We start from the raw sequence: 71,470 nt of genomic DNA on the forward strand, positions 1-71,470 counted from the left end.
CCACAGGCTGCAGGTAAAGCAGGTAACACAGAAGCTGGCAGGACCATGGGTCACAAGTTTAGGATTCGTCATTGTAGCCATAACCAATGCTTAGTCAGAGCAGAGATTTGCAGAGGCGAGGGCATGCTAACTGTGAAAAATGCTACATTTGGCCATTGGGGCAAGTGCCCCAGCAAATTCCAACGCTGAAACTTGACCACTATGCCTCCTGGTGAAGCCATGTCTCATCACCAGTGTCCAGTCCTCAGAGCCCAGTTAATACCCCTGCCTCTTTGCCTGCCTCTGACCCCTTCTTTGAGAGTCTTCTCACCTCTGGTAATTAGCTAAAACCCAACTCATTCTTTACCTTCAGTGAGCACTACCAGGAACAACTTGTATATTACGTACGCTGTAGTTCAAAAAGGTTAATGCAATTGGTGTTAACTCTTGACTGGGTTTAAGTCACAGTGGACAGGAAGTGAGGGAGAAGCGGCAGGGATAGAGAGGATCCCAGGGCTCCTGGAGCTCGGGCTGAGCCCTTTACTCACCTTCCTTGGCGCCCTGATCTCTGGTGTGAAAACTGGCACAGTTGAATCTGTATCACGTGTCACAGGGCAGGTTACAAATAGCACGGGGATTAGCAAACCCATCCAGAAACTTCTGGTTCAAGGGCAGGGAAAGTTACCAGTTTAATTCCAGCAGGTCAGTAACGACTGAGAAATGGGAAGAGGGTTCTAGGGCCCAGGAGGGCTGTGAGCACACCCGTGAGTGCGGAAGGGCGAGCCGAGCTGGAGCACGGAGATAGCTAGGGGCCTGCTTCAGTCTCGGAGCTGGGACTTGCTGTCTGACCTGCTCGGCTTGGGTATGGAGGTCCCTGGCCTCACATTCTAATGGCGCGCACGTTTCTGTGACCTGGTGTTTCCATAACTGTCTGCTGGGGAGCTCACAGCGAAGGACCTGCTCCAGTAACCTAAAGTCAAAGTCAAAATCTGCGGGACGGCAGGAGGGCCACTGGGTGGACCCTCCCCAGGCCGCGCGGCGGGAACGCGAGGATTCCATGTGGCGGTCACGCAGGTAGGGGCAAGACCCTTTCTTTTCTCACGCCGCCTCCCCTGAATCCTGGGACCTAGCCCGAAGGAAGCTGGCTCCCTTCCCGCCGCCGGACCTCGGTCGGCGCAGCGTACAATTCAGCTCAGCTGGCCGGCCCGACTCTCCCAGGGGCCAAGCGGCAGCCCTGGTCCGCGAGGCCGCCCCTCGCTCTCCACGCCAGGTTTGGGAGTGCTCCCGCCCAGAAGGACAGCACCCGGCGACTGCCAGCTCCTGCCAGTCTGCCCTGCCCCGCTCGCCATCCCCCTGGCCGCCGCGCCCTCCAGGCACCGCCTCTTCTAAATACAGCTGCGGCACGCCCTCCGCTCCTGGGTCCGCAGGTGGGCGTGTGCGGTGTGGCTCCTCCGCCGGCTCGCTGCCCACGGCCGGCGCGCACCGCGGAGCGCCCGTCCCGAGGCCCGCGCAGGCAGCGCGCACGCAGGACAGACAAAGCTCCAGGTAAGTGGCTCCGGCCCGCACCTCCCCGCGTACCGGGCGTCGGCACTCGCTGCCGCGGCGTTAGCGCCCAGGCTTGGAGGGAGGAGCGGGGCCCGCGCCAAGGACCCCGCGCTAACCTGTGCCCGTGGGAGCCGCGCTCCTGGCCGCCCGGGGGTTGCTGTGCTCGGGTTCCCTAAAACCCACGAAGCTATTTCCCATAAAAGACATTTGCCTCTCTTTGCCTGGGTCGCCAAACGCATCGGAGCTTTGGAAGTAGTCGAGTGCTGCTGATTTGGAAATGTCTTTTGATCAAGTGTTAGGGAGGTGGCTTTGGCTTTGGGGAAGATGGAGTAGGTTGGTATTTGGAAAAGGTTTACTCTTCTATTAGTGTAGATGTCTACACTATTGTGGGTTCATGTATGAGAAAGAGAATGGACTGACTACCCACACAATATTTGCATCAGGGATTCACACATACGCCCGGTGCATAGACCATGGAAAAGAAGTTACAAATCCAGTATGGGGCTTCTATTTTCTTCACTGGTATTTGGGAATTTGCCTTTAGATGGTTGAAGCCTTGTGACTCACTTCAGAGTTGAAGGTGCCAGGAATACAATGAATTCTTGATAAGACTTTGTAGCAGAGAATCACCCTTATCTCTGGAACCAGCAAAAAGGAATACATGATTCAGAAATTTAAGAAAATACATTAGCGCAATACACTAAGTCTTTGTCTCAGCTTGACTGCATCTTCATAAACACAGTTGGTCCAAGTTTAAAAATGAAAACTTATTTCCCTCCTATATTTCCTTCTTTCTTCAACTTCCTTTTGATTCTATCATACTTTTTCCTGGAAAAGTACTTCCTCCTATAAGACAGGCTGTTTGCTTTCTTTACCTAAACTGACCCTGCTTGGTCATGATTTGGGTTTATCAAGATGGCCTTGGCTTTAGCTCCTTCAGGTGACAATGGACACAAGTGGCACAAGATATTTTTTAAGTTTTTTTTTCCCTTGAGATAGTTTTCACATACCGATTCTCTTTTCGAGTGCCCTAACTTGAAGGGTCCTGGTAAAATAAATATCCCATTCATTAAGGTAAACAAGATAACTGGATAAGAAAGTCAGTCTGCATAAACGTACATGGCTCCGGGTATATTTAATATGTGATACCCTTGAAGAACAGGGCTTGGGTGATCTTGTGGAAGGCGCCTTCCCACTTGATTTCACTTACACTCTTCTTTCAAAGTCAAGTTCTATTGCTGTTTAGTGCTTTGTAGCTGGTGATTGTTATCAGCAGCTTATTTTTAACAGCCTAAACCTCTTTGTGGAAGTGGGTAGCACCAGGGAGGAGGCTGCCTGGCCGCCTGGGCGACAGAGCTCCACTCACCTGCCGTGCCACACTCGCCTGGGTCATCCCGGGCCAAAGCAGCCAGCTACCAGATTTTAGACCCAGGAAGCCCCTGAGTGACAGCTCAAGGATCACATTTTGATAGAATTAATTTAATATCCACCACACCGACTGCTACGGCGTTCCTGAGCCGCCTTCCCATTCAGTTCAAACTGCTGAACTTGGCCGTCCTGTGGATGCAGCCTTAGAATAAAGCACAGAATGGAAAGTTGCTGTGGGGCCGAAACAGGAAACGGGAAGCCAGTTGCTGAACAAAAACTTACCAGCATGGAAATGAAATGCTCAGAGCAGCTGGGTTGAAATGCGGAATGTCTGTAAATCAAAAACAATCCCTGTGGTTCTTCCCTCACTCACCATTGTTTTTTGTTTTGTTTGTTTTGTTTTTGCCTACGGGAGTGAGTTTGTAAGACTCAGAACAGGAAAAGCCACACCCAGTTACTTTTAAATATGGTTTAAAAAAATTAAAATGAAAAACTTTTTAAATTACAGTTGACATTCAATATTATATTGGTTTTAGGTGTGCAGCATAGTGGTTAGACATGAATATAACTTAGGAAGTGGCCCCCCCATAGGTCTGGAACCCCTGACACCACACATAAGTATTCCATTATTGACTCTATTCCCTGTGCTGTACTTTGTGTCCCTGTGAGGAGTTTTGTTTTTTAAGAGATACTCTTAGGTGCATGGTAATTGCATTTCCTCTTCTTAAATATCTTCATAAAATTAAATATTCAGGACTTTCTGAATGCCAGTCTTTCTGACTTATAATCCAACTCATTGTTCTACAGTGTATCAGCTGCATAAAGTTCTGTTCCCTGTGATTTCATCCTGGTGTGATTTCTGAAATGGCCAGCAAAAGAGCAGGGTGGGTCAGGAACACCTGGGCCCACTTGATTTGGTGTGTGGTTATATTTTGCAGAGCTGTTGAAACCAGTGGAGGGAAGGAAACACACTCCACCCCTCCCCAGGGAAGGGGCCTCTTCTGGCCATGTCTCCTGCAGCAGCTGAACCAGATGGTGTCCAGCGAGACAGGCATGTCAGCTTGCTCATTTTCTTCCTTTTCGTATTTGGTGCCATCCTGTTGTTTGTGGGCGTCCTGCTCTCCATCTTTGGTTTCCAGGCATGCCAATACAAAGCCTTCCCAGACTGCAGCATGGTGCTGAAGGTCGCCGGGCCAGCGTGTGCCGTCATTGGGCTTGGGGCTGTGATCCTGGCCCGCTCCCGGGCTCTACTTCAGTTCCGGGAGGGGCGCCTTCGAGGCAACCAGGCAGACCCTGACCGAGCCTTCATCTGCGGAGAGAGTCGCCAGTTTGCCCAGTGCCTCATCTTTGGATTTCTGTTCTTGACCAGCGGCATGCTTATCAGCATATTGGGCATTTGGGTCCCTGGCTGCAGCTCAGACTGGGAGCAGGAACCCCTGAATGAGACAGACACTGCCAACGAGGAGCCCCAGATCTGTGGATTCCTATCCCTGCAGATCATGGGACCCCTGATTGTTCTCATGGGATTGTGTTTCTTCGTGGTTGCCCACGTGAAGAAGAGAAGCAACTTGAATGAGGGCCAGAATGCCTCCGAAAGTGAAGAGAGACAGACCCAGAACACAGAGCCTGTCCAGGTCACTGTAGGTGGGTGGCTGTCACTCCTGTGCTTGCTCAGGTCACAGTAGCTGTTGTATCAAGGATTCACTGGGCTGTCCTTGGGTCTGGCCTAAATTTTAACTTCCTTTCTCTCTCTCCCTCTCTCTCTCTCTCTCTCTCTCTCACACACACACACACACACACACTGCTGCTGCTGCTGCTATGGTAAGCCCCACAGGAAGGAGTCCTTGTATGCATCATTTTGTCCCAGCAATTCCTTATTATTTAGCAAAAGCTTTGGGACATTAAGTGGTGACCTTGATTGAGGTTACAGAGCAAATTAAGAGGAAAGTGGCCCTGGCCAGTTGGCTCAGTGGTAGAGCGTCGGCCTGGTGTGTGGATATCCTGGGTTTGATTCCCAGTCAGAGCACACGAGTGAAGCACCCATCTGCTTCTCCACCCCCCCCCCTCTCGCTTCTCTCTCTCTCTCTCTCTCTCTCTCTTTCTCTTTCCCTCCTGCAGCCATAGCCCAGGAACTCAGGATGGCTCCATGGCCTCTGCCTCAGGTGCTAAGAAGAGTTCGGTTGCTGAGCAACAGAGCAATGCCCCAGATGGGCAGAGCATCATCCCCTAGTGGGTTTGCTGGGTGGATCCTTATTTGGGCACATGTGGGAATCTGTGTCTGCCTCCTCTCCTCTCACTGAATTAAAAAAAAATTAAGAGGAAAGTGAGAAGAACCTTAAGGACAGTCTGTGAGTCCTCTGCCACCTTGGCGACCTGCCAAGTAATCCTCTTTTCCCTGTCACTTTCACACTGAAACCTATGGCACTTTGTATTGCTGGACACGTGAGTTCTCATTCCTGTCACTAGTTGACTGTCCTTGGTAAGTCCTTAACTTCTCATGGCCTTGGTTTGTATATCTATAAAATGAACATTGCGTTTCTAAGATTCCTTCCAGCACTAATATTCCAGGACTCTGAGTGTGCCTCAAGTCTACCAGCCTTTTGTGTTTTGCGGGGCCTTCTATTCTCTGCATTGTTCTATATTTTCTGTAACTTCAGGATTAGGGCAGAGCTTGGAAGCAGTGGCATAAATGAAGATGAGTGTAACAACACCTGCCACTTCTTTCCCCCATGGAATGCCTAGAATTCCTTTTGGGTCCCTTGGGTTCTGCTGAGTAGATAGATGGATGACTATTTCCTAGAGTCAACCTCCCAGAGAACATCAGTAGCTTTGGCCTCAGCTTCACACAATGAAGGAAGAACCCCATCACTATTCCTTCTTTCAAATTGCTGTTATATTTTTTCAGTCTCCTACTTTTGTAAAGCTGTGAAGCCACAACCTGGACATCTAAAATGCTAGGCAAAGAGAAGTACAGAGCAGAAACTGTGGAGGGACCAGAGAAGGGGAGTGGCAAGTGAGATGCTTTTCATGTTTGGGGCTGTCCGCCAGAGCCAGCAGTGGTCACTGAGCACAGAAGGGGGGTGGTGGCCGGCCCTGCAGGGCACCAGCCTGAGTGGGAAGGGCAGGTGGACTTGCAGACAGTCCTTGTGTTGGTCCAGGGTGATGCTCCTGCTTACTTCTTTGGGCATTTATATACTTATGGTGACAACACAAATATTAGTTAGGTATTAATAACAGCTAACACATATAAAGTTTATTCTTATGCCAAATACTCATCTAAGTGTTTTAGAATGTGCTCTTCAAGGTCCTGTTGTGTGTAATTACATCATATCTGCAACAACTCCCAGAGGCAGATATTCTTAGAATCTCCATGTTAGAGATGAAGAAGCAGAGGCCCAGGAATATCAAATAACTTGCCCAAGGTCACAAAATAGCAAGTGGCGGAGCCAGGATCCAAATGCGGGTGGGTGGGCATGCCTGTACTATGGTCCTTACATAGCACCTTCCCCAGGACACTGGGTTATAATTCTGTTTCTGCTGGTTTCATCTTCACTGAGTGTTCTGGGTAGTTGTCACGTGACAAAAGGGCTCACACAGTAAAGACTGTTTAATTCCTTTGGGGAGCACAGTGGGGTCCAGGTGAACATGCTCACGGGATGCTCAGAAGTCTTCCACTGAGATGACAGCGTTCTGAGGTGTGCCCTTTGGATTTGCTGTCGGGAGAGCTTCAGGGTGGCCTCTGGCCGCCCTCCTAGCAGGGAACAGGGCCACTGGTGCTGGGTGGGGTGACTCCTGGGCGGTTCTATCCTGCTCTTGGCACCGCATAGTTTAAAATCTTTTCCACTTAACCCTTTAGGTCCCATCAAACCTGTGAAAAGCTGGCACCTCTCTCCGTGTTTTCCTCTCCTTTTATATTGATATTATAGGATAGGGTTAACATTTTGAGAAATCAGGACTGAGCACAACTGATAAGACTCTAGACATTGCCCCTCCATGGTCAGTTCTGCCCTATAAGGGAAATTGGGGTGATAAGAGCCTGTTCTTGGCTAAGTCCCAGAATTCAGCTGTTCCCAGAATGGAAGTCTCTCCCATTGCCCAACAGAAAAACCAATGATATCCTCACCATGGACACACTCAGTGTTGGACCCTGGATACACAAGCAGGTATAGGAGACAGCCCTCCCTTGAGGGGTATTCACTGTCAAGTCACAGGGGACATCAAGTCCTGTAGGACATAGTGAAAGGGAGTCCCCAAGGGGATATGCGGCTTCTTTCCTAGTGAAAGCATATTGCAAAATGGGGCGGGGGGGGCGGGGGGCTGATTGGGCAGGATTGACAAGCCCCAGAGATAACTATTGACTTTGAACATTTCTTTGTTTGCATTTGATAGGTGATTGGACTGCTTTAGAGTCTTATTCCCAGGTTCTGTGTTCTACAATGTGTAATTAAAGTAAACACTTAACCTTACTTCCTCTGACCTACCAAGACCTTCTGAAAAAAATGAAAAAACAGCCATTGTGCCTGACCAGCTGGTGGCACAGTGGATAGAGCATCAATATGGGATGCTGAGGACCCAAGGTCGTCGGCTTGAATGCGGGCTTGAGCACAGGGTACTGGCTTGAGCGTGGGATCATAGACATGACCTCATGGTAACTGGCTTGAGCCCAAAGGTCGCTGGCTTGAAGCCCAAGGTCACTGGCTTGTCTGGAGCCCTCCTCCCCACTCCTGGTCAAGACACATATGAGAAAGCAGTCAATGAACAACTAAGGTGCCGCAACTATGAGTTGATACTTTTCATCTCTGTCCCTTCCTGTCTGTCTGTCCCTCTCCCTTTCTCCCTCTCTAAAGTAAATTAAATAAAAAACAGCCATTGTGCTTTAACAAGTTTAGGTTAGCAAAGTAAGCTTTATCAACTAGGAGGGATGGAGTGAAGGCCTTTTCTGAAAGGCTAAGTTATCTTTCGGGAACTGCTTGAGGCAACAAGGTGGAGAGTGGAACTGCTGGCCAAGACTGCCAGTTGGGACTGTTTCTTCAGACATGCAAATAAGTGTCACTTGCTGGCTGAGAAAGCGGCTCTGAGGGTGCTCGCTCTGTGACCAGCACTGCTTTAATAGCCGCACACTAATCCAGTCCTTCTACCTGTTCCTGAGGCGGGGAGAGTATGGTCTGCATTTGGCAGACTAGCAGCTGAGGCCCAGAGGGGTTAAGTAACTTAGTCAGGGTCATGCTGGGTTGGTAACTGGCAAGTGGAACCCTGGGAGCTTTACAGAATCCTGTCCCTACCGAGGCAAGCCTCGGATCTGCCGCCAGTGCAAACCGGCTCCTTCCTGCGGAGACGTTCCTGAGCTGGCATTTGGTGCTGCCAGCTATCAAAGGCCCCGTCAGACCTCTGTGTAGCGGTGCTTGCCTCGTGGCTAGAATGCTCTGGGCAACTCATGTGGTTCATTTTGTACGGGAGTCAGAACACAAATTAAAACTTGTGTCTGGTCCCTGGTCTCTCCTCTCCCAAACACGGGTGTGTGTGCTAGAAATGCTAAACACCAGCTTTTCTTTGAGCTTGACTTTGTTCTGTGAAGCTTGGGTGAAATGTTGGTAGATAAAATTCTCTAAACCACAGATACGCCAGTAACCATCACGGCTGTCAGGCAGCTTATTGTCAGTTGTTCAGAGGTGAAACTGCATTTGAGGAGCAAGGCACTTCATCCAACAGCTTAGCTTTTGATGAATTAAAATTATAAGTTAAAAACAAGAAAAACTTTGAAAGCTGTAGACATCTGAAGGGAGGTACATTGTTAGGAAATGCCTCACTGAAGAGCTTCAGCTCAGACTTGCCACAAAATATAGGTCCACTGTTACCTTGTAGCCATGAATATATTATATATATTACAAAAAAAATCTACCATTTTGCTTATTTTAAGGGTACATAGCATTAAGTACATTCACAATGCAGGGCAACTGTCACCACTGTCAGTTTCCAAAAGGCTTTCATCATCCCAAACAGAAGCCTGGCCCCCGCTAAACACTAGCGCCAGTTCCTCTTGCCCGCAGCCCCTGGAAACCTCTGCCTTCGATCTTGGAACATTTGATCAGCCCTCTTTGTAATTCTGGGGTTGGCACAGGTGTTTTGACCATGTCTATAGATGGGCCAGTTACAGAATTCATTTTGTGCTTGCTAATTTGTTTGCATTTACTATGCATCTATCTTCAACAAAATAATTGTGTTTCCTTAGGTGATGCTGTGATAATATTCCCGCCCCCTCCACCACCTTACTTTCCCGAGTCTTCAACTTCTGCGGTAACTCGAAGTCCTGGGGCTAACAGTTTGCTGCCAGATGAAAACCCACCTTCATATTACAGTGTTGTTAACTATGGGTAAGACTTTCCATTTGGACTTGAAAAGTAGCATTTTAACCTTTTCAGGTCTCTATCTCAATTCAGGCCAAATAAGCTTTAAGGTTATAGTACAGGAGTAAACAGCAAAGTGTGAGTGTCTTTTTTTTGCTGACATTATGTCACAATTATTGCCTTAATATTAACAGCATTTTTCAGGGAACTTTGGGCAACACAGAAGTTAAAACTTTTACAAGTGGTTGTGAAGCCTTCTCCAGGTTAATGTGAAGCCTTCTCCAGGCATTTTTCTGTACTTCTAGCAAGGGGTGACCCTCAAAGTGTTTAACAACCCATCGGTCCAACTGAGCACTGGGCAGGGCTCAGGAGGCCCCTGCTTGCTGCTTTAAATTGTGGAGAGGTGTGGGGGTCTCAGGGGACCTCCAACAGGTACAAAGGGTGTTAGTATCTATGGAGATACTTGAGTGACTGGCTAAGGTCACCTGAACCCTGACCTGACCAAGCTGCATTTTCCCCTCAATAACAGGTTGTTCTCTGGGCCTCAGAGCCTCCTCAGATTAATTGAAGAGAAACACAAGATCCACACCCCCATTCCCAAGCTCCCCATGGACCACAAATTAGGAGGCCTTCTTGGGGTCAGATTAAACAGCAGAAATCTAAGTGCTTTTCCTGTAGGAATGTAGTTGAAAGTTTTGGAGTCCAAGCGATGGGCTCCAAGCAGTGGTTGGTTAGACAGTTCACAGTGGGAAAAGGCTGGAGGTGGCCAGGCGAGTGAGGAGGCCGAGCCTCAGGGACAGCCCTGGGGTCACAGGAGCCTAGAACTGTGGTAGGTCGAAAGGGGGTGAGTGTGGGAGGGTCCTGAATGGAGAGGACAGGGAGGAAGAGCAGAGATCATCATGTCAAGGGTGAGGGGCAGGGACGGTGATGCTCTTGACTGAGGAGGAGGTAGGACCGAGCTGGGTGGCAGCGGGGAGAAGACAATGAGCTTGGTGGCAGCGGGGAGAAGACAATGAGCTTGGTGGCAGCGGGGAGAAGACAATGAGTGGGCTGTGGCGGGGGTGAGATGGGGCAGCACTCAGTGAGTGTGCTGGGGATGGTGCTGCCTTGCTGGTCACCCTCCTTTAAAGGCACATGTTCTGATGCCTCTAACCAAGTGCTGAGCTCGAGAGCTGACATAGGAAGCGCCCTGCGTGGATGAAGGGTTAGGCTAGAATTCTGTTATTTTTTCTACTCTTTTCTCCAATGATGAACTCTTCCACGCCCTAAAATAAATGTTTGTTAACTTTTAAAAACAACAAAAAACGACTCCTGCTGCTACAATGATTTCTGTGTGCCAGAGTCTGGCTTTTCTTGCATTTCTCCCGTAATTCTCATAGTTCCAGGAGGTATGCCCTGTTATCCCCCTTTAACACATGAGGATCGAGGCTTAAAGATCACACAGCAGGTGAAATTGAGACGCAGGGCTGCCTATTGCTCCAGCCCACTCCATTAAAGAATACACCTTTCTGCTTCCTTCCAGTGTTTGGCCTAATGATTTTGTTTCCCATTTCCCTAAGTTTGTCTACATGGTGTTAACTGCCTCAGAAGACAAAGTAGCAGAGAACAGTCACTGCGTGTGTGTCTTCTTTTTGGATGGCACCAATACCTTGTAGCCCATGTCTTTTCAAAGGCAAAGGAAATGACAGTAGGAGTGAGACTGTCCTCATGTTACAATCAGCTCTAAGGAAAGCAAGGGGCAGGGAATTGAAACAGATACATGAATAATGGAATGTGGAAAATATCGCCCCTTAGATCCTTGCAAACTTGAAAAGAGCCTTCTCCTTGAGCTGTGTTACTCTTTCCCCCACCTCCCTTTCATGGTCTGTCTCTCTCTTTTCAGCAGGACCCCACCGGCGGAGGGCCCAGGTGCAGCTTCTGGGAGTGAGCGTGTGTCCGTATATACTATTTCTGGGATGCCTTCGTCCTCTGAGGTCTCACCCGCTCCACACCTCTCACCTGAGTTGCCTCCCAGATACGAAGAAAAAGAAACTGCAGCCGCACCCCTGTCTCCCTCTTCTCAGCCCTTCTCACTGTGAACAATGGACTCCAGTTCATATTATATAGAATCCAGCACTATTTTATTTAATTTGTTTTTTTAATAAAAAATACAATAGTATTGGCTGTGCTCTGATTTCCCTGGGGCAGTATCAACACCTGTGACAAACCTTTATGTATATTAGAGGGTCAGGGACAGACACTTCAAGTGAGGTACATACGGCATTCTGAGCTACGGATGGGGGAAGGCACTTTGGAGGCTTCAGAGGGTCAGTGCAGGACCAGAAGAAGAGCATATAGTTTGCCATGCCCTATAGGTAGACAAAAAAGGTTACCTACGATGATTTCTTTATCATGGGCAAGGTCCCTCATTCAGCTTTTTACAGATAGTTAAAGGGAGAGAGGGGCCAATGTTTCTCTTGTAAGGTCTCGATTGTCTTTAGCTCAAAATATCTGCATACCACAGAGGCCCACATCGAGGCAACTCATACTCAACCGCCTCACAAGGAAACTGTCAGGGCTGCAGACCCCGGGAGAGGCAGAGTGCTTCCAGCTGGGAACTTAAGCAGATTCTCTCACACCTGCTCTTCCAGGTGGTCGGTGGGACCATTCCTGTTGGATGAAGAATAAAAAGGCTCAGAGAAGCTAATACACTTATTCAAGGTCTCATGCTTCTAAATGGAGAGGTCGAGTTTTGAACCCATCTAGGCGGTTTCTGAGAGCCAGGCGCACATGTCAGTACAGTGCCCTGTGCTGTCCAGGGCCAAGCAGAAGGTTGTTAATGATTAGCTTGGTCCATTCTGCTTCCAATGTTAAGTACTTATGGGGCCGAGATACCAGATTGCTCTCCTAATTTCTGTATTATTTCTTCTTCCTCTTCTTTTCCTCTCCTACCTCTTCCTTTTTCTATTCCTTTTTTCTTTCCTTCCTTTTGAAAGAATGTAATTAGGGTAATTAAATAATTTTCACTGGGGCAGTTACCAGTATACTAATGTCCTGAAACCTCCTTGTAGTGAAAAGTGATACTTTTGGAGAAGAAATCGCTTGGGATTCTTTGGTAACTAGATCGGATGTCCGGGAAGGATGTGCCTTCCCGGATTGCAATAGGCCAGTGCCAGTCCAGAATAAAGGACTGGACCACCACCGACCTTGATCTCATGAGGCTGCTGCTGAGCCTTTGCATAGTTGGGTACAGTAATAAATATTTAATTCTAGAGATAAACCCTCAGAAATCATCACTGAATATTAGCAGTTTTACCTGGGAGAAACTGATTTTTAGAACATGAAGTCTGTCATGGTTTAGCATTTTTGGTAACAAAATTTGATTTTGGAAAAAATGCAAACTTTTTATACTTTTTACACAAGCCATAACCCCATGAAAATCAAGTCTTACCCAGCACGCAAATACCTGAAAGCAGAACTTAAGGGCGCTAATGCTCAACAGTTCAGCAGAAGTGCCGGCCGACCCGTGGGAACTGTCACCACACTAGACTGGCAGCCGTCCACTCCAGCGGTGCCCATCTCTCCCTAAACGGGACATTTATTGGATTGAACTGCTCTTAAACTTCTGCACTTTTTTTCCTGGAAGGTTAATTATTCACATTTTAAAATTAGAACAGAGGGTAGATTATCGCCACTTCCTTCTGCTGTTATTTGTTTTTAATGATTAAGCTAAAACTTCTAGGTAGAATCACTTTTAAACATTTATGAGTTCTCATATATAATCAAGAGCCCTTTTAATGGCTCTGAGTTGGGGTTTGTAATGAAGTATTTTACTGTGATATGCTAATAAATCTAAATAAGCTGTTAGAAGTGCTGAGGAGTAACCTTTTGATTGGGAAAGTCTATTCTATTTCTATGAGTTTCTTTGATTATTCAGCAAAATGGGAACTGAAGCCCCAACACTGACAGGGGTCTCTGAGTGTAAAGATGTTTATTGCAGGACTGAAGACTCAGGCAGCAGAGCTGGTGTGAATGATTAAGTCAAAGGAAGATGCATCCTTTGCCTGTCCAAGGCTCTAGCCGCTGATGACAGCATCTGAAAACTACCTGGCTACTGTTGCGCTTTTTTCCCCCCTTTTTTCTTATATGTGTTAACATGCTTTTTTAAAATCAAGGTGAAATTCATATGCAGGCATACCTTGTTTTATTGCACTCCGCAGATCTTGTGTTTTTATAAATTGGAGTTTTGTGGACCCTTCGCCAAGCAATTCTGTCGGCCCCATTTTTCCAACAGTATAGTAGAAACAGAACTTTTATATGGACTGGGAAACCAAAAATTTTGTGTAAGTCCCTTTATTGCAATATTCCCTTTAGTGCAGGAGTCTGGAGCTGAACCCGCAACACCCACAAGATACGCCTGTGCCATAAAATAAACTGTTAAAGGGAACAGCTCAGTGGCATTTAGCACTTTCGTATGTTGTGCAACCCCCACCTCTATTTCCTAAACACCTTTGTCACTCCAAAATAAAATAGCATTGCCAGTGCGCAGCCACTCCCCATTTTCTTCCTCCCCCGGCTCCCCACCCACTGCAGCCATCACTCTGCTTTCTGTTTCTATAGGTTTACCTTTTTTGGGGGTATTTTATGTAAGTGGGATCATATAATACGTGACTTTTTTTTTGTCTGTCTTCTTTCATTTAGCACAATGTTTTTGAGATTTATCCACATTGTAACATGTATCAGTGCTTCATTCCTTTTTAGAGCTCAGTACTAGTCCATTGTATGTATATGCCACAGTTCTGTTTATTCATTCATTTGTTGATGGACATTTGGGTTGTATTTGCCTTTTGGTTAATGAACATCTGTGTGAACCCCTCTTTTCAATTCCTTTAGGTATATAGCTAGGAATGGAATTGCTGGATATGCTAACTTTAGAGTTTTTGAGGAACTAAAAATTGTTTTCCATAGAGATTGTACCTTTATATATTTCCACCAGCAATGTACAAGAGTTCTAATACTTCCACATCCTTACCAATACTTATAATTTTGATTTTTTTTTAAAAAGTTATGATTATTATAGCCATGCTAGTTAGTATAAAGTGGTAGCTCATGGTTTTGATTTGAATTTCTCTAATGACTAATACTGTTGAGAATCCTCTCATGTGTGTCACTTGTTTTTGAACATTATTAGTAGTAGCATAAGAAATCTTATTCCAGATTTTCCTTCTATGGTATTGGATGGTGTGATGACTCACCTTATGAAAAATAGTGAGGAAGTCTGCAAATTCAAGGGAGACCGCCCACACAACATGGGCGGTGCCACCATGCTGCCTCGAGTCTAGACTATGAACACACCTTCTTGTGAATTCTTTGTCCTCCCCTGGCGTCAGGTAAGGGACTAACCCAATCAACCAACTCAACTGAAACTAAAGCAATTTTTGACAACATTAGGTCCCTTTGGTATTTCTTGAGTTCATGAGCTAAGGAGAAATGGGGCCCAAGGGAAACAGGTTTCAGAGAATGAGAGCTGAGGGGGGAGGTAAGTGTGTGTTCATCCAGTTTCCACCTGAGTGGTTGGGGTGGGGTGGGGAGAGAGACAGGTGACCTCTGTAACATGCTCATGTGATGTGACTATTGGTCTTCTGATATGGTTGCTGTGCAGAGGACTGAGGCCACGTGGGTGATGGGTCTTCCCTAAAGGGATCATCGTTCCAGGGAAGGTTGTAGGAGAAGAAGAGAAGCAGAGATAGAAAGTCAGCCTTGGAAGGTGGCTGCAAGAAGGCAGAAGGGAGATGGTAGGAAGGCTGGCTGGATCTTCAAGGATCCAGACGATAGGAACTAATTGTTAAATTCAAGTCTCATTCTAGATTGGCCAAATGAATCCAGATCTCCAGTGAGGTAATATTTTGTTTTTGTTTTTGTTTAAGTGAGAAGAGGGAAGACAGTGAGACAGACTCCCGCATGTGGTCTCACTGGGATCCACCCAGCAACCTGGGTTGGATACCCCCCCCCCCCCCCGCATACCGCCTCCCTGCATCTAAAGCTGATTCTCAAATCAACTGAGCTATTTTTAGTGCCTGAGGCCAACACTCAAACCAATTGAGCCACTGGCTGTGAGAGGAAAAGAGGGAGAGAAGAGAGAGAGAGGGAGGAGAAGAGGAGCAGATGGTCACTTCTCATGTGTGCCCCGACCGGGGATTGAACCAAGAACATCTGCACACCAGGCCAACACTCGGTCCTCTGAGCCAACTGGCCAGGGCCTGTTTTTTATTTTGTTTTGTTTTGGGTTTTTTTGTTGTTGTTGTTGTTTTAGAGAGAAAGGAAGGAAGAGAGAGTGAGAGAGTCAGAAACATTGATTACTGACTAGGGATTGAGTTGCCAACCTCTGCATATCGAGACAATGCTATAAACACTGAGCTATCCAGCCAGGACAGGAGTAATCTTTATCATGCAGGAACCCTGGGAAATACTGCCTGGGAGGAGAATGGAGAGAAATGCAGAGGTGACAATGCGTGTGGGCTGGATTATCTGGGTATGAGCTCCTTGTAATTTCTAGGCCTCTGGAGAGTCCTGTTTACACACCCCAGCTTGTGCTAAGGGTCCTTGAGGGGAAAGATCTGTATTCTGGTGGCTTTACACAGCCTTCCCGTCCCAGACTCCTATGCAGCTCTGTTGGTGATTCACATGAGAGCCCTCAGTGGGTGGAGAAACAGTCAGAGTTGTGTCCCCTGCCCTTTCCTCTCTCACATGGGGAATTCTTCTGTGTTTCCAGACTGGAGGACCTGGAACTCATTTATTAAGGAAGGCATGGTTTTAGCTTTGCATCTTTGTGTTGGAAGATGGCAAGACTACTGCGCGTCTACAACTGGGATCATCAATGACATTTGTCAAGACGATGCAGAGTGGAGGAAAACGTAATTAGGCTAAAATGGAAAATGCTTGCCATTGTCCAGGTGGGGAGTAGTGGGAGAATTGCCCCTGCCTTCCTCTCAGGCACTCCCAGCTCCCGGTGAACCCCGTTGAGAGACTTCCTCCATCAGTGTGGTGAGCTGGGCTGTGCCAGCTGCCATTCAGGACACAGAAAACCCTGATCCTTGCGCCTCTGGTGTAGGATCCAAAGGAAGGAGAAGTTGGGAAGTGCACTGTGGAGGTGATAGGTGGGCTGGAGGGGAGAAGCGGCCTCTGACTGTTGGTGGGGAACCACGCATGGCCAGCCAGCTTCATGCCACGAGCTTCCTGGGATCTTGCATACCTGGGATTCCTGGAGTATCATGCATGCTGCCACCAGCCCGAGCACCCCAATGGGAACAAAGTGGGGGACTTGGATACAGCTTTTCCTAATAAGGAATGCTTTTGGGGACCATGTGGGGGAGATTCCTGCTGGGTGAATGAAACATGTGACTGCTGGAAAATATTGTCTGCACTTTACCTCATTCAGGAGGCGCCCCAGCCAGTCTGCCGAGGTGGGGCCATGCTGGGAGTGCAGAGTGACTTCATCTGCTCCCTCGTTGAGGGGGCAGGGTGTCAGACAGCAATCCAACCAGGCTGCTCGGGCCTGAAGGCACTAAAACTTGGGCAGGGTATTTTTTTTGGGGGGGGGGGGTGGATGAGTCATCACTCCTTTCATGTGTAAACACACTCATAGGACACCTCCTTAAAGGCCTTTGAACTAGCTAGTGAATGCAGGAGCGAATGCAGCCTACCGGTACTGGGTGGCCAAATGGTTTATTTATTAGGGGTTTTCTTGAAGGAGGAACACTATGCCTTTCTATGAGATTGAGGGGCCAGGACACAACATGATGGAAAGTTTCTGGGCCGGCCCCTGTAGGGGCTTGGTTCTTCCTCAAACTCGGGGTCATCCTTGTATCCCAAACCCCATAGGGAAGTAGCCATTTCTCTGTCAAGTTGCTGGGCCTGGCCACACACTTCCTGTGGCGCTTCAGCCTTTCTTCAGGCCCTTAGGCATGCTACAGCCTCCCAGATTCTCTTCCTGAGGCTTTGAAACTCTGCTCCTCCCTCCTGATACAGCAAAGTTGCTAGAAGCCTTGCCTGCTGCTTCCTGTCTCTTCTGCCGGGCTGGAGTCTCCCCTAGGAGCCGCAGGGCAGCAGGAAGCACAGCCCTGACAGGTGCCGGCTGGGTTCTTTCTCTGCTGTGTCCTGTCGACCCCTTCCTGCCGCTCTGTGAAAAGTCACAAGTTACTACAGGTCCCACAGGGAGAGCCTGGCAGAGCCTGACGCCCTTCATGAGGCCTGTGTCCTTCATGGCTGTGCGCTGGGAAGGGACTTAGTGCCCAGTTTCATGGGGCCACAGGCAGGTCACTAAACTCCCACCCTTGCCCATTATGGATGTCCTTGGGCTCTGGAAAATAACTGGAGTTGCGGTCCCACTCCCGGAAAGGTTTCCTCTTTCCATAGCAGGTGCTGGCTTTGGAATTCTGCCTTTGTTTGAACCGCAATTTAATATTACTGCTATAAAATGACTGAATAAAGTAAAAGATTTTATGAATTTTTAAAAATCCTTAAGCTTGATCAGGTGGTGGCGCAGTGGATAGAGTGTCAGACTGGGATATGGAGAACCCAGGTTCCAAACCCCATGGTCACTGACTTGAGCCCAAGTTTGCTGGCTTGAGCAAGGGGTCACTCACTCTGCTAGAGGCCCCTGGTCAAGGCACATATGAGAAAGCAATCAATAAACAACTAAGGTGCCTCATCGAAGAATTATTGTTTCTCATTTCTCACCATTCTTGTCTGTCTGTCCCTATCTGTCCCTCTCTGTGACTCTCTCTGTCCAAAAAACAAACAAACCTTAAAATGTATCTCACTAAGCACATATGTACAATTAAAGTCCTATGTTGAGTCATTTAGCTGAATCTTTTTCTTTGCTTTTATATTACTAATTTTGTATACAATTAGGGTCATTTAGTCCCATTTATATTTACTATTGAGGTTAATTTTTTTCTTTTAACTTAAATAATTTAATTAATTTATTTTCTTTTCTAAAATAAGTATTTTTCAATTACAGCTGATTACAATATTATATTAGTTTCTGGTATACAACATAATGATTAGACATTTTATAACTTATGGAGCGATCACCCTGAGAAGTCTAGTATCTGGTAACAATAGACTATACAGCCTAAGAAAAAGTCTTATAAGGGTTTATTTGAGCCAAATTGACAATTGCCAGGATGCCAAATCTCAACAGTGTGAGAAAATGCTCTGGAGAAGGGCAGTTTGGCGGCTTATTTTACACACAGACTCTGAGGAGGAGACGTCAGGAGGGTTACAGGAAACCCATTGGTGGTAGATTAGGGAGGCAGGGGAAGCAAAGCAGGGAGATCTCTGAGACCGATAACAGGTGAAACAGAGAGACACATTTCTTTGACAGTGGTGGTGCAGGGCAGTGAGCGTTCACAGCACACAGAGGCGGGGTATGAGCCACAAGATAACAGAGTGGTCGGCGCTCTGGGGCCAGTGGTTGTGCTTGGGAGGGCTCTGGGAGAGAAGCTCACTCGGACATTTCAGTGGTATGTGACCTGAGATGCCCAAAGACAACTGACAATTTCAGAGTTAAAAATTACCTTTGTCAAGGAAGCCACAAGCATGGGACTTTACTATGCACCATGACCTACTTTTAGTTAGGAATTTTTATGTTCAGACCACCCTGTGTGATTACTTTGGTCTCTGGGTTTGTAAGGCCCGCTCTGGGGGCCTCCCCTGAGCTTGTCAGGTTTAGTATGCGGCCCCTTTCTCATCCACATATTCACCTGACACCATACATAGTTATTACAATATTATTGACTATATTCCCCGTGCTGTACTTTATATCCCCATGACTGTTTTTACAACTAGAATTTGCACATTTTAACCCCTTCTCATTTTTTCATCCATCCCTCCAACCATCCTCCCATCTGGTAACCATTAACTTCTTTTCTGTATCTATAAGTTTGTTTTTGTTTTGTGTCTTTATTTTGTTTTTTAGATCTCACACATAAGTGATATTGTATTGTATTTATCTTTTTCTGTCTGACTTATTTCACTTAGCATAATAGGTCCATCCTTGTTATAGCAAGTGGCACAGTTTCACTCTTCTTTTATGGTTGAGTAATAGTCCATTGAATATATGTATCACATCTTCTTTATCCATTCATCTATCGACACTTAGGTTGCTACAATATCTTGGCTATTATTAATAATGCTGCAATATACACAGGGCTGTCTTTTCGACTTAGTGTTTGAATTTCTTCAGATGAATACCTATAAGTGGAATTGCTGAGTCCTTTGTCTCTTGTTATAGCCTTTGTTTTAAAGTCTATTTTGTCTGGTATAAGTATTGCTATCCCAGCTTTTTTATTTGTTTGTGTGTATTTGCACGAAATACCTTTTTTCATCCCTTTACTTTTGGTCTCAGTGTGTCTTTTGATCTAAAGTGGTCTCTTGTACACAGCATATGTAAGAATCTTGTTTTCTTATCCACTCAGCCACCTTTTTTTTTTTTTTATGATATTTTTCCAAAATGAAAAGTGGGGAGGCAGTCAGACAGACTCCCGCATGTGCCCGACTGGAATCCACCTGGCATGCCCACCAGGGGGCGATGCTCTGCCCATCTGGAGTGTTGCTCCATTGCAACTGGAGCCATTCTATCACCTGAAGCAGAGGCCATGGAGCCATCCTCAGCACCCAGGCCAACTTTGCTCCAATGGAGCCATGGCTGCAGGAGGGGAAGAGAGAAATAGCGAGAAAGTAGAGGGGGAAGGGTGGAGAAGCAGATGAATGCTTTTCCTGTGTGCCCTGGCCGGGAATCGAACCTTGGGCTTCCACACACCAGTCTGACGTTCTACTGCTGAGCCAACTGGCCAGGGCCCATTCAGCCACCCCTTTGATTGAAGCATTTAATCCAGCTACATTGAAAGTAATTATTGATAGGTCTGGAAGTGTTGCCATACTGGTTTGGTGGGAAGGAACTCTTTCAGCTTTTTCTGGTCTGGGAAGCTCTTTATCTGTCCTTCAATTCTAAGTGATAGCTTTGTTGGGTAAACATGGTTGTTGGTTTTTGCTTTTCATCACTTTGAATATTTTTGTTTCAATTCCTTTTGGCCTGCAAAGTTTCTGTTAAGAAATCAGCTGACAGTCTTATGGGAGCCACCTTGAAGATAACTAACTTCTTTTCTCTTGCTGCTTTTAAGATTCTCTCTTTGTTTTTAACCTTTGGCATTTTAATTATGATGTGACTTGGTGGGAGTTTCCTTGGGACTCTAAACTTCCTAGACTATGTCTATTTCCTTCACCAGGTGAGAGAAGTTTTTTCGTCATTATTTCTTCAAATAGATTTTCAATCCCTTGTTCTCCCTCTTCTTTTGGTGTCCTTATGATGTGAACATTGGTATGCTTGAGGTTGTGCCAGAGGTCCCTTAAACCAGTGATCTTCAACCTTCTTTGAGCCGCGGAACATTTTTTACATTTACAAAATCCTGGGGCACACCACCTACCAAAATGACACTCTAACACAGTACATATTATACATATAGTTAATAATATAGTTTCTAAATGTATTTATACTCACTTAGTGTGAAACCTGGGCCTGTTTCGATGAACACAAAAGGGATATCCTGGCAGGAATGGTAGAAAGACACACATGAAGCTCTTCCTCAACAGTTCTCAGTCTCTCTCTGTTTTTAGTTTTTATCGCAGTCAAGCTTGAGAAGCTCAGCTCACATAGATATGTGGTTGAAAACGGGAGCAATGTCAAAATAGCTTTGTTGGCCAGAATGGGGAACTCCTTGGCAACAGATAACCAAAAACTGTCCAAAAGAAGATCAGCAAACTTTAGCTTTAAAGTTAGATAACATTGTGATGCATTGTATATCACCCTCTGTGGGGGCCTCTTTTAAAAAGAAAAAGGTCAAATATCTATATACACCATCAGGATAGACATAACCAGCTGAGGCTGAGACTTCATCTAGTGGTGGCAACATTTACCTCTAGTCCTGACCAGGATTAGAAATCGGGACCATGGGGAGGCGTAGCAGCTTCAACTACTCACCACGGCCACACAATGACAAGTGCACAGCAGCCCGAGTGGGGACCTTCCTGGGTGTGGATGAGAGGCGGCCTACTATTGGTTCATCGCTAGTGGTCGGGATGAATCCTAGAAGGTGATTGGTCAGTGAGGTTCCCTGTGCCTCCACTCTTCCTGTCGCTGATAGCTGGAGGGATTGTGAGGGGAATGTTTATGTTCGGATAGAGGCGGCTGGTGGCGGGCCAGATAAATAGCCTCCATGGGCTGTGTCCAGCACGTGGGCTGTAGTTTGGGGACCCATGTTTAATTTCCCCACGGCACACTAGTGTGCCGCAGCACACTGGTTGAAAAACACTGCCTTAAACTATCCTCATTTAAAAAATTTTTTTTTTCTCTTTGCTGTTCTGATTGGGTATTTTCTGCTACTTTATCTTCCCAAGTGCTGTTTGGAACCTCTGATTCATCTTATTTACTGACTCCCTTTAATGTATTCTTAATTTCAGTTATTGTATTTTTCATTTCTGACTGGTTCTTTTAATGTTCTATATTTTATGTTTCCTATCTCTCTGTTAAAGTTTTCACGGAGGTCTGCTCTTCTCATTGAGTACTCTTATAACCAGTGCTTTGAACTCCGCATCTAGTAGATTGCTAGATTCCATTTTTTTTGCTAGGCTCCATTTTTTTTAGTTATCTTTTTTTCCTGGAGATTTGTTCTGTTCTTTCATTTGAGACTTTTTTTCTCTCTTCATTTTGACTGCCTCCTTGTGTTTGTTTCTGTGTATTAGGTAGAGCTGCTTTGTCTCCTGGTCTTGGTAGAGTAGCCTAGTGTAGTAGGTGTCCTGTGTGGCCCAGTGGCACAGTCTCCCTGGTCACCTGAGCTGGGTGCTCCAGATATGTTCCTGTGTGGGTTGTGTGTGCCCTCCTGTTGTAGTTGAGCCTTGATTACTGTTGGCACATCAGTAAGAGGAACTGACTCTAAGGCTTATTGGGAAGAGTGGCAGTGACTTCAGCAGAGGAGTTCCTGAGCAGGGGCTGACCCTATAGATCAGGATTCACTTGAGCAGAGCTCTAGTGCCTAGCAGGGTGCCCCTTTATTTATGTTGTTTGTGGAGCTGGTTAGGGTGTTCTGGTGTGGTCTGAAGCTGGCCACTGGGTGTATTGGTTCTGCAGCTTCTTGGGAGAGGCTCTGGTCCAAGCCAAGATTAGCTGCTGCCTGTGTCCAGCCCACTGTATAAGCTACAAAGTGAACTGCAGATGGATGCTGCTTATACTGGGCTTAGAGGCACCTGGGAGAGGCTACGTTGCAAAAAACAAGGCTGACTACTACTACTGTTAGGTTTGGGGCCTCTTAGCAAGCTATATAAAGCACTCAGAGGCTAGATGCTTCCTTTTTTTTTATTTAATTTTTATTAATTTTATTTTATTGTGTTTATATGGATTCAGGTGTCTCACTCAATATAACACCCTCATCCCTCACCCCCATGTCCCTATTTATACCCATTTGTCCCCATCCCTCTAACTCCCTCCTCCCTTCCCTCTGGAATTTGCTGTCCTGTTATCTGTATCTCTGTGTTATGTATCATATATATAATTTCACTAATCCCTTCTCCTTCTCTGATCCCATCCCCTCATTCTCCTTCCCTCTGGCTGCTGTCCCTCTGGTCCCTGTGACCATGCCTCTGCCTCTATTCCATTCCTCAGTTCACTTTGTTCCTTAGATTCCACATATAAGCAAGATCACATGATATTTTTCTTTCTCTGCCTGGCTTATTTCACCTAGCATAATAGTTTCCAGGTCCATCCACGTTGTTGCAAAAGGAAAGATTTCCTTCTTTTTCACAGACGCATAGTATTCCATTGTGTATATGTACCACCACTTTTTAATCCACTCATTCACTGACAGACACTTGGGCTGTTTCCAGATCTTGACTATTGTAAACAATGCTGCAATAAACATGGGAGTGCATATCTTTTTTTGAATCAGTGATTTGGTGTACTTAGGATATATTCCTAAAAGTGGGATAGCTGGGTCAAAAGGCAGTTCCATTTTTAGTTTTTTGAGGAAACCCCATACAGTTCTCCACAGTGGCTGCACAAGTCTGCATTCTCAACAGCAATACAAGAGGGTTCCCTTTTCTCCACATCCTCTCCAGCACTTATTGTGTGTTGTTTTGTTAATGAGCGTCATTCTGACAGGTGTGAGGTGGTATCTCATTGTGGTTTTAATTTGCATTTCTCTGATAACTAATGGTGTTGAACATTTTTTCAGACACCTATAGGCCATCTATATGTCCTCTTTGGAGAAGTGTCTATTCAGTTCTTTTGCCCATTTTTTAATTGGGTTGTTTACCTACCTGGTGTTGAGTTTTAGAAGTTCTTTATAAATTTTTGTTATTAACCCCTTATCAGACGTATTGGTGAATATATTATTCCATAGTCTGGGTTTTTTTTATTTTGCTCATGGTGTTTTTTGCTTTGAAAAGCTTTTTAGTTTGATATAGTCCCCATTTGTTCATCCAGTCCTTTATTTCACTTGCCTGTGGAGATAAATCGGCAAAATTATTGTTACGAGAGAGATCAGATAGTTTACTGCCTATGTTTTCTTCCAAGATGTTTATGGTTTTACGACTTACATTTAAGTCTTTTATTCACTTTGAGTTTATTTTTGTGAATGGTGTAAGTTGGTGGTCTACTTTTATTTTTTCCATGTACCTGTCCAATTTTCCCAACAGCATTTATTAAAGAGGCTGTCTTTACTTCATTGTATTTCCTTACCTCCTTTGTCAAATATCAATTGACCATAAAGGCGTGGGTTTATTTTTGGGTTCTCAGTTCTGTTCCATTGATCTATATGCCTGTTCTTATGTCAGTACCAAGCTGTTTTGATTATGATGGCCTTGTAGTATAACTTGATATCAGAAAGTCTGATACCTCCCACTTTATTCTTCATTTTCAAAATTGCTGAGGCTATTCATGTTCTTTTCCATATAAATTTTTGGAATATTTGTTTTATATCTTTGAAGTATGCCATTGGTATTTGAATAGGAATTGCATTGAATTTATAGATTGCTTTGGGTAATATAGACATTTTAATGATGTTTATTCTTTCTATCCATGTACATGGCATATGCTTCCACTTGTTTGTATCTTCCTTGATTTCTTTTATCAATGTTTTATAATTTTATGAGTATAAGTCTTTTACCTTCTTGGTTAAATTTACTCTTAGGTACTTCATTTTTTTGGTTGTTTGCAATAGTAAAGGGAATTGTTTTCTTAATTTTTTTTTCAGATAGTTTATTGTTGCTGTATAAAAATGCCACTGATTTCTGAATATTAATTTTATATTCTACCACCTTGCCGAATCCATTTATCAGTTCTAGTAGTCTTTAGACTGAGACTTCAGGGTTTTCTTTGTACAGTATCATGTCATTAGGAAATAACGATAGTTTTATTCCTTATTTTTCAATTTGGATGCCTTTTATTTCTTCTTCTTCTCTGACTGCTGTGGCTAGGACTTCCAGAACTATATTGAATCAGAGTGGTGAAAAGGGGCACCCCTGCCTTGTTCCTGATCTTAAGGGGATTGCTTTTAATTTTTGCTCATTGAGTATGATATTGGCTGTGGGTTTGTCATAGATGGCCTTTATCATGCTGAGGTATGTTCCCTGTATTCCCACTTTGCTGAGAGTTTTGATCATAAATAGGTGTTGGATTTTATCAAATGCTTTTTCTGCATCTATTGATATTATCATGTAATTTTTATTCCTTCCTTTTGTTTATGTGATGAATCACATTTACTGATTTGCAAATATTGTACTAGCCTTGCCTCCCCAGAATAAATCTCACCTGATCATGATGTATGATTTTAGTCATGTGTTGCTGGATCTGGTTTGCTAATATTTTGTTGAGAATTTTAGCATCTAAGTCAGTGGTCCCCACCCTTTTTTGGGCCACAGACCAGTTTAATGTCAGAAAATATTTTCACAGACCGGCCTTTAGGGTGGGATGAATAAATGCACAAAATAAAATTATGTGACCGGCGTAAAAACTGTGGTATTTTTAAATATAATTGTCGAACTTACGAGACAAGCATCAAGAGTGAGTCTTAGACGGATGTAACAGAGGGAATCTGGTCATTTTTTAAAAATAAAACATCGTTCAGACTTAAATATAAATAAAACAGAAATAATGTAAGTTATTTATTCTTTCTCTGTGGACCGGTACCAAATGGCCTACAGACCAGTACTGGTCCGTGGCCCAGGGGACCACTGATCTAAGTTCATTAGGGATATTGGCCTATACTTTTCTTTCTTTGTAGTGTCTTTACCTGGTTTTGGAATGAGGATCATGCTTCCTTCATAAAAGGAGCTTGGAAGTCTTCTCTCTTCTTGAATTTTATGAAAGAGTTTGAGAAGAATAGGTGTTAGTTATTTGAATATTTGGTAAAATTCGCCTGTGAAGCCATCTGGTCCAGGACATTTGTTTGCTGGGAGTTTTTTTGATAATTCTTTCCATTTCATTTGTTGTAATTGGTCTGTTTAGGTTTTCTGATTCTTCCAGATTGAGTTTTGGAAGATTCTATGTTTCTAGGAATTTATCCATGTCACCTAGGTTGTTCAATTACTGGCATACAGATCTTCATAGTATTTTCTTACAATCCTTTGTATTTCTGCTGTCAGTTGTCATTTCTCCTTTTAAATTTCTTATATTATTTATTTGAGTCCTCACTCTTTTTTTCTTGATGAGTCTGGTTAAAGGTTTGTCAATCTTGTTTACCTTTTCAAAGAACAAGGTATTGGTTTCACTGACCTTTTGTATTGTTTTTTGAGCCTCTATGTTAATTATTTCCACTCTGATCTTTATTGTTTCCTTCCTTCTCCTTCCTCTGGGATTTATTTGTTCTTTTTCTAGTTCTTTTAGATGCAGTGTTAAGTTGTTTATTTGAGCTTTTTCTTGCTTCTTCAGGAATGCTTATAATGCTATGCACTTGCCACTCAGGACTGCTTTTGCTGTGTCCCATAAATTTTGAATTGTTGTATGTTCACTTTCATTTGTTTCAAGGAAATTTTTTATTTCTTCCTTGATCTTGTTGTTAGCCCATTTGTTATTTAATAACATACTATTTAGCCTCCAAATGTTTGAATGTTTTTCAGTTTTTGTATTGTAGTTGATTTTGTTTCATGCCATTGTGGTTAGAGAAGATGCTTGATATGATTTCAATTTTCTTAAATTTATTGAGACTCTTTTTTGTGTCCTAACATGTGGTCTATCCTAGAGAATGCACCATAAGCACTTGAAAAGAATGTATATTCTGCTGCTTTGGGGTGAAATGTTCTGAAGATACCAAATAAATTCAGTTGATCTAGTATGTCATTTAAGGTCGCTGTATCTTTGTTAATTTTCTGTCTGGAGGATCTTTTCATTGTTGTTAGTGGTGTATTAAAATCCCCGACTACTATAGTATTGCTGTCGATCTCACTCTTTACATCCACCAAAATCTGCTTTATATATTTAGGTGCTCCTATATTAGGCGCATAAATATTTACAATGGTTATATCCTCCTGTGTTATTTCTCCCTTTATCATTATGTAGTGACCTTCTTTATCCTTTACTATAGACTTTGTTTTAAAGTCTATTTTGTAAGATATAAATATTGTTACCCCAGCTTTTTCTTTTCATTTCTGTTTGCGTGAAATATTTTTTTCCATCTCTTCACTTTCAGTCTATGTGTATTTTTTTTCTAAGGTGGGTCTCTTGTAGACAGCATATGTATGGGTCCTGTTTTCTTATCCAGCAGCTATCCTCTTTTGAGTGGAGCACTTAACCATTTACATTTAAGGTCATTATTGATATGTACTTATTTATTGCCATTTTGTTCTTTAAATTTACATTACTCTTTTTCTTGATTTCTTTTTTATTTTCTTTGCTCTTTTTATAACAGGCCTCTTAACATTTCTTACCATACTGGTTTGGTTGTAATGAATTCTTTAAATTTTTTGTTGTTGTTGTTTTTTGTCTGGGAAGCTTTTTATTTCTCCTCCAATTTTAAATGATAGCCTTGCTGGATAAAGAAGTCTTGTAGTGGGTTCTTGCTTTTCATCATTTTGAATATTTTGTGCCAATTCCTTCTGGCTTCCAGTGTTTCTGTTGAGAAGTTGGATGTCATCTTTGTGGGGGCTCCTCTGTAGGTAATTAACTGCTTTTCTCTTGCAGCTTTTAGTATTCTTTCTTTGTCTCTTAATGTTGGCACTTTCATAATGATGTGTCTTGGTGTAGGCCTCCTTGAGTTCCTCTTTAAAGGGACTCTCTGTGCTTCCTGAACTTGTGTGACATTTTCCTTCATCAGTTTAGGGAAGTTTTCAGCTATGATTTCTTCAAACAGGTTCTCTATTTCTTGTTCATTCTTTTCTTTCAGGAACCTCTATGATGTGGATGTTGTTTCTCTTCATATTCTCATAGAGTTCTCTTAGAGTTTACTCAGTCTTTTTGAGCCTTTTTTTCTTTTGCTGCTCTATTTCTGTGCTTATGTTTATCTTGTCTTCTAAATCGCTGATTCAATCCTCTGCTTCCTCCAGCCTGCTGATTCCCTCTAGTGCAGTCTTCATTTCTGATATTGTAGTTGTCATATCTGACTGATTCCTTTTTATGATTTCAATGTCCTTTTTGATGCTTGCTATCTCTTTATTTAAGTTCTCATTATGTCCATCAATTGTTTCCCTAAGATCCTTTAGCATCCTAAAAATCATTATCTTAAATTCTGCATCTGGTAATTTGGTTACTTCCATTTCATTTAGTTCTCTTTCTGGGGATTTCTCTTGTTGATTCATGTGGGTCATATTTCTTTGTCTGCCCATTTTATCTGTATATTAGGTAGTGCTGTCTGACTTTGAAGTTTTTGTGGTGTCTTTATGAGGAAGATGGGCTCGGTGGTATTGAGCTCCAAACCACCTATTTTTTCATTCAAGAATGCTTCTTGAGGGTACTATCTTCCTTCCTGTTGTCTGTGAGTATTGAATGCAGTTGGTCCTTTCTTAGGTAGGGTTATTCCTTCAGGCTGGCTGGTTCTAAGGGTCAATCTAGATCACGTGTATTACACACTGTGTAATGTTTGTCCTGTTTGGCATATTTATTCTCCACAATGTCTGGTGCCTGCTAGATTCCTTTGATTATGCTGCTTGTGTAGCTAGCTGAGTTTAGGTTGGTGCTGCAACCCACTACCAGTTGTGTTCATTCTAGATCTTCTTGGGTTGGCATCAGCTATTGTTTATAACCTGCTGTGGGTTACCTGTCTGCAGCTATTGCTCTTTTTGCTGTTTTTGTCTGCATTTTCTGTGCCTGGGTAGTGTGGGAAGGGCCATCCTGTGTATAAGGATCTGCTTCCTCCTGCTTAGAGATGACAGCAGCTCCATGAAAGCCCCAAGCTCCGTAAGATTTGCCTGCTCTTTTAAACTGCTCCACTTCTTCTTACAGCTGCCTGGTCTTCCCACAGAATCTTCTGTAGAAAGACTGTAGTGTGGGCCCAGACTAGCCTCACCCAACCAACCCCTCTACAGGCTGCAAACTTGTTGGGTTAGGGAAGCTGAGGTTGGGAACACAACGTTATTCGGACCACCTACTTCAGGGGTCTCTTGGTCATTAGCTCAGTATGGGGAATGTGTCCCCTACTCCAGAGCCAAATCCCTCAGCCACTGCTGGATACTCAAATTTTATTTCTTCCCAACAAGGTGAGCAGCAGGTTCAGATCAAGTGTGGCTGACAGTTCCCTCTGCAGAAGTTCTCATAGCTGGTGAGACCTTGGTCTCAGGGAGGAAGACAAGAGAGCCCTTTCTTGGGGCTGACTGTGCCCCCCCAGAAGGTAGCTAATCTCTGTGACCAGATCCAACAACAGGCTCACAGGAACCCACAATTTAAATGTCCATGCTTCAAGCCTCTCTCCCTTTGCCCTGTGGATTTTAGCCCAGCAGGGCAGGATATCCAGTACCTGGGCTGGCTGACTGTGAAGCTCCACCCTATCCAATGCACATCAGCTGTTGTGCTGGTGCTGATCACAGAGAGCGCAGTTTGCCTCAGCTAGGTCAGGTGTGTGAGGAGACCTTCCTTTGGATACCACTCTTACAAGTAGTGTTAGGTCATGAACCAATACTATCTGCAGCTGGCCACTGGATGTGCCAGCCCTGGGCCTCCCTGGCAGAAACCCAGCACAGACCAGTGGGAGACATTTCCTGTGACTAGCCCTCAGCGACCCTCTTGGATATATAAGCAATCCAGAGTTTGTGGCTGCCTCTGATGGGCCCAGGTGCACATAAAAGTACCAAGCTGCACACCTAGGCTGGATTTTACCCACACTGGTCCTGGGCGGAGGTCCACTTAAAAGGCCAAGGTTTCCTGAGTTCTGCCTCCTGCAGCCTCTGTCTTTTTCCTGGCTGCTTGTTGGGCTCGGCCACTGAAAAAACCTCTCCTAGAGTCTGGAGCCCTGAGGCAATTCAGGGATTAGGAAGGGTGGTAGGTGTCACACACCCCCAGGTGTCAGTCTGTCCAGACTTTTTTCAGAGACCTCAGTAGGGTGTGACCCCAGGAGTCCAGTGGGTGTGGACTTTGAAACCCAGAAGTGTGGTCTGCCTGCACTCTGAACAGTTTCAACTGAGTTTCCCGTAAGGTGGGAGCAGCAGTCTTAGACTCAAGAGCATGGGGGGCGGGGGAGCTACAGCCTCAACACCAGAAAACAGAGTCACTGACACAACCCTGCCTCCTGGCTTCTCAGCATGACCCAGTCACCATGACTGGAGCAGAAGAAACTCCCGAGGGCAGAGCAGTTGCTTTTCCCCAGGCTGATGCCACTCAGAGGGGATTGCTCCACCCAAGAAAGATGGCGACTATAGTATTGGAGAATGATTCAGCACAAGGGCTCTGGTGGCTGTTCCCCGCAGTGTCTCTCCTTGGGCCTCCAACTTTACATTCTCCTCACGCAACTCTAGTCCTCTCAGCTCTCCCTCTACCGGAGTTTCAGGTAAGTGGCTGTGAAGAAGATTGTCTGCTTGGGCCCTTTAAGATGGAGCCTGCTTATCTGAGAGCTCCATCTCTTTCTCACAGAGAGAAACCCGGCTTTCACCTCCAAATGCTGTATGAGCACCTCTTCTAGGCTCTGGGCCTCTAGGCTGGGGCTCTGGGCTTATGGCTAAGGACCCACACCTCAAAGGGTCACCCTTCCTACAGGGAGAGTCCCTCTGGACCCTCGGTCGTTGCTCGCTCCTGGGAGCAGGGAAGCCCTTTCCGTATCTCTGCCCTTCCTACCAGTTTTGGTGTGGCTTCTTTGGTGATCCTTGGTTATAGAGTCCTTTTCCTTTAGTCCAAAGTTGGTTTCTCAAGATGATTGTTCTTAAATTAAGTTGTAATCCAATTTAATCTTGGGAAGTAGCAGTTGGAATTCCGCCTACTCCATCGCCATCTTTGAATCCTTTTAATGAGTTTTGCCAGATGCTTCTTGTTTGGGGTTTGTGAACTGTTGAGTTCCTTGGTTATAGGAAAGTCTGTGACATGAGCCAAGATAGGCAGTTTGTATGATAAAGTCACTGGAAGTGGCTTGGGTAGCCTGGGTCTCAGAGAATAACCAGGGTGGCTAATAGTGTTAGCCAGGTAGATGAAGACCCAGATTGGGTGCTTGCCTCTCCCTGCAGGCTAGGTTGGGGGAAGTCTCAACAAAGAAACAATGGCGTCTGCCAGCACTTTTTTCTGGGAGTAAGCTGCTCCTCCAGCTCTTTTGCTAAAGCCAGACAATTCAGTTCCTCCCCATGTCACTGGCACTTTTTGAGCTGTGGCGCCAGCACTGGAGCTCAGAATGAGTAAATCTTTTTGTGAGTAACTCCATACACAGGCCCTTTCAGAGGAATGCCTGGAACTCTAGCAGCCCTCTGTCTTATGCAGCCACAATCCCACTGGTTTCCAAAGCCAGAAGTTATGGTGACTTCCCTCCCTGAAACTGTAATCCTGGGCTGGGGAGCCCTCAATCCTCAGCAGGGACCTTTGCAGCTGAGATATCTCTCCCATTTTTCACTGCCTCATGAGGGTGTGGGACCTGCCTGTTCTACATCTCCATCCCTCCTGACAGTCTCTTTGTGGCATCTTCTGTATATCTTTAGTTATAAGACCTCTGTTCAGCTAGAATTCAGGTGGTTGATAGAATCAATCTGAGTCCAAAAGACCAGTGTAACAGGCTTTAATGAAAAGAAACCTGCCAGGCTGTCTTGTAAGGGAAAGCAGCCCCCAGTTCTCTAACAGATAGGGTTAAATAGGGGATTTGAGGGTGGGAACTGGTGGTCATTAGGAAAAATGTATCTTTCAGCGAATTATGTAAGATTAACCATAAATAAGCTAGGGTACCTTCCAAAGATGCCCAGGGGGTAGTGTCCTGGAACATCCAGTTTGTCAGTGTCCCTTTGTCCACTTAAGGGAGGGGAGGGTCATGGCCTCCACCTGCAACCCTATCATTCTAGCCTTTTGTTACATGGTTGAGGGGCAATGATCATTTTTCTGTAGGTACTTCCTGCTGGTAAGGGGCAATGAGTCTGAGGAAGGGATGGCTGGCCTTGGGCTGTGGTGGCGAAATAGGGCCTTCTCGTAGGTGGCTTGGAGTAACAGGAGTTTATGGACAATCCAGTTAGTGAAGGCCTTTAGGCGGTCCTGGAGGAAATGAGAGAAAAGGCGCAGGAGACGGACCACATGCTGAGAAGGCAGAAGGCAGGGTAGGGTTATAGGGGCAGTGGTCTCTCTTCTGAAACTTCTTCCTGCTGTTTAGGGGTGTAGTCATAGAAGCTCGAATTTTTCTGCCTGGCGAGTGTAGGTTTCAGGGCTGGTGTGTAGAGCTAGGTAGGTTTCTCCAATTTTCTGGTTGGTGAAGGCCTGCATGTGGTTCTGTAAGAAGCTAGAGAATAGGCGTAGGAGACAGGGCCCAAAAGCTAAAATGACAAATATGAGAGGAGTGGACCAATAAATGGTAATAACCAAGTGTTGGTCAAATAAGTTTGTAAATATAATATATATGTTTGCTCGCTTATAGTTTGCCTTGGGTGTGGGGGACAGGCTGTAGGCAGGCAGGGTCCTTATAGCCCAAGGCTTAGTTTTAAGACTAAACTTTTCTCCCCACCCTTGACTGTTGCATGATAGGGGGTGGTGCACTCTTATGAGGAATCCCATTATACCTCAGATAAGTGACTTTGTATCAGAGACTTCCTTGTTTGTATATTGGATTAAAGGTTTTGATTTCTACACTATAAAATGGGACAGACTGGGAGCTTGCTCTCTCTCAGTTCCTGAGATTAGCATTAGAGAGGAGAGCAGAGAAAGGCCACGTGGAGGAGAGGAGAAGCAGCCAAGATGACGAGGTGCTGAAAGAGAAGCCAGTTTGTGCAGAGTTTGTGCAGGGAGAAGGAGATGGGGAACAGAGGTGAATAAGGCTGGTGAGGTAAAAAACTTTGATTCTAGGACACTCGGATAAGTCAGTGGTTTTGGGAGCCCTGAATGGAAAGGGAAGTGTTTTCCAACTGTGTTTTTCTTGCCCGCGAGGTGCAAGCTAGGATAAAGATGTAAGGCCAGTATCCACGGCCACCATCACAGCTGCCTGGCCCATGCAGGTTCGCATTAGATTCGGACAGATGGTAATGAAACAATGGAGCCAAGAACTGGTGGGCCATTAGCTTTAATCCTAGCTTGCACCCGGCAGGCAAGTTAAAACACACACTGGGCTCCAAAACCCACTCATTCAGTGCTCACAAAGCTTCTGACTTATCCGAGTTTCCTAGAATCAAAGGTTTCTAGCTCATCAGACGTATTCACCTCTGTTCCCCATCTCCTTCCTTCTCTGCACAAACTCTGCACAAACTGGCTTTTCCTTCAGCACTCCACCATCTTGGTTGCTTCTCCTGGCCTCCTCCACATGGCCTTTCTCTGCTCTCTGCTCTCTCCTCTAACGCAGTGGTCCCCAACCCCTGGGCCACGGATCATAACCGGTCCGTGGGCCATTTGGTACTGGTCCACAGAGTAAGAATAAATAACTTACATTATTTCCATTTTATTTATATTTAAGTCTGAACGATGTTTTATTTTTTAAAAATGACCAGATTCCCTCTGTTACATCCATCTAAGACTCACTCTTGATGCTTGTCTCAGTCACGTGATACATTTATCTGTCCCACCCTAAAGGCTGGTCCGTGAAAATATTTTCTGACATTAAACCGGTCCGTGGCCCAAAAAAGGTTGGGGACCACTGCTCTAACGCTAATCTCAGGAACCGAGAGAGCAAGCTCCCAGTCTGCCCCCATTTTATAGTGTAAAAATCAAAACCTTTAATCCAATATACAAAATAGGAAAGTCTCTAATACAAAGTCACTTATCTGAGTCAAGATGAGATTGTACCTCCCCATATCAAAAAGGGTGGGAAAGGCTTAATTCTAAAACCAAGCCCCAGGCTACAAGGATCCTGCCTGCCCACAGCCCGCCCACAACACACATTAATATAATCACGCCAATCCCAAGCAATCACCTGGGCCACGGGCTTCCATGTGGGCAGTGCAATCTTTAACAAAGTAAGCATAATATATTTTATCTGCCCAACAAAGATGATGACCCACTAGTTCTTGGCTTTGTTGTTTCATTACCATCTGTCCAAGTCAAATGCAAACCTGCATGGGCCAGGCAGCTGTGATGGTGGCCGTGGCTACTGGCCGTGGCTACACCAAGACATCCAGTTTGTGCGGAGCCACTGATATCAAGACTCGGATTATGTTGATATTCGGGGTGAGGCAGACTAGGGTACAGGTTCCAGTCGAGTTAGTGGAAGGCACATTTAGGTGTTGGTCCCGCACATATAGAAAGCCCCTGATTGGGTGAGATAGGCTGAGAGGTGAATAGTGAATAGATGGGGAAGGGATCAGTTTCGGCCGTCTGTCTCTCAACTCCAGACGGTCAAGAGGGAGGAAACTGCCACCCCAACTGTTGGTCAAATGAGTTTGTAAATATGATATATGTGTTTGCTCGCTTGTGGTTTGTGTTGGGTGTGGGGGACGGACTGTGGGCAGGCAGGGTCGTTGTAGCCTAGGGTTTAGTTTTAAAACTGGGCTTTTCTCCACACCCTTGACTGATTGTATGATCTGGGTGGTGCACTCTCATGAGGAATCCAATTATGCCTCGGATAAGTGGCTTTGTATCAGAGACTTCCTTGTTTGTATACTGGATTAGGGGTTTTGGGTTTTCTACACTATAAAGTGGGACAGACCAGGAGCTGGCTCACACAGTTCCTGCTATCACAATTGCAGGGGCTTCCCTGATCCCTTGCCCTTCATGGGATAAGCTGGTTTTCTGCTTTTCCCTTGTCTTCTTTTGTGGTTTGCCTGTCTTGGTGAGACACCAATAAATAGGATGGCCCACCATCCTCCGACTCCGCCATTTCTTTATCGTCTGCCCAAATCCAATGGGAACCTGCATGTGAATGGCCACGATGGCGGCTCCTGGCCTTACACCAACTAAGGGGGAGACATGGTCAGAGACCTGCTTTGAACATTGCAACCATGTGGAAGGGGTAGTGTAGAGCCAGAAGCCACAGCTACCAACATAGCAGCCCGGCCCATGCAGGTTCTCATTGGATTCGGACAGTCAGTAAAGAAACAACGGAGCCAAAAACTGATGGGCTGTCATCTTTAATTCTAGCTTGCACCCAGCAGGCAAGAAAACACACACACTGGGCTCCAAAACCCACTCACATTCAGTGCTCACAAAGCTACTGACTTATCCGAGTTCCTAGAATCAAATGTTTCTAGCTCACCAGACTTATTCACCTCTGTTCCCCATCTCCTTCCTTCTCCAGCATCAAACTGCACAAATTGGCCTCTCACTCAATACTCTGCCATCTTGGCTGCTTCTCCTGGCCACATGGCCTCTTTCCACTGCTCTCTGCTCTGCTCCCCCTGCTCTCTCATGCTAATCATCCCAGGAACCAAGAGAGCAAACTCTCGTTCTGTCCCCATTTTATAGTGTAGATTCAAAACCTTTAATCCAATATACAAAATAGGGAAGTCTCTAATACAAAGTCACTTCTCTGAGGCATGATTGGATTGTACCACCCCACATCAAAAAGGGTGGGAAAGGCTTAATCCCAAAACCAAGCCCCAGGCTACAACGATTCTGCCTGCCCCCCAACACACATTAATATCACCTGGGCAATGGCCTCATGTGGGCAACGCCATCTTTAACAAAGTGAGCATAATACATTTTATCTGCCCAACAGGTAGTGAGCCAGGGATAGAGTTGAGTGGTAGGATAGGAGCATTTATGTTGTGAAGCTGTAAGAGTAGGGGTCCTGTGAATCGAACAGGGTTAAAAAATAATCTGTTTGCTTCTGTAGAGACTTGATAGTTAACTCGATGGTTCTGATGGTATTTGGGAAATTGAATAGTTATTGTGGTGTTGCAGAGGTTAGAGGGGAGGTGATCAACTGGGATGTCACCCTGAGCCTTGAAGCATAGGGAAGCATGTGAAATGAGTAGGGTATTTAAAGTGACTGGTCCTTGAGCAGGAGGGATTCAGGGTTATAATTTCTCTAGCTGGGAATAGTAGGTTTAGTATAGCTTGTTTGCTCAGTTTGCAGCTGAGGTGGGTAATCTCCTGTGAGAGTGCTGGTTCTCTCAAAGAAGGTGGCCCCTTTCTGAATCTTGTGCATAAGAGTGGTGTGAAGGAGATGATTATTATTAAGAGGAATAGGGAGAGATAAGTAAACTGTAGATGACATGGATAGACATATCCACCAGTCGGCTGCATAGGAGGAGTTAGTCTTGTTTACGAAATTTTAAATAAGATTAAGAGAGCTTTCTAGATGTGAGGATTCCAAGAGGGAGATTATGGGGACAGAGTATACCTTTAAGGGTAATGAGATAAGGAAGAATAGAGCAAGATAGAATCTACATCCTGTCTGTTGTCAGGGGTGGAGGGTAATTATAGTTACTCATGGCTCAGGCTGTACTTCTTCTGGGATTTTAATCAGTCTAACCTTGGTGTGCCCTAAGGGGGAGCAGGCATATCTGGACGGTGATTCAGGTTGACTAGAAGGGTCATCCGTAGGCGTGTGTGGAGATGGAGCTTCCATTTTCTTTAGGAGACATGAAACTAGGAGGCCTTTCCCTAAAGTTTTGCCACCATGGGGGTGGTGAGGAGAACCTTGGTGTCAGTCAAATAAGTTTGTAAATATGATATATATGTTTGCTCACTTATAGTTTGCATTGGGTGTGGGAGACAGGCTGTAAGCCGGCAAAGTCATTATAGCCTAAGGCTCAGTTTTAAGACTAAGCCTTTCCCACCCTTTTAATACTAAGATCTTTTCAAAACTAAGCTTTCCCCCACACCTTGACTGTTGCATAAGGTGGGGTGGTGCACTCTTATGAGGAATTCCATTTATGCCTTAGATAAGTGACTTTGTATCAGAGACTTTATTATTTGTATATTGGCTTAAAGGTTTTGATTTCTACACTATAAAATGGGGCAGAACTAGGGCTTTCTCTTGCTCTGGGTTCCTGAAATTAGCATTGCATAAGAGCGGCAGACAAGATGGCAGAGCACTGAAGGAAAAGCCAGTTTGTGCAGAGAGAAGATATATGGCCAGTATCCACGGTCACCATCACAGCTGCCTGGCCCATGCAGGTTTTCATTAGATTCAGACAGATGGTAATGAAACAATGGAGCCATGAACTGGTGGGCCATTATCTTTAATCCTAGCTTGCACCCGGTGGGCAAGTAAAAACACACAGTGGGCTCCAAAACCCACTCATTCAGTGCTCACAAAGCTACTGACTTTATCTGAGTTTCCTAGAATCAAAAGTTTCTAGCTCACCAGACTTATTCACCTCTGTTCCCCATCTCCTTCCTTCTCCCTGCACAAACTGCACAAACTGGCTTCTCACTCAGCACTCCACCATCTTGGCTGCTTCTCCTGGCCCCTCCATGTGGTCTTTCTCTGCTCTCCTCTCTAATGCTAATCTCAGGAACTGAGAGCAAGCTCCCAGTCTTCCCCACTTTATAGTGCAGAAATCAAAACCTTTAATCCAATATACAAAATAGGGAAGTCTCTAATACAAAGTCACTTATCTGAGGCATGATAAGATTGCACCACCCTACATCAAAAAGAGTGGGAAAAGCTTAGTCCTAAAACCAAGCCCCAGGCTACAAGGATTCTGCCTGCCCACAGACTGCCCCCAACACACATTAATATCACCTGGGTGATGGCTTCCATGTGGGCAGTGCCATCTTTAACAAAGTGAGCATAATATATTTTATCTTCCCAACAGAAGGAGATGGAGAACAGAGGTGAATAAGGCTGGTGAGATAGAAACCTTTGATTCTAGGAATACTCAGATGAGTCAGTGACTTTTGCCATCTTTAACAAAGTGAGCATAATATATTTTATCTTCCCAACAGAAGGAGATGGGGAACAGAGGTGAATAAGGCTGCTAAGGTAGAAACCTTTGATTCTAGGAATTCTCAGATGAGTCAGTGACTTTGGGAGCCCTGAATGGAAAAGGAAGTGTTTTTCCACTGTGTGTATTTCTCACCCGCCAAGTGTGAACTAAATGTAATGGCTCACCAGTTCTTGGTTTCATTGTTTCATTACTGTCTGTTCAAATCAAATGCAAACCTGCACAGGCCAGGCAGCTGTGATGGTGGCTGCAGCTACTGGCCATACACTTGGAATTCACTATGCTGGGTGGTAGAGGTGAATTTATAATAGAATTGGGAAAATCTGGCTGGCTGAGAGTAGTAACAAGGCTGATTCTGAGGATAGACGGTGAAAGGAGAGAGAGGCTCTGAATTTGGAGAGTAGATCCTGGCCTAAAATAGGTGTAGGGCATCGAGGTAGGAGGAAAAAAGAGTGTGTAAAGGAAACACCATGTATTAGACAAGGCAGTGGATCCATGGCCAACAGGGAGGAAAAAAGACCATCAACACCCACAACAGAGATCTTTAAGGGATGAGCAGGACCTGAATATTTGGGCAAGGCAGAGTAAGTGGCCCCTATGTCTATAAGAAGTGAGATTGGCTACCTGCCACTTGGATGGTTACCCTAGGCTCATCCATAGTGACATGAGATAGGGTCAGTAGCCCTGGGCACCTTCAGTCTTCAGTGGCAAGTCCCAGCAGGCTGGGCAAGGTTAGGTTTGCGAGCTGTCAGTAGGGTGGAAGAGACTGAACCCTCTCTTGGAGGAGCGAGGGGGAAGCCTACCTTCCAGTGTCCCTTTTTCCCGCAGCAAGGGCATGGCCCTGGCAGGGCCGAGGAGCCAGACAGGCTTTTTGCCCAATGACCTTCTTTTCCACACTTGAAGCAGGGCCCTGATAGAGTCTGAGAGGCCCCTTAGGGGCATTGGAGCCTTTAAGGGCAGCCGCCAAGAGCTGGTATTTTGCCTGATCTCTTTGGGCTCTGTCTGCCTTCTCTTGTTCCTTCTAGGTCATTATAGACCTTAAAAGCCATGCTCAGGAGATCTCATTGAGGGGGTTGAGGGCTCTCCTCTGCCTTTTTAATCTTTTTCCATAATTGGGGGCTGACTGGGAGGTGAAATGAGTGTTAAGAACTGATGGCACCCTCGACCGAATTAGGGTCGATTTGAGTATATTTTTGGAGTGCTTCTGGTAGGCAGGACAGGAATTGGGCCAGATTTTCATCCACTCATTGTGAAATTTCTCAGAGTTTTTCATAATTAACTGCCTTGTGAGTGGCCTTTTGGAGTCCACTATTAAGCAGGCAACCATACAGTTACGAAGATCTCTGCCAGGTTTGCTAATTTGATAGTCCCAATTAGGGTCTTGCCTGGCAACAGCTGCCACTTCTATGGGTTTTTGATTGTCCTATGGAGGTTGTCAGCATGCACCTGTGTGGCCAACCAGACTCACTCCTCCTCAGGTAGTAAAGTGGAGGAGAGGATGATATAGAGGTCAAGCCAGGTCAGATCATATGACTGGGTTAGGTATTTAAATTCCTTTATGTAGGTGTCTGGGTCTGTAGAGAAGGAGCCTAGTCTCTTTTCTGTTTGGGACAGGTCTGAGAGGGAGAACGGGACATGGATTTTTACAATCCTCTCAGCACCTGCTACCTCCTGGAGGGGGAGGATGGGGTTTAGGGGATCATCAGTGTCTGACTCTGAGCTTGAATGATCTCTAGATGGCAGGCAGTTGTCAGCATAGAGAGGAGGAAGAGAGGAAGCAGACGGATGGACAATGTGAACAGCTGGATGGAAAGAAGGAGGGTCAGAATCTGCAGGAGGAGGAGGAGGAGGTTGAGGTGCTGGTGGTGGTGCCACGTGGTCAGAGGGGTCAAAAAGATCAGAGCTTAGAGGAGAGTTGGAGGAAGATGAGGGAGAAGGGTTTCTTGCTAAAAGTATTTGGTAGGTCGAGCAAGAGGAACAGAGGGAGGACCAAGATTGGAGGAAGAAGAAAGCCTGTACACAGGGAATTTCTGTCCAGTGGCAAAAATTATTGAGATCTTTGAGTGTATTGTAATAGAAAGTAGTTTATATTGGGGCCATGCAGCAGGTCCCCATGATAGGTAAAGAAGGTAGATGAGAATTGGGGAGGAAGGAGGAGCATTGCCCTGTTTCCTCTTCCAACCATAGAGAAAGGAAGGGGAAGAATTGTCGGGGTCGTCACCCACGAGAATTCAGTCCCAGTCTGAGGAGTAAGGAGGTTTCTTGGCCAGGCGCCTGGGCTTCTGAAAACATAGTCTGAGTAGACAAGAAACCCCGAGGTCTACCTCCCCAGATATTTAGGGTGAAAACTTTGGAAGAGTGCCTACCGGAAGAAGGGAAGGTCAAGAGGGATCCCTAATCCTGGTCCGGCAGTGGTTCGGAACAGGGTCACGGAGCCGGCCAATCTACCCCTGCTCCCAGGACCAAGCAGAATCAGGGAGTAAGCCCAGAACCTGCTGCCGCTGTCCGCTGCTGCCCTGGTAGTAAGCTTGGGTGAGAGCAGGGGTATCGTCCAGCCAACTGGAGCCCCGTCGGGGCTTTGGCACCGAATGATAGAATCACTCGGAGTCTGAAAGACCAGTGTAACAGGCTTTAATGAAAGGAAACCTGCCGGGCTGTCTCCTAAAGGAGAGCAGCCCCCAGTTCTCTAACAGATAGGGTTAAATAGGGGATTTGAGGGTGGGGGCTGGGAGTCATTAAGGAAGAATGTATCTGTCAGCGATTTATGTAAGATTAACTGTAAATAAGCTAGAGGACCTTCCACACCCTGGTTAGTCACCCAGATGCCCAGGGGGTAGTGTCCTGGAACATACTGTTTGTCAGTGTCCCTTTGTCCATGTTGGGCAGATAAGATATATTATGCTCACTTTGTTAAAAATGACGCTGCCCATGTGGAAACCTGTCGCCCAGGTGATGGTATTGGTTGCCCTTCTTGCTTGGGATGGGCGTAATTATATTAATGTGTGTTGGGGGCGGGCTGTGTGCAGGCAGGATCATTGTGGCCTCGGGCTTGGTTTTGGGACTAAGCCTTTCCCACTCTTTTGATGTGGGGTGGTGCACTCTCATGAAGAATCCCATTATGCCTCAGATAAGTGACTTTGTATCAGAGACTTCCTTGTTTGTATATTGGATTAAAGGTTTTGATTTCTACACTATAAAGTGGGGCAGACCAGGAGCTTGCGCTCTTAGTTCCTGAGATTAACATTAGAGTAGAGAGCATAGAAAGGCCATGTGTAGGAGGCCAGGAGAAGCAGCCAACATGGTGGAGTGCTGAGGGAGAAGCCAGTTTGTGCAGAGTTTGTGTAGGGAGAAGGAAGGAGATGGGTGTTGGGCAGATAAAATGTATTATGCTCACTTTGTTAAAGAGGCCGTTGCCCAGGTGGTATTAATGTGTGTTGGGGTGGGCTAAAGGCAGGCAGAATCCTTGTAGCCTGGGGCTTGGTTTTGGGATTAAGCCTTTCCTACCCTTTTTGATGTAGGGCGGTACAATCCTATCATGCCTCAGAGGGTGACTTTGTATTAGAGACTTCCCTGTTTTGTATATTGGATTAAGGGTTTGGATTTCTACACTATAAAATGGGGACGGAATGAGAGCTTGGCCTCTTGGTTCCTGAGATTAGCATGAGAGAGCAGAGAGAGTAGAGCCAGCAGCAGGAGGAGGCCACGTGGAGGAGGCCAGGAAAAGCAGCCAAGATGGCGGAGTGCTGAGTGAGAGGCCAGTCTGTGTAGAGTTTGTATCTGGGATAAGGAAGGAGATGGGGAACTGAGGAGAATAAGGTTGGTGAGCTAGAAACCTTTGATTCTAGGAAACTCGGATAAGTCAGTGGCTTTGTGAGCACTGAGTGTGACTGGGTTTTGGAGCCCAGTGTGTATTTTTTACTTGCCCGCCGGGTGCAAGCTAGGATTAAAGACTATGGCCCATCAGTTTTTGGCTCTGCTGTTTCTTTGCCGACTGTCCAAATCCAATGCGAACCTGCAAGGGCCGGGCTGCTGTGATAGTGGCCCTGGCCCTGATTACTGGCTTTACAATGGGGAACAGAGGTGAATAAATTTGGTGAGCTAGAAACCTTTGATCCTAGGAAACTCAGATAAGTCAGTGGCTTTGGGAGCCCTCAATGGAAAAAGAAGTGTTTTCTGACTGTGTGTATTTCTTGCCCACCGGGTGCAAGCTAGGATTAAAGAAGATGGCCCACCAGTTCTTGGCTCCTTTGTTTCATTACCGTCTGTCTGAATCTAATGCGAACCTGCACGGACCAGGTGGCTGTGATGGTGGCTGTGGCTACTGGCTGTACAGTCCACTTAAGGGAGGAGGGGGTCATGGCCCCCACCTGAAACCCTCTCAGTGGTCCTCAATAATGGTTGTTTTGTAGCTTAGTTGTAATTTTGTTGTGTTGTGGGAAAAGCTGAGCACAGCATTTACTTACTCCACCATCCTGACCAGGTCTAATTTAATTTAATTTTTGAGTACATAAAACAAGCTATATAAAAAGTTGTACATAGACAACTCTTGGTTCTAGCCCTTTCTAATCTACTCTGTCCCACCCTGTAGGCCATCATTATTCGTTTAGTTTCTGGTGTGCCCTTCTAGTGTTTTTTTTATTCTCTCTCTATATGTTTGTAATATGTATAATACATAAATATACCCACTAATACATACAAACATGTAGTATACAGTATATAGTATAATTTATTAGTATAGTATATACTATATAGCATACATTCTATAGTAGTATATTATATATATATATAATAACCTATAGAATATGTACTATACTGGTAGTATAGTGTATAGTATATAATACACACACACTAATATATGCTGTTCTGCACCTTGCTTTTTCATCTAATAGCCTCTTGGCAATCACTCCCTATGTAAAGATCTTTCTCATTTTTCTTGTACAGTTACATAGTACCCCACTGTGTGAATATACCATCTTTTGTTTAACTGTTCCTTTAATTATGGACATCTAGATTGTTTCTAATCTTCTAATATTACAAATGATTACAATAAATTCATTGTGCTTATGTTATTTGAGATGTCTTCAGTGCAAACATCTAGGAGTGACATTGCTACTTTAAAAGGTAAATGCATATGTAATTTTTTACATATTGCTGAGTGTTCCTTCATAAGGTATGTGCCACTTTGTACTCCCACTAGTAACATAGAAAGGTGACTATTTCCTTACAGCTTCATTGTTAGAGTGTGTTATCCAAACCCAAGTTTTGGATTTTTGTCAGACTGATAGGTAAGAGATCATATATCAGGGCAGTTTTAATGTACATTTCTCCTAACTATGAGTAATATTGAGAATCTTTTCAAATATTAAGAACCTTTTGAATCTTCTTTTCTGTGAACTATATGTTTATTTTCTTTGCCCGTTATTTACTGGGTCATATTGTTTTTTTAATTTACCTAAATCTTACTTGATGCAAGCGAAGTCACTTTTCATATAATTCAAAAGTCAAATCAACAAGGAAACATCATAATACTGCACCTTGCTCCCTCACCCCCAAACTCACTCTAAACCAAAAAGTATTGGTGATCCCTTCAATTTTAACTTTTCATCATAAGCCCCATTGAGTTGACTGGATTGTTTTGGCACCAAAGCATTGTTTTGTTATTGTTCAAGATCAGGGCTGGCCAACTGCTTTTGTTAGAACATGGTGTTAATGAATCAAAGGTGCAGCTTTGATACCCATGTGTGCTGTTGGCTCTACATTGAGAAAAGCTGTTCCCAAGACCAACATGGGGCTTCCCAGCTTTCTTCCATTCATACCTGTCTCAAAAGAACACTCTGTGGGTAAGGAAGGAGCAATGGAGTCATCTCCAAACATAGTTTGCCCAACCCCGGATTCTTTGGAGGCCTAGTGTAGGCTTCTGCTTGGGAATTTCACTGTGAGGTCAGCAGCCAAGTGAGAACCCATGTGTCACACAGGACAGTGTGTAGAGCCTGGCATAGTACTGCTCTCTCAGGAGTGGCAGACGGGGCTCACTGGCGCCACCCAGCAGTCATCCTAAAACGATATGCAAAGTCCCTGGATTAGTTGCCCATTGCTGCATAACAAACTACTCCAAAATGAGGAGCTTAAAACAACAATGAACATACATTATCTCACGTGTTTCTGTGGGGCAGGAACTCAGGAGCAGCTCAGTTGTGCGGTTTTGGCTTATGGTCTCTCATGAGTCTGCAGTCAAGGTCTCTGGCTGGACGTGACGGGGCCCATGTCCAAGATGCTCACTCACAGGGCTGGCAAGCTGATGCTGGCTGTTGGCAGGAAGCTTCAGTTCCTTCCCATGGGGACAGCCATAGGGCTGCTGGAGTACTTTACAACACGATGCCTGGCTTCCCTCAGAGCAAGGGATTGAACAGAAAGCGAGGGGGAAGCTGCAGTGCTTTTCAGGATAGAATCTTGCAGTCACACATCATCCTTTCTGCTGTAGTCTATCTGTTGCAAACAAGTCACTAAGTCTGGCCCACACTCAAGGGGAGAAGAATTAACTTCTACCTTTGGAAGGGAAGTGCCTTAAATAATTTGTGGACACATTTAAAGATAACCACAGTTTCTGAGGCCAGGATGCTTTTTCTCTTCATCTGAAGGGCTGAGAAGCATGTTGACCTGTCTGGTAGACTGGTAGACCCAATGGTAAATCAGAGGAATCAGCCTCCTCCCAGGGTATGGCTTCCCCCTTAGGAACTGATGGTCACCACATCTGCTTTCCTTTAACCTTATTGTAACAATGGATCTGGTTAAAATGCAGATTCGTGGAACTCCCCAAAAGATTTTATTTCATTGGGTCTGAAGGTGAACCTGCATTTTCACAACTATACTTCTCACAAAAATTAGAGGATAATTCAAAAATATGAATATGAAGCAATAAAATATCCCCTAATTTTTGTGAGCAGTATATTTCAGATAAAGTGAGCCCTTTGGCACTGGTCCAGAATGACAGAGCAAGGCAGTGGTTTTTCCAGCATTGTGCTTTCCTTTCGCTCCACAGGCAGGTTGGGTCACACCACTGGACCCCTCAGAGCACTCGGCACTGTACATGATGGGTGGCTGGGTGGGCAAATTCACCAATGATTGAAGCACAGTTGCATCGAATGCGAGATGATGCATCCCGACATTGCCTAACACATTATTCTTGCCAAGAAACATTTAATCTGACTCTCATGAAGCCTTTTGATCTAATTAACAATTCATAAAAAATATCAAGAATGAAGAAATACATTACACAATACCTTGAGAAAATAACCAAATGAATCTAGAACTTGGGGACTTTAATAATGTGAGCAGATTGGACTCTTGAAAGAGCTTATGTCATTGTGTCAGTGGGTGGGGAAGGAACAGGCAGAAGTACTGTCCTAGATCAAGGGTCACCATACTATGACCTGCAGGTAAGTTGTCTATTTGTATAAATAAAATGTTATTGGAACATAGTGATGTTTATTAGCTTACCTATTGTCTATGGTGGGCTTTTGTTCTATGATGTCATAGTTGGGAGACTGCAGCGAAAAAAGGGTGGCCTGCAAACCTGAAGTATTTAATATTCTGCCCTTTCAGAAAAAATATTTACTGACACCTGTTCTAAATTAAAAGAGATAGCCCTGGCCGGTTTGCTCAGTGGGTAGAGTGTCCGCCCAGCATGCATAAGTCCCAGGTTCAAATCCTGGTCAGGTCAAACAAGAGAAGCATCTGCTTCTCTAACCCTCCCTCTCCCCCTCTTTCCCTCTTCTCCTCCTGAAGCCAGTGGCTTGACTGGTTCGAGCATTGGCCCCGGGCACTGAGGACAGCTCAGTTGGTCTGACCATTGGCCCCAGATGGGGGTTGCCAGGTGGATCCCAGTCTGGGTGCATGTGGGCATCTGTCTCACTATCACCCTTCCTCTCAAAAAAAAAAAAAAAGAAAGAAAGAAAGAAAGAAAAGAAAAGAAAAAGAAAGTAAATTAAAGATCAGTGACGATGACAGAATGAGTAATACTGGCTAGCCATTCTCCCATACATGATTAGAACACTGGATGAAATAGATTAAATAATTGTTTTCAGACATGAAATAGTTGGCAGCACGGGACTGGACCCTCTGAGGGAAAGGCTATAAACAAGGTGAGCCTTACAATCATCTAGCCTTTTTACCACAGTCATCTGCTGGATCCCAACCCAGGAAAGAGGGTGAAAACGGGATGCGGAGTCCTTACTGAACTGACCAGACAGATATTAGACTGCTGGGAGGCTTAGGCAGCTGGAATTTGCAGGGCAGAATCTTTTAGAGGAAGAAACTACAGAGAGGAGTTCCAGGCCATGGCGTTCCCTCTGAGTCTTTGGGTAAATACTAAATTCTGCATGTGTAAGGGGAACTCGCACAGAGTTGGGAGATGCTTGAGTTCTGACCAACCACTGTGAAAAGGCCTCATGGGACATTTAGGGTTTTGAGTAGACTATCAGAGAGTTTGTGCCTCATGATTAGGGCTGATCAAACTAGCCCTAATCTGCCTCCATAAAGCTTAAAAGTATGCCTTGAAAAAAAAACAAAAACAAGTTAATCCACACATAAATTAACTACCTATGAAAACAACACTCAAGTCTTGAAAGAAAGACAACAACATAGATACCGTTGACTTTTGATTCCAAGTTTACTAAGAGGTTTTTATTTATTTATTTATTTATTTATTTATTTATTTATTTATTTATTTATTTATTTATTTATTTTTCACCATAAATGGATTCTGAGTTTTGTAAAACACTTTTTGTGCATGTACTAATCTGTAATTAGCATTATGCTTTTTGGTAAAAGACTGGAATATTTCCCCCTAAGTTCAGAGACAAGGAAGGAAATTTTCTTTCAACATTTCTATTTAACATTTTGCTGTGGTCCTAGCCAGAACAAAAAGGCAAAGAAAAAAAAAAAAAACACAAAGCATACATATTGGAAACAAAAATGTAAAGTTATGACCCTAGAAAAATCCTAAGGGTCCTACAAAAAAAGCCACTAACTAAAACCAAAAAGTAACTCTCACAAGAATGCAGAACATAGGTCAATATGTAGAAATTAATTGTATATCTATATTCAGTACAAATAATTAGAATATAAAATACTATTTATGCCTGACCTGTGGTGGCGCAGTGGATAAAGCATTGACCTGGAAATGCTGAGGTCACTGGTTCATAACCCTGGGCTTGCCTGGTCAAGGCACATATAGGAGTTGATGCTTCCAGCTCCTTCCCCCTTCTCTCTCTGTCTCTTTCTCCTCTCTCTCCCTTTCTGTCTCTCTCTCTCTCCTCTCTCTAAAAAAAAAATACTATTTATAATATTAAAAATTAATGTTTTCATATGTTTATATATAAATATACTTATATTAACTGGGTACTGAAAACTGCAAAACACTGTTGAAAGAAATTAAGCTCCAAATGAATGGACAAATTTACCTTGTTCATGGATTAAAAAATTCAATATTGTTAAAATGTCAGTTCTACCTAACAGATTTATAGAATCAATGCAATCCCAATCAAAATCTCAACAGACATTTAAAAAATAGAAACGAGGAAGCTTATTATAAAATGTATTATGAAAATGTAAAGGACCAGAAGATGAAATGATTTTGGAAAAGAAGAATGAATTTGGAGGAGGGCTTACAGATTTCAAGACCTACTATAAAACTATAGTAATCAAGACATTATTATACTGGAATAGTATGAACAATAAACTAGAGTCCAGAAGTAGATCCATTTATGGTCAGTTGATTTTTTTTTTTTAGACAAAGATGCCAAGGTAATTCAATGGGGAAAAATATTGTCTTTTCAACAAATGGTTCCAGAAGAACTGGATATATGCATTAAAAAAAACACCCTTAACTCCTATGTCACACTATATATAAAAATCAACCCTTGATGAATTATAGGCCTATCTGTAAAAGATAAACAATAAAACTTCTAGAATAAAACATAGAAGAAAATTTTTCTAACCTTATGGTAGGCAAAGATTTCTTACACAGGGTACAAAAAGCACCAATCCTAAAAGAAAATATAAATAAATTGTATTTTATCAAAATTAAAAACTGCTCTTCAAAAGACACCATTTAAGAAAATGAAAAACCAAGTTACTGATTAGAAGAACACATCTGTGCCTTTCATTTCAGCAGTGCACAGCAGTAGGATGGCAGTGCACATTTCCAAGAATAGGAAATTTTTTGCTGATGGCATCCTCAAAGCTGAACTGGATGAGTTTCTTACTCGGGAGCTGGCTGAAGATGGCTACTCTGAAGTTGAGGTCTAAGTTACACCAACCAGGACAGAAATGGTTACATATTTTGGCCTTCAAGATACAGAATACTCTTGGTGAGAAGGGCCGTCAGATGCAGGAATTGACTGCTGTGTTTCAGAAGAGATTTGGTTTCTCTGAGGACAATGGGAGTGTCATGCTGGAAAGGTGGCCACAAGAGGCCTGTGTGTCATTGTCCAGGGACAGCCTGAGTTGCAGACCGCTAGGAGGCCTTGCTGTGCAGAGAGCCTACTGTGGCGTGCTGGCATTTATCATGGAGAGAGGGGCCAAAGGCTGTGGGGTTGTGGTGTCTGGGTAACTCCAAAGATAGAGGGTTAAATTCATGAAGTTTGTTGATGGTCTGATGATCCACAGGGGGGACCCTGCTAACCACTACACTGACACCACCATGCACCATGCGTGGCTCAGGCAGGGTGTGCTGGGCTTCTAAGTGCAGACCATGCTTCCTTGGGACCCAAATGGTGATACAAAACCTAAGAATCCCATGCCTCACCACGTGAGCATTGTGGAGGCCAAAGATGAGATATTGCCCACCACCCCCATCTTGGAACAGCAGGGTGGGAAGCCAGAGCTGCCTGTCCTGTTCCAGCCAGTACCCACAGCACAGCAGGGTCTCCTTGGCAGCTGGATGTGGGGTTTGGATGTTGCTCTATAAAGACCTTTAATAAAATATTTTTTTAAAATGTGTTTTTAATTATGTATTACAAATATATTCATAATATGTAAAGCTGGCAAAGGACTCAAATGTATAAATCAATAATAAAAATATGACCCAATTCTTAAAAGGACAAATATTTAAACAAACATGTTAATAAAGTCCATATATAAATACATATACATATGAGCAATAAGTACATAAAAAGTTATCAGCGACCTGCAATTTCAGACCACAATGAGATATCACTACATACCCCGTAAAATGACAAACAGTAAAAAGACTGATAATATTAAGCATTGGTGAGGATGTGACCTCACTATTATATGAGAGTCCTAATCTCTCTCATATATATTCCTGGTGAGGATTAAAAGAGAATGTTAATTTTACTTTAGGAAAAATATTTTAAATAGACTAAAGAGAAATAATAACCAAATGCAATGTGTGAATCCCAGTTGCATCCTGATTTGTGAAAACAAAAGTATAAAATATATCCTTTAGATGATTAAGAAGTTTTGAATATGGCCTGGCTATTAGATAATATTATAGAATTACTGCTGATAGTTTTTGGTGTGATAATGCCAATGATGGGATTCAAATATGTAACTTAACAACTGATTCTCTGTCCTAATAATTGTTTTAAGTATTAAAAAACGATATACCAAAAGATAGTTTATTATTTCATGCATTTAATACTTAAATAAGAACAATAAAGGAGCTACACAAAACTAGATTATAAGAAAGTTTTAAAATATTCATGAAAAATATTAAATAACACCTGACAAAAAAAACAAGAAAACTGTTATTAAAGATACTTCCAGTATATTCAGTGGGACACTTGAATCCATGTAAATACAATAAATTAAAATTAATAAAAATAAAAAAATTAAAAAAGATACTTCCAATGACAGACTGTCACCCCCTGATTGTTTGGCACTTTTTCTCTTTACGTTTTATGTTTGTTTACTGAAGTAACAAACACAAGGGAGTCAAAATATAGAATTTCATCAAAGGTATAGTGAGTTTTATGAAATTAATAAATATTACAAGCATAGTTCTGTCAAATTTTTTTTCACTTATGGATGGGATCAACATTACTACGTATGCTTAGAATATGCTCTTGCACAGATAAACATTAAAAAAGAGTAAGGAATGTAAATTTGTGATTTCCACATTGGGTGGCTGCCCAGGCATCCACCTAAGAGAGAACCCTGATTACAAGTGCCATTTTAGGAACGACATCAGAGTAATGGTGGCATGAGAGATACTCCTGATTCCTCCCCTTGAAATTTCAACAAATTGAACAACTATAACACAGTGAAGGAACCCCAGCTGGGCTCACAGGTGTATTTGAAAGATCCACATACCAAATGAACTAAAGGTGAGGTGGGGCGGAAAGGGGGTCAGAAGATAAAATGCAACTGCGGTGGGTTTTGGAGAGAAGACACAAATCTGGAGTGACTGATTTTTTTTTCTCTCTGCTTGACTATGGAGAGGAGGGAAGCTTAGGCTCTCTGGATTTGTCTGAGGGGTACAAAGAGGGAAACTTGGAGTGACTGGGTCTCCTTCTGCCAGGAGAGGTGGTGAGACAGAGGTGCAGAGGGGGAGATAAACCAAAGTGGCCAGGGCTTGGGGTCATGGCCAGTACTCCATGGTCTGCCTGCAGCTTGCACTTGGCACAGACAGAGGCCACTAAGGTGTGACCCCCAGCCTCCCAGATTCCACCTCCCTTGTCTTGTGGTATGGAAAGTGGCAGAGACAAACCCCCACAGCTAGCTCTCCACAGCCTCTCTCTCCCTGAAGAACAGAGGTGTTCTATGTCCAGTCTTCAGGTCAGGGGAAAGCTGTAAAGCCCTCACAACATGCCCCACCTACCACTGTGATGGTGGCCCTGCCTATATCATTGCAACAGCAACACTTTAGTGGACAGCTCAGGAAACTTACAGAGCAAAAAGTTGTAATTCAGTGACACCTACTGGAAGAAATCTCTCAAAATTGAAGTTTATTTTTTCTTTTTCCCCCCTTTTTTGCTTTTTTCCTTTTTTTTTCTTTCTTATTCATTTTTCCTTTTTGAATTTTACTTTTAAAATTTTTATTCTTGTTTTTTTTTTTTTGTGGGTGCTTTTTTTTGTTTGTTTTTTATCTTTTTTTTCCTGTGGTTTTTCTTGTCATAATTTTTTTAAAAACTATATTTTTTATTGTATCTTCTTAATTATTCCATTTTTAGTGTTTTTTTTGTTAAGATTCTTAACAATACCACTTTCCAATGCCATAAAAGAAGAAGAAATTGAATACTATGGCTATACAAGACAGATGTATTTCAGAAAGAAAATAAAAAATCTCCAGAAAAAAATCTCAATCACATGGAAGCCTTGGAGTTATATGATAGAGAATTAAAAATTAAAGTTCTGAAAATACTTAATGAGATGTGAGAAGACACCAATGAGCTCAGAAAAAAATTAATGAACAAAATGAATACCTCCCCAAGGATGTTGAAACTTTAAAAACAGAGATGAAGAACTCAATATGTGAACTGAAGACTGAGGTAGCAAGTTTAGCTAATAGAACTAGCTAGATAGAGAAAAGAATAAGTTACATCAAAGACAGGCAACTGGCGATCCTACAGAGAGAAGAGGAGAGAGATTCATGAATTAAAAAACTGAGAGAGCTCTACAAGAATTGTCTGACTCCCATCAGAAAAAGCAATATAAGAATAATGGGTATATCAGAAGAAGAAGAGAGGGAGAAGGTAATGGAGAGCCTATTCAAACAAATAATTGATGAGAATTTCCCAGACCTGTGGAAAGAGTTAGAGCCTTGAATCTAAGAAGCAAACAGAACACTGAGTTACTGCAACCCAAAAAGACCTACTCCATGACCCATCGTAATAAAATTGTCAAAAATCAGTGCCAAGAAAGAATCCTCAAGGCAGCTAGGGAAAAGAAGAACATAACATATAAAGGAAAGACCATTAGGTTATCATCAGACTTCTCAGCAGAAACTCTACAAACCAGAAGAGAGTGGATCCAAACATTCAAAGTACTGAAAGAGAGGAATTACCAGCCAAGAATACTATATCCATCAAAGTTATCCTTCAAATATGAAGGAGAAATAAAAAATTTACAGACATACAAAAGCTGGCGCAATTTATTATCAGAAAACCCCCACTGCAGGAAATACTCAAGGGGGTTATTCAACCAGACACAAAGAACAAAACAAATAAAAATTACAAGTAAAAGTTCCAACAAGGTCACAATAAAAAACAAGGATAATCTATAATAACAATAACATAAAAGGGAGAGGATAAAGATCTGCAGTAGCAAAGGAGGATGGAGTGTAAAAGCTCTGATAAGACAAAAGACTCTAATACATATGAACATTTTTTCTTAACCTAATGGTAACCACCCACGAAAAAGCCACTACTAAAACACACAGGTTAAGAAAAGAAGAAACTGGGGAAAGAAGTATAGAATACCACCAAACAAAAACAACTGGCAGAAACCAAAAAGAGAAAACCAAACAAGACACAGAGTTATCAGAAAACAAAACATAAAATGGCAATAGGAAATCCTCAAGTATCAATGATTACCCTAAATGTAAATGGATTGAACTCACCAATAAAGAGGCACAGAGTAGCAGATTGGATCAAAAAGCAAAACCCAACCATATGCTGACTTCAAGAGACACATCTAAGATACAAGGACAAAAGTAGACTCAAAGGTAAAGGTTGGAAAATGATTCTCCAAGCAAATAATATACAAAGAAAAGCAGGTGTAGCCATACTCATATCAGACAATGTAGACTTCAAGACAACAAAGGTAACAAGAGACAAAGATGGACATTTCATAATGATAAAGGGGACATTGTATTAAGAAGACCTAACACTTCTTAATATATATGCACCGAACCAGGGAGCACCAAAATATACAAGACATCTACTAACTGATCTAAATATAGAAGCAGACAAAAATACAATCAGACTTGGAGATTTTAACACACCATTGATGGCTTTAGATAGATCATCCAAACAGAAAAATCAATAAAGAAATATCAGCCTTAAATGAGACTCTGGACCAAATGGACATACTACACATTTATAGAACATTTGACCTCAAAACATCAGATTATACATTCTTCTCCAGTGTGCATGGAACATTCTTTTTTTATATATATACAGAGAGAGGGACAGACAGACTGGAAGGGAGAGAGATGAGAAGCATCAATTCTTCATTGCAGCTCCTTAGTTGTTCGTTGATTGCTTTCTCACATGTGCCTTGACCAGGAGGCTCCAGCAGAGTGAGTGACCCCTTGCTCATGCCGACAACCTCGGGTTTCGAACCTGGGTCCTCCATGTCCCAGTCCAATGCTATATCCACTGCGCCACCGCCTGGTCAGGCTCATGGAACATGCTTTTTTTTTTTTTTTTCATGGAACATTCTTAAGGATAGACCATATGTTGGGCCACAAAACTAACATCAACAAATACAAGATAATTAAAATTATACCAAGTATATTTTCTGACCATAAGGCTTTGAAATCAGAATTCACAATTGTAAAAAGGAAGTAAAGAAACTCACAAAAATGTGGAAATTAAACAACATTCTTCTGGGGCCTGGCCAGTTGGCTCAGTGATAGAGAGTCAGCCCAGTGTGTGGAAGTCCTGGGTTCGATTCCTGGCCAGGGCACACAGGAGAAGAGTCCATCTGCTTCTCCACCCTTTCCCCTCTCCATTCTCTCTATCTCTCTCTTCCCCTCCTGCAGCCAAAGCTCCATTGGAGTAAAGTTGGCCCGGGTGCTGAGGATGGCTTCATGGTCTACACCTCAGGTGCTAGAATGGCTCCAGCTGCAAAGCAGCAATGCCCCAGATGGGCAGATCATCGACCCCTGGTGGGCATGCTGGGTGGATCCTGGTCGGGGGCATGTGGGTGTCTATCTGCCACCTCTCGCTTCTCACTTGGAAAAACCCCCCAAAACCAAAAAACAACAACAACAAAACATTCTTCTAAAAAATGACTGGGTCGCCTGACCAGGCGGTGGCACAGTGGATAGAGTGTTGGACTGGAATGCAGAGGACCCAGGTTCAAGACCCCAAGGTCACCAGCTTGAGTGCAGGCTCATCTGGTTTGAGCAAAGCTCACCAGCTTGAACCCAAGTTTGCTGGCTCAAGCAAGGGATTACTTGGTCTGCTGTAGCTCCATGGTCAAGGCACATATGAGAAAGCAATCAATGAACAACTAAGGTGTCACAACAAAAAACTAATGATTGATGCTTCTTGTCTCTCTTCATTCCTGTCTGCCTGTCCCTATCTCTCTCTCTCTCTCTGACTCTGTAAAAAAAAAAAAAAATGACTGGGTCAAAGAAGAAATAAAAGCAGAGATCAAAAGATTTCTACAGCCCTGGCCGGTTGGCTCAGCGGTAGAGCGTCGGCCTAGCGTGCGGAGGACCCGGGTTCGATTCCCGGCCAGGGCACATAGGAGAAGCGCCCATTTGCTTCTCCACCCCTCCGCCGCGCCTTCCTCTCTGTCTCTCTCTTCCCCTCCCGCAGCCAAGGCTCCATTGGAGCAAAGATAGCCGGGGCGCTGGGGATGGCTCTGTGGCCTCTACCCCAGGCGTTAGAGTGGCTCTGGTCGCAACATGGCGACACCCAGGATGGGCAGAGCATCGCCCCCTGGTGGGCAGAGCATCGCCCCATGGTGGGCGTGCCGGGTGGATCCCGGTCGGGCGAATGCGGGAATCTGTCTGACTGTCTCTCCCTGTTTCCAGCTTCAGAAAAATGCAAAAAAAAAAAAAGATTTCTACAGACAAATGAAAATGACAACACAACATATCAAAATTTCTGGGATGCAGCAAAAGCAGTAATAAGGGAAGTTTATATCATTACAAACATATTAAAAAACAAGAGAGATCCCAAGTAAACAATCTAACATCACATCTTAAAGAACTAGAAAAGAAGAACAAAGGCAACCCAAAGTCAGCAGAAGAAAGGAAATAATAAAATTAGAGCAGAACTAAATGAAATAGGGAACAAAAAAACTATAGAAAAAATTAATATAACAAAAAGCTGGTTCTTTGAAAAGATTAAAAAAATCAACAAACCACAGGCTAGACTCATTAAGGGAAAAAAAGGAAGGACTCATATAAACAAAATTCAAAATGAAAGAGGAGGAATTACCACAAACATCTTTATTATATGCGGCTTAAGTGTCTGTTTGTCGCCGATAGCTTATTGGTTGCTTGCGTAACTGTACTAGCCAGTGGGGTGAAGTTGCCACGACTAAACGCAAATTGAGCAGGTCAGGGGGAAGGTGAACATTTATTTGCATTGGCAATCATCTGCTTTTGAAACAATTTAAGGCTGAATGCAAATTGAGCGTGTCAGGGGGAAGGTGAACATTTGTTTGCATTGGCAATCATCTGTTTTACATAAAAACTGCGTCTTAACGTAATTTCTTTTAAGAATGCCTCCTAGAAAATACAGCACTGAAGAGGAGAGAAAAGGAGCTAAAGCTGCACAAAAACGGCTTTCTCGACAAAAAGAAACCACTGAGCAGAGAAAAACAAGGCTTGCTTCAGCCGCAGAGCAAATGCGTCTTTCTCGGCAAAATGAGACTGATGAGCATAGAGAAACAAGGCTTGCCTCAGATGCAAGACAAAAAAGCCTGTCTCAACAAAATGAGTCCCTTGAACAAAGGCAGGAGAGAAATGCAAAAAAATGACAGAGTAATGCTGACCGAAACGCAAAAAGGATTAAAACAGTTTCAAACAGAGAAACTTTAATTTTTGAGCATTCCTCTGGTGACATGAATATTAAATGTGAACACTGTCAGTCCTTAAACTTCAAGTTAGAAACTAATTGATTTGACCGTGGCAAGAAAGGATTTTCTCAATGTTGCAAGAACGGAAACATTGTAGTTCCACTAATTGAGAATTATCCACGTAGACAATTTCCTGTAAAACTTGCCTTTGCTATGACCATCAATAAGTCTCAGGGCCAAACGCTTAAGCGTGTTGGCATTTTTTTTACCTTAGCCTGCATTTGGACACGGTCAACTTTATGTTGCCTGTTCAAGAGTTCGTGAAAGAATGGACATAAAATTAAAAATAATTGATGGTCCTCTGCAAGGCGAGCTTAAAAATGATGGAAAGATCTACACAAGAAATGTGGTGTACAAAGAGATCTTTGACATGTGAATTAACATTTTATTATTTAAATCACCTTTATTTATTGAGCTAGCGGTGGCTCTTAAGAAATGTACCGCCAGTGGTTTCCTTCATTGCACTCTACTTTAAGCAATTAAGCAAGTAGAAGGGGGAAACCCCATGGGGCAGTAAGCAAAGGGGCGTCCTTGCCACCTGCCCTGGGTAATTCAGTTTGAATTAGCAGACACCTTTGCACAAATCATTTTAATTACAATTTATAATATCTAGAACAGCGGTCATTTCGTATGACCGCCGGGCTTTCTAGTTTTTTATATGCCAACAATGAAACTTCAGAAAATGAACTAAAAAACCCTCCAAACAATTCCTTTCACAATTGCAACAAAATAAATTAAAGTACCTAGAAATAAACTTAACAAAGGATGTGAAGGATCCATATACTAAAACCTACAAAATATTATTGAAAGAAATTGGAAAAGACAACATTGCCCTGGCCAGGTAGGTTGGTTGGTTAGAGCATCATCCTGAAGTACAGAGGTTGCTGGTTCGATCCCTGGTCAGGGCACATACAGGAACAGATGGATGTTTCTATCTCTCTTTCATTCTCTCCCTTCCTCTCTCTAAAATCAATAAAATAAATATAAAAATAAATAAATTGGAAAAGACACAATGAAATGGAAAAATATTCCATGTTTATAGATTTGAAGAATCAACATAATTAAAATGGCCATATTACCCAAAGCAATATATAGATTTAATACAATCCCCATCAAAATCCCAATGTCATTCTTTAAAGAAATAGAACAAAAAAATCACCAGGTTTGTATGGAATCATAATAAACCCCAAATAGCCAAAGCAATCCTGAGAATAAAGAATGGAGCTGGAGGCATCACACTACTTGACTTCAAATTATACTATAGAGCCACAATAATCAAAGCAGCATGGTATTAAAAACAGACATACAGATCAATGGAACAGAATTGAGAGCGCAAAAATAAAACCACATATACAGTCGTCCCTCACCATATTGCAGTTCACTTTTCACGGTCTTACTGTATTGTGGATTTTTAAATTGTATATATCTAATTTTGTATTGTGGATTTTTTTACTATATCGTGGGATTTTACGTAGGTTTAAGAGTGTAGAAAGTGTTTAAAAGCATAGGAAGTGTTTATAAGAGTGTGGAAAAGGTTAATAACACTGTGGGAAAGGTTTATAAGAATGTGGGGGAGGGTTTATAAAGTCTTAAAATATATATAAATAATAAAATAAATATAAGGTCACTACTTCACGGATTTTCACCTATTGCAGGTGGGGGTGGTTTCGGAACCTAACCCCCGCAATAGACAAGGGACCACTGTATATGGACAAATCTTCTTCAACAAAGGAGCCACAAACACAAAATGGAGAAAAGAAAGTCTCTTCAATAAATGATGCTGGGAAAGTTGGAAAACCAATGCAAGAGAATGAAACTTGACTACAGTTTGATACCTTGCACAAAAATTAATTCAAAATGGATCAAAGACCTAAATATAAGATCTGATACTATGAATGACATAGAAGAAAACATAGGTACTAAGCTCATGGCCCATGGCCATAAGAACAATTTATGAATTTGACCCCAAAGGTAAGCGAATAAAAGGCAAAAATAAATGAATGGGACTATATCAAACTAAAAACTTCTGCACTGCAAAAGAAATTGACAACAAAAGAAATAGGCAGCCAACTAAATAGGAGATGATATTTACAAACAACAGCTCCAATAAGGGGTTAATATCCAAAATACATATATAAAAAACTCATAAAGCTCAGCAACAAACAAGCAAACAATCCAATTAAAAAATGGGAGAGGACCTGAACAAACACTTCTCCCAAGAAGATATTCAGATGGCCAACAGGTACCATATTTCCCTATGTATAAGATGCACCCTTTTTCGAAAAATTTGGGGTCTTAAAACTGGGTGCATCTTATATTGTGGTTGTAGATTTTTTTACTTGCATTTTTCACTTTTTCACGCTTGTTTTTGCGCTCATTGCTGAAGACAGTGATTTGTCATCAGACACAGATGAGGACAAGCTAATGGGAGTTTTGACAGTGATGAGGAGTTATATGAATTTTATGATAAATAAAACTTGAGTTCAATAATTTTTTGTAATATACATTTTTTCAAATTTTGGGCCCCCAAATTATGGTACCTCTTATACATGGGAGCATCTTATACATGGGGAAATATGGTATATGTAAAGATGCTCATCTTCACAAGCTATTCGAGAAATGCAAATCAAAACTACAATGAGATAGCACCTCACATCTGTTAGATTATCCATGATCAACATGACAGATAATACAAGTGTTGGAGAGGCTGTGGAGAAAAAGGAACCCTCATTCACTGCTGGTGGGAATGCAAATTAGTACAATCATTATGGAAAAAAGTATGGTGGTTCCTCAAGAAATTAAGAATAGCCTGACCAGGTGGTGGTGCAGTGGATAGAGCATCAGACTGGGAAGTGGAAGACCCAGGTTCGAGACCCTGAGGTCGCTAGCTTGAGCGCAGGCTCATCTGGCTTGAGCAAAAAGCTCACCAGCTTGGACCCAAGGTCACTGGCTCGAGCAAGGAGTTACTTGGTCGACTGAAGGCCTGCGGTCAAGGCACATATGAGAAAGCAATCAATGAACTACTAAGGTGTCGCAATGCACAACGAAAAACTGATGACTGATGCTTCTCATCTCTCTCCGTTCCTGTCTGTCCCTATCTATCCCTCTCTCTGACTCTGTCTCAAAAAAAAAAATAAAAAAAATTAACAATAGAATTATCAATATAAAAAAAAGAAAGAAAGTAAAAAAAGAATAGAATTATCATATGACCCAGAGGATTGGATAAAGATGTGGTACATATATACAATGGAATACAGGTATTGACCAACTTACGACCTATGCAACTTATGACCATTCGACTTTACAACCCAATCGATAGCCATGACTGCTCCGCGTCTGGCAGTGCAAGTGTTGCCCAGCTGGGCGTACGACAGTGCTGGCCAACAAAATTTTTTGTACATGTTTATAATTTTGATATGTTTTGCAATTGGGAAAATATTTCCTATGGTATTTTTTACACCTGTGTTTTGTATTTTTGTATGCACCTGTATTTTGTAATTTTGTATGTTTTGCAAATATTAAACTGGTAATGCAGTGTTTTACTTAAACCTGACAAATATAAAAATAAGAAACAAAATGGTGTAGAGATGATACAAGTGGCATAAAATGAACAAAGAAAATTATGATATATAACAATAATGAAAGAAAATTATGATAAAATATGACAACAATTTTTATAACATCATTTCACAGTACTGTACATATAGCCTACTCAACTTACGACCAAATTGTGTTATGACCTGTCTGTCGGAACCAATCATGGTCGTAAGTCGAGCACTAACTGTACTACTCAGCTACAAGAAATGATGACATATTGCCATCTATAACAACAGGGATGGACCATGAGAACATTATACTGAATGAAATAAGTAAATCAGAAAAAGCTAAGAACTGTATGATTTCACACATAGGTGGGATATAAAACTGAGACTTACGGACATAGATAAAAGTGGAGTGGTTACCAGGGGGAAGGGGATATGGTGGAGGGAAACAGGGGAGGGGTGGTGGGAAGGGTGTAAAGAAGGACAAATATAAGGTGATGGAAAATGATTTGACTTTGGGTGATGGGTATACAACATAATCAACAGTTCAAATGCTATGGAAAGGTTCACCTGAAATCTATGTACTCTTATCGTTCAATGTCACTCTGTTAAAGTTCATTTTCTAAATAAAATTAAAACAAACAAACAAAAAACAAGTGCCATTTTAACTGAACTCAATGAAAGATTAGGTATCGGTTCTGCTGAACTGGTGCAAACTGGCTGAATCTCACCACTGGATAATGATGCTATCGTAGCTGGGTAGAAGCATGTCCTTATTCTTAGGAGATATGAACTGCAGGATTTAGAACTCAAATGTCATGATATCTGCAGCTTACTTTTAAATAGTTCACTATGAACAAAAACATGTATACAAATACAGAGACAAAACAAATCTGGCAGATACTAATAACTGTTGAAAGCAGCGAGTACATAGATTTTCATTGTACTTTCAACTTTCCTGACTTATCAACATTTCCCAACAACTTTCTGTAATAATAATTGGGGAGAAAAAGTTAATGTTGAGGTGTTAATGGCTTACCCTGAAGTTTACAAATTCTTCCATAGAAGAGGACCCTAATGAAGACAAGGCTAGAGTTCCTTTCTCCTAATTCTTCTAAGTGTGTGCTTTTGAACAGACTCCCAGGAACACAGAGCATTATCTGGTTGTAGCTCTGCTGATCTGGCTTCCTTGGCCGCTCACTGGGGTAAGGGGTGGGGGCTCTCAAAACACATTGTGTCTGGAACACAAGGGTTGAGGCCACTTCTCTGCTGCCTTTGGTAGGAGGGAGGTAAGTGGTTAATTAGTTGCCCACCGTGCATGTTGAAGCATGTTAATTAGTTGCCCACCATGTGTGTTTTCTGAGCCTGCTCAGGTCACATCCTGGCTGAATTCTGCCAGCCAAGGTGGCCCTGTTTGCTAGAGTAAAAACCAGGTTTACAGGGGCACCTTACAAAAGGTTACATTTTTGCATACATGTCTCCCAGACACACTGACCCTGGGAGACACTGCCCGGGGCCTGGGGCAGGTGAGGCATTGGAGATGAGGCAGGAAGGGGAGGGAATCCTTAGTGTGGCCTCCGGAAGGGCCATGGTTAGCAAGCCAGGGCAGGCCAGCCAGTGAGGGGAGGTGGTGTAGAGTCCCAGTGGGGGAGAAGAAAGAGACACAGTAAGTCCTCACTTTGATTGGGGCGGGAGCTGAGTTCAAGACCATGTGAAATGTTACAGAAATGTCCCTGAAGTGAAGGGATGAGAAAAAGTTCACTAGACATGGCTGCTCGTGGACTTGGGGCTCAGGACCACAGTGATGTCCTAGGGCAGGTGGGAGGGCTTAGGAACTGCACAGGAGGGGAGGGAATGGAGGCATAGGTGCAAACTATTTTTCTGGAAGTTTGGTGCCACACTGCGATGGCTGTGGAAGCAGGGAAAGGAGAAGAGGCTTGCAGTGTCTGGAGACCTGAGCGTGCAGGCGACGGTCTGGGGAGGCCAGGACCTGGGACACAGGCTCACTTTGCAAGGAAAGAGGAGGGGTATGCTCATACTCCCATGGTTTGGCAAGAAGAGACTTGTCTGATATGGAGGGAGCGAAAGGGCAGTGCTAACAGACAGGGTGTTCTGAAGTCCTGGGTGAGATACTAGCGCCACTCAGCTAGTTTTCCCAGGGCACATTCACCTTTCACATCTTTAGAAATAAGAGTGACTATATTTACAATCGTATTGCATATTTAAAAGTTGCTAAGAGAGTAAAGCTTTTAAAAAAATTTTTTTTTATTGACTTGAGAGAGAGAAAGCAGGGAGAGAGAAAGAGAGAGAGATAGAGAGAGAGAAGCATTAACCCGTTTCACTTAGTTGTTCCATTTAGTTGTACACTCATTGGTTTCTTGTCATATGAACTCTGACTGAAGATTGAACCCGCAACCTTGGGGCGCCGGGACTATGCTTTATCCACTGAGCCACCTGGTCAGGGCCAAGAGAGTACAGTAATACCTCGGTTTTCATTGACTTCAGTTATGGAAGGTTTTGGTTTTCATCGATTGTTTCCTCGAAAAATTTGCCTCAGATTTTGCTGTAGTGCCCACGTGACCTCGCTGCTAATTTTGTGAAGACAAAGGGTGACCCACGTGTTCCTCTACTCCAGAGGTCCCCAAACTATGGCCCCCTGAGGCCATTTATCCGCCCCCACCGCACTTCCGGAAGGGGCACCTCTTTCATTGGTGGTCAGTAAGAGGAGCACAGGATGGGGATGCATCCGCATCCTGTGCTCCTGGAGTACTGTATGTGGCAGTGTCACTCACGTACAGTACTACTTCCAGTGACGCAGGATGCATGTGTCACGGCTCTGGAAGCACATCATATCACTTGTTACGGCTAGTAGTGACAAATATGGAACCGGACATTGACCATCTCATTAGCCAAAAGCAGGCCCATAGTTCCCATTGAAATACTGGTCAGTTTGTTGATTTAAATTTACTTGTTCTTTATTTTAAATATTGTATTTGTTCCCTCTCGTTTTGTTTTTTTACTTTAAAATAAGATATGTGCAATGTGCATAGGGATTTGTTTATAGTTTTTTTATATTCCAGCCCTCCAACGGTCTGAGGGACAGTGAACTGGCCCCCTGTGTAAAAAGTTTGGGGACCCCTGTCCTACTCAGTGTGGCGTTGTTTCTCATTGTCTGAGCATCATCCCACGCATCTAGCCAAACAATTCCATTGCTTTCCAGTGTTTTTGTGGTTTTTTTATTGATTGCGAGTGCTAATACTACAATTACATGTAAGTAATTATTGTGTACAGTAATTGGATTTACATTGATTCACATGGAAATAATTGCCTCTGTTCTCTCTGTTTCGGGTTTTGCCAATTGTTTTTGGACTGATTATTGACAAAAACCGAGGCATCACTATAAATCTTAAAAGTTCTCATCATAAGAAAAAAAATTTTGTAATCATATCTAATAACAGATGTTAACTAGACTTACTGTGTTATTTCATGATATAGACAAATATCAAAGCATTATGTTGTACACCTGAAACTAATATAATGTTTTGTCAATTATACCTAAAAAAATAAATAAAGAACCTTATTTTATGTAGATGTTGATCTAGGCCTACTTCTAATCATGGTTAATTCAGGAAGAGAGTCAGAAGGGAGGGGAATAAAGAAATCACATAAAAGCCCATCAAGAGATGGATAATTAGGTCACACAGAGAGAACCCTTCATGGGAAAGCAGGTTTGAAGTGTCCCCCTGGGTGAATCATTGACTTTCATAGGGCTACACCCTCCTTGACAGTCTTTTCAGTTCGTTGCTGCCTGTTTTTGGCATCTCTATGGAAAAGTCACATAGTCTGTAGCCATTACACCCAATTCAATTATTTCAATCCTATACGTCTGTTTTAAAAATGTTTCTAACTTGATTGGAATCCATTCTCATTGGGAAGAGACTGACAAAGAAGTTAGATCAAATTCTGTTTTGTAAACACTGATTGACCTACTATGTGCAAAGCATTGTCTTAGTTCCCATACAGATGCCAAAGTGAGTGAGAGGCTCTGTTCCTGAGGCAAAGGGTTCAGGGTGCGGCCTGCAAAGCGGGCTGCGCAGTGAGCCTGCGCTCAGGGGTGGGGCCGGCTGTGTGGGTCTGGGGGCTCAGGGGTAGTGAGTAGCTGGAGGGAGGGGCTGGATATCAGAATGGGCTATTTCTGCCTGAAGATGGTGTCATCTTAAGAATAAAGAGGCCAAAGAGGTTTCTTGTCATTCCTGAAGCCATTTACCATTAGCATGTCCCTGTGGTGGCTGCCGCTGGTCACATGTAATGAATGGTTTTGTTATCAGTTTTGGGGGCTGTAACAGGGCTTCCTTCCCAAAATACATCAGTAAGGGAAAAATATTGTCTTCTGAGAGTTAATCCTAAATAAAATCAATTCAACACATAATGGACAGAACAGAGCTCAGCAAATTTACCAAAGGAGAAAGGATGGTTTCTAGGTATGCCAGAGAACAGACACAAAACCTTAAAAGTCTGTGCCTTCTACATGTTGTTCCCTCTGCTGGAATGCCTTTCCCCACATCCTCTAGAGCAGCGGTTCTCAACCTGTGGGTCGCGACCCTGGCGGGGGTCGAACGACCAAAACACAGGGGTCGCCTAAAGCCATTGGAAATGAGAGAACAAAATGCTGCCACCTTTGGAGACTCGGTTAAAATGCTACCATACCACCCCATGTACTTTTCTTTCCTGATCCTCTCAGTCAAAAATCAACACTCCTTTCTCTACATTCTATAAGTGTGCGTTTAACTTTGTTGTCATTCCTATTTTCTTCTGTCCTGGAGTAGAGTTTGTCCTGCCTACTTCAATATAAACTCCTTGATGACAAGAACCAGGTCTTATTCCATACTCTATGCATATCATGTGTCAAGAAATGTTATATAACAGACTGAGTAAATGAATGAATGTGAGATAACCTCCTGACTATGCACTGAAAGGTCTGGAAGCCGATCCCAGTACAGCACATTACCAGAAAGAATGCACTCTGACTAGTAGCTGATTACATAAAATCACACATAGATTTCCATCAATAAATAGTTACTCACTTACCCCAGGAGAAGTCTGTCCTAGGTTGGAGGTTCCCAGAAACAGCCTTGGATGGGGGATCCTTGTCCATGTGATATGTGGAGGAAGTGCTCTCAGGAAAACCAGCGAGGAAGGAAGAAGGGGATGGGTACAGCAAGCAAGGATGTGTTCCCAGCGTCAGCCTGATCCCACAGAGCCCTGGAGCATGAATGGTGCCACTAGCTGGTATTCTGTGAAGCAAGGAGACTGGCTTTTTGTACCCCTATGTCAGCTTGACTTTGGCTGGGGTTCCCTTGGGGGTGGGCGTAATTCTCTAGGAGAGAAAGCTCCCATCGGCCCAGGACAATGATCTGGGTTGGGACAGCTGTGGGCCATTAGCAGCGTAGTCAGTGTGTGGGTGCCAGGGCTTGGTTAAGGAACTCCAGGCTGGGGTTCTCAGCCCATTTGGAATTCATCTTTGATGGTCCACAGGTGCTCCCCTCCCCTAGTCTCCCTTTTTCTTCCCTTTCCTCCCTCTCAGCCAGCCCTACAGGGCTTCAGGTCCAACCAGCTGGTACGATGACTGGTGCCACTGAAAGGGACACAGGGCATTCACGCAAGCTGGCGGTCCCTTATGGCTCAGGTCAAGTTCTGTGGAAAGACATGCCCACAGAGAAACCAACATTCCAGCAACTAATAATATTCACCTGTCACACTATAACCTTAAAGTGACTTTCAGCTGAAAAGTCTCTTCCCACCAATGCGAGGAGGACAGAGAATGCAGGGAACAGAGGAGACCAGCAAACCCTACTGTCACCCATGTAAAGACACCACCTGAGACTTTCCTTTACTTGGTAGAAATGATGGTCATTCCTGCAACCTGTGACACTGGTTAGGGTTCAGCCTAAGCTGCTATAACAAACAGACTCCAAAGTGTTCACTGAACAAGACAGACGTGTATTTGTCTCTCACAGGCTGGAGGTAGGTGGCTGTGGGCTAGAAAGGTGGTTCTGCTCCACAAGGTAGTCCAGGGACCAGGGACCGGGAACAAGACTAGTCTGTATGGTCGCACTGCCATCCCCAGTGTGGAGCTGCATCGTCACTGTGACAGCTGCCCGAGCTCTTGCCGTTATACCTGCACTGCAGCCAGGAGGGGGAAAGGGTCAGAAAGGCCCATTTCTTTTATTTGCTTGCTTATTCATTCATATTGTGGCAAATATACGTAACAAAACACTTACCATTTTGGCTACTTTTAAGTGTACAGTGCAGTGACATTAAGTACATCCACACTGTTGTGCCACCATTGTCACCATCCATCTCTAGATCTTTGCTCATTTCTTTTGTGGGCATGATCCAAAGGTGGATTCTGTCACTTCCACTCACCTCCTGTTAGCCAGAAAGTATAGATATAGGGCTACAACTGTCCAGAAGGGAGATTGGGATTAAATGTATTCTCTACCCAGACAATGATATGCCCAGCTGAAACTTCCCTTGTTAAAGGGAAATGCACAGTCCTGATATACCCCCCACTCTCCCTTTCATCCTCCAAGAAACTCTGTTCCTGTGTCCATTCTTCTTGGTCTAGGGTCTGTATGTCTTCATGTGTCCGCCGACATCAGGGCTGGCTGCCTGGGGTTCCCATGCCTGAAGACACAGGAAACAGCTGCTGCTGGTGGGCCATGCATGGTCCCAAAAGGTTGAGTCTAAAACAATTCATGTGAATAAAAATAATTTTCTACAAGTTATTTGAAATACTTATATTGTATATATATGAAAGAATATTTTTATAAATCATTTGGTGATATTTTAAGATAGTGGCCACTCTAATCTGTTTCTCATATAAATGTGAAGTCATATTCTTAGTATGGTGTGGGGCTGCCTACTGCGCTTGGCTAGGTCCTCCTGGTCCCACTGCGGCAGCTGTGGTGCTGAGGTCACGGGTTTTATTATCTCTCAAGGCCAGCTCCTCCTGGTAGCTATTTTTGTATAAAAGTCACCTCCAAACTTAGTGGCTTGAAGCAACAACAATCATTTTATTAACTCTTATAAACTATGGGTCTGTGGTTTAGGAATTAAGGATGGGCTTGGCTGGCATATCCAGCTCCAGGTCCCTCACGCAGTTGTAATCACACGCCGGTGGAGCTGGAAGAGAGGAGGTGTGAGGGCGCTGGGCACTGACCGGGCATCTGTCTCTCTCTTTTCTTGTAGTCTCAGTATGTGTCCACGTGGTTTTCCCCTGAGGAAGAGTTCGGGCTTCCCCATAGAATGGCTGCCCCAGGCAGTCCTGGTGACTAAATGCTTCCAGAGAGAGTGCTCCAGAGAGCATGTTGCAAGCTGTGTTTGAAGACTTAGCTTTGGAGGTCATAGAGTGTTGCTTCCAACATACTCATGGAGACAGTCACAAAAGCCCACCAGTTTCAGGGGCAGGGGAGATAAACCCCATGTCTTAATGAAAGCAGCGTCAAAGTAATTGTGCAAGACAAGAATGAGGAACGAGGACTGCTGTGACAGCCATCCTGGGGGAAACAGTCTCCTACCCCAGCTTTGGCTGCAGAGCTTCCTGAACTGCAGAAGAGGGAGAGGGTGGGGCGAGTGGGGGTGTCGCTAAGAGATACTCTTGGGTTTCTCAAATTCAAATGTCTAGGTGTGCTAGACTTTGCTTCTTTCTTTTAATTTCTTTTTAATAAGCAGCATTGGCCTGGAGAGAACTCACTTTCATTCAGAAGAGAAGAGCCCTCTGTTGTGCTCTCTCCTCGGCCGTGAAAGCAGAGACAGTAGCCGCAACAAACGGAAGCATCTGGAAAGAGTCTCCACATGGGTCTGCAATTGGTCACGGTGGTTTGTAAGGAAGAAGCTACTGAAAGTCAGTTTTAAAAAGTAATTAGTGTCCTCTACTATTCTTAGTTTCTGCTCTTGAGTTTTGTTTACATGTGACCGGGACAGCAGCTCCCCAGCTCTCCTTGCCCTCTGTCCATATCATGGCCCTTCCATTTCAGCCACCAGTCTCAATCTTTTAGTTTTATACCTTCTATCTGAGAATCTAATTTCCCATGTTATGGTTTTCAAACTGGCTGCACAGGCCATTAGTTGGTCCCTTCCTGCTAGAGTGACTAACTTGTCCTAGGAGGCTCAGAACTTTTCCAGTGTGAGCACTGAAAGTCCCATGTCCTCAGAAGCCCCTCCGTCCCAGGCAAACCATGACGGCTGACCACCCTCCCCTCTCTGTGAAAGGGCTGCTCTTGTACCAGGTTCCTACCTCAAAAGGCGGTCACCAGGCGTCCAGTGGGGCCACTGTCTTTCAGTAGCGTGGAGTAGCTTCTTTGAGGATGGGGTATGAATTAGGACAGTGATGATCAATGTCTCTAGTTAAAACTATATTTAGCCCCTGCTGGTTGACTCAGTGGTAGAGCATCGACCTGGCATGTGGAAGTCCCAGGTTTGATCCCTGGTCAGGGCACATGGGAGAAGCACCCATCTGCTTCTTCACCCTTCCCCTTTTCCTTTCTCTCTCTCTCTCCCTCTCTTCCTCTCCCGCAGCCAAGGCTCCATTGGAGCAAAAGTTGGCCCGAGTGCTGAGGATGGCTCCATGGCCTCTGCCTCAGGTGCTAGAATGGCTCTGGACACAACAGGGCAGTGCCTCAGATGGGCAGAGCATCGCCCCCTGGTGGGCATGCCAGGTGGATCCCGGTGGGGCACATGTGGAAGTCTGTCTGACTGCCTCCCCGCTTCTAACTTCAGAAAAATACATAAAAAAACCTATATCTAAATGAATTATTCATTAGAAGGGAAGGAATCAAGGTATTATAAATACATGCACAGCAGTTGGGCATTGTAGAAAGAGTAGTAAAGTAGAAGTCAAAATACCTTGTTTCTGCCACCAAATGGCAATAAAACCTCAGAGACAAAGAGTCCAGCTTCCTGAGCCTCAGTTTTCCCATCTGTAAAATAAAAGGATTAGACTAGGGTTTGCTTTGCTTGCTTTTTCCTTTTGTCTTGGAATGTCATTCTAGAACAGGGGTAGTCAACCTTTTTATACCTACCGCCCACTTTTGTATCTCTGTTAGTAAAATTTCCTAACCGCCCACCAGTTCCACAGTAATGGTGATTTATAAAGTAGGGAACTAACTTTACTTTATGAAATTTATAAAGCAGAGTTACAGCAAGTTAAAGCATATAATAATAATTACTTACCAAGTACTTTATGCCTGATTTTCGCTAAGTTTGGCAGAATAAATATTTATAAAACAACTTACTATAGTTAAATCTATCTTTTTATTTATACTTTGGTTGCTCTGCTACCGCCCACCATGAAGCTGGAATGCCCACTAGTGGGCGGTAGGGACCAGGTTGACCAGCACTGTTCTAGAAGATAGAGTCACTCATACTTCTCAAGTCGAGGTCCACTAGTACCCTTAGAGCAAGTTTCTCCCCTCTGCTCCCCTCCTTTCCCCTCCTAACCTTCCCTCCTCGCTTCCTGCTTTTACTAAGCATTATTTAAAAAATGTCTCCATGATGCTGGACATTGGTCTCTAAGGTTCCTTCCATAGTGACATTTTAAGAACATTGTTTTAGGATTGCAGGATGCCGTCATCCAGAGTTCTAGCTACCTGGAATCAAATTATTGGTGGTCTTTCTAGAGTGGCAGAAGGGAGAAGAAAGTACCTTTAATTATCCCCCCAAATTGTATCACATCAGTCTTCATGAAGAGGACCAAATAGATTAATATGCCCAGTACATTAATGGGGAATAAATGAAGTGTTGGATGGCAAGAGCAGTTATGAATGCATCTTTGGGTCTCTAACTCCCTGAACTTGAACTCTGCCCAGAGCCTCCCAGAGCTGCAGTCCTGTGCGCTCTCCCTGGAGGAGCCCAGCTCCGGCATAAGGCCACAGACATTGTTCCAGGGGAGGCAGGAGACGCGTGCCCTGGCTCTCACTCTTATTTTACCAAGCACAGAAAAGCATGGCAGCAGTTTAAGGCCTCAGCCTGAGATGGACCTCAAGTAGTGCATTTCTGCGAGCTTTAACTCCTCTTCCCAGGCTGAGTAGGAGCCGGCCGGCATCCCGCCCAGACAGCTCCTGTGGTTATTAGTGGGTATTAGCAGAGCAGTGTCTCAGGCTGAAATACGCTCGGTCGCATTGAGGCTAAAGGAGCCATGTGGTGTCTGGGAACAGGCTGTGGGTGGCGAGCAGCTGTGGGGCCTGGCCCTCATGTCACTGCCTGCCTATGCCGGGGAGAATGGATTTCATTTCAGGCAGCCATGATTCACGCTGGGAGGCCTCTGCCTTCCCTCCTATGTCATCGCCACTGAGAACTAACCAGAAGGTTGAGAAGGGCGTGGCTCCCCTTGGGGACAGGCCCTGCTGCAGAGCCTCTCCTCTTGCCCATGTATCTGGCTCAACAAATCTTAATATCCATGCAGGCCTCTGAGCAAGCTCAGGTGAGATCCTCAAAGTCCAACTGGTGAGGTCGAATGAAATCAGAGTGGGCGTGGGGGGCTTTAGTTACCCCCAAGGGACATACTTTCTCACCTCAACTTCATACCTAGGCACATCTTGACACTGTTCCAGGCCTGAACCTTTTTTTTGTTTCTTTGAAAATGCAAAACAAACAGAAAGAAAACACACACACACACACACACACACACACCACACACACACACACACACACACACACCACACACACACAGCAAAGGCCTATGGTTTCTACCTTGTGTGTGTGTTTTATTTTGTTTGTTTTTTTGTATTTTTCTGAAGGGAGAAGCAAGGAGGCAGAGAGACAGACTTCCGCATGTGCCTGACCTGGATCCACCCAGCATGCCCACTAGGGGGCAATGCTGTACCCATCTGGAGTGTTGCTCTATTGCAACTGGAGCCATTTTAGTGCCTGAGGTGGAGGCCATGGAGCCATCCTCAGCACCTGGGGCCAACTTTGCTCCAGTGGAGTCTTGGCTGTGGGAGGGGAAGAGAGAGACAGAGAGAAAGGATAGAGGGAAGGGTGGAGAAGCAGATGGGTGCTTCTCTTGTGTGCCCTGGCTGGGAATCGAACCCAGGACTTCCACACACCAGCTGATGCTCTACCGTTGAGCCCACTGGCCAGGGCCTCCACTTTGTATTTTTTTAGTCTCCCAGAGGAGGAGACAAGTGCATTTACAGGATTAGGTATGCTTCGCCTACATATCTTCCTTTGCAGTGACCAAACTTAGGCTGACCCTAAGGATCAGTGAAGGGTCACCTTGGCCTTCGGGCCTAGTGGCACTGCTCCTTGGAACCCAGAGCAATGGCTTGAGGGGCCTCCTGACAAGGGCCTGGTTCTCGATCCTTACCAGGGACCAGTTCCACAAGTGCCCAAAGAGAAAGCTTTAAAACACAGAAAAGAGAAATGATAGTCACTGAGCTTACCAGGCCACGTGTTCTCTGCATCGTCCTGCTTGTTCTTCACACTCTCATGAAGTAGGTGCTATTATCAGTGTCATTTATAAATGAGGAAACTGAGGCTCAGAGAGTCAAAGCCGCTGACTGAGGCACATAGCTACCATATTAATTGGCAAAGCCAGGATTTGATGGCAGGAAAGATTCCAGAGCCTGAGCTCTCAACTATTATGCGTGTACAAGCTCATACACTCACACACACCCATATACACTTGAAGGTGTCCATGTGCTCTTTGGTTTATATGGTGCAATTATTTTTTATAATAGTCACAGAATCAGATGGTTGGGAGTAGAAGTAACCTTAGAGATGACCTACCTGATCCCTTCTTCACTTTCGATTTCTCAAAAACAAAAATCTGAGGACTTGCCTTAGATAAAGTTCTCAACTGAGCCTGTTTCAGAACCCCCCAGTTATAACATCGATCTCTCGACCGACAACAGAGCATCTATTTCAGTAGGTCTGATGGGGCCCCAGATTTGCATTCTGAGAAGATCCCAGGGGCTGCTGCTGCTGCTGCTGCTGGTCCTGGGACGTCACTCTGAGAACCACTGTGACAGTAAATTGGGCATATTAAGGCCCACAAGACCTCAAATGTTCTCGGAAAAGCCTGGACAAACACATTCCCAGTAGGGTCATTCTTATCTAAATAAGTTGTTCTTAAATAACTCTGTCTTTGGGTCCCAGCAACAGAACTAGAATGTGGTGGGCAGAATTTGAAAAACGCCCTCCTCCAAAAATGATTTCATACTCATCATTGCCCCAGAACCTGTGAACGTGATAAGCATATCATTCCCATGATTGTGTTGTTATAGGACACAGTTGATCTACAGAGGGGAATATTCTGGGTGGGTATAGTTTAATCATAGAGGTCCTTAAAAGCAGAGAACTTTCTATAGCTACAGTTGCAGGAGGAAAATAAACCAGAAGGAGAAGTCAAGGAAATAATGGTAAGTCAAGGAAATCTGAATTTTGAGAATGACT

General features: G+C 43.8%; 1 protein-coding gene, 1 long non-coding RNA gene and 1 pseudogene across 7 annotated transcripts in view; 2 read left to right on the forward strand and 1 right to left on the reverse strand.

The window, feature by feature from the left end:
* Positions 1-653: 653 nt before the first annotated feature.
* On the forward strand, positions 654-11,435 carry TMEM171 (transmembrane protein 171). 2 transcript variants are annotated; one of them, XM_066360819.1, is made up of 4 exons: positions 654-1,524; positions 3,831-4,536; positions 9,122-9,263; positions 11,119-11,435. In XM_066360819.1, exons 2-4 carry the CDS (start codon positions 3,900-3,902, stop codon positions 11,312-11,314), a joined length of 975 nt encoding a protein of 324 aa, XP_066216916.1. In that variant the 5' UTR covers positions 654-1,524; positions 3,831-3,899; the 3' UTR covers positions 11,315-11,435. The 2 variants fall into 2 exon arrangements, with proteins under 2 accessions (XP_066216916.1, XP_066216917.1); XM_066360820.1 differs by having other exon boundaries at positions 11,122-11,435.
* A 36,441-nt stretch (positions 11,436-47,876) lies between these two features.
* On the forward strand, positions 47,877-48,657 carry LOC136388143 (small ribosomal subunit protein uS3-like; annotated as a pseudogene).
* A 7,238-nt stretch (positions 48,658-55,895) lies between these two features.
* Positions 55,896-71,470, reverse strand: part of LOC136389049 (uncharacterized) — a 16,124-nt gene continuing 549 nt past the window's right edge. Inside the window, exons 2-7 of one of the 5 annotated variants that reach the window (XR_010748247.1) lie at positions 67,922-67,995; positions 67,314-67,375; positions 66,771-66,877; positions 64,103-65,760; positions 58,400-58,455; positions 55,896-56,435 (exon numbers count right to left, since the gene is read on the reverse strand). This is a non-coding gene — a long non-coding RNA (uncharacterized lncRNA). Of the gene's footprint in view, positions 56,436-58,399; positions 58,456-64,102; positions 65,761-66,770; positions 66,915-67,313; positions 67,474-67,921; positions 67,996-71,470 lie in introns of all 5 variants that reach the window. The other 4 variants (XR_010748246.1, XR_010748244.1, XR_010748245.1 and 1 more) reach the window with 4 other exon arrangements.

The sequence above is a fragment of the Saccopteryx leptura genome, chromosome 1 (genome assembly GCF_036850995.1).
Source record: "Saccopteryx leptura isolate mSacLep1 chromosome 1, mSacLep1_pri_phased_curated, whole genome shotgun sequence".
Lineage (NCBI taxonomy): Eukaryota > Metazoa > Chordata > Mammalia > Chiroptera > Emballonuridae > Saccopteryx > Saccopteryx leptura.

Bases quoted from the DNA above. Each gene is read 5' to 3' on its own strand.
- TMEM171 (XM_066360819.1), top strand. From the start codon at position 3,900: ATGTCTCCTGCAGCAGCTGAACCAGATGGTGTCCAGCGAGACAGGCAT. The intron at 4,537-9,121 runs GTGGGTGGCTGT...GTGTTTCCTTAG, and splicing joins GCCTGTCCAGGTCACTGTAG to GTGATGCTGTGATAATATTC. The intron at 9,264-11,118 runs GTAAGACTTTCC...CTCTCTTTTCAG, and splicing joins TACAGTGTTGTTAACTATGG to CAGGACCCCACCGGCGGAGG.